The 72,089-nt window shown below is 44.0% G+C and overlaps 1 protein-coding gene across 2 annotated transcripts; it reads left to right on the plus strand.

Annotated features, from left to right (window-relative positions):
* Window positions 1-22,911: 22,911 nt before the first annotated feature.
* LOC136843782 (uncharacterized) lies at window positions 22,912-60,075 on the plus strand. 2 transcript variants are annotated; one of them, XM_067112504.1, is made up of 6 exons: window positions 22,912-23,187; window positions 24,241-24,437; window positions 24,966-25,382; window positions 25,619-25,949; window positions 30,781-30,915; window positions 38,214-39,285. In XM_067112504.1, exons 1-6 carry the CDS (start codon window positions 23,114-23,116, stop codon window positions 38,287-38,289), a joined length of 1,230 nt encoding a protein of 409 aa, XP_066968605.1. In that variant the 5' UTR covers window positions 22,912-23,113; the 3' UTR covers window positions 38,290-39,285. The 2 variants fall into 2 exon arrangements, with proteins under 2 accessions (XP_066968605.1, XP_066968606.1); XM_067112505.1 differs by lacking the exon at window positions 38,214-39,285 and adding an exon at window positions 59,922-60,075 and having other exon boundaries at window positions 22,926-23,187.
* The last annotated feature ends 12,014 nt before the right edge of the window (window positions 60,076-72,089 follow it).

A 72,089-nucleotide genomic window follows, 5' to 3' on the forward strand; every position in this document is an offset into this window, starting at 1 on the left:
CCCGCCTAGGAAACCAGCCTAGGAAACTTCCCGAAGCTCACCCACCTTTTATCTGCAGCTAAAGCCGAAAGAAAGAAAAACACCTAACCAGTTATCTTAACATTAGAACTTTCGACATATCTCACGAGAGCCTGGAAGGAATGTAATAAATCAAGGAATGTAATAAATCAAAGATCTTACTACTAGAAATTTTCGAAGATGGAAAATAAAAATTGGCGTTGTTGGTAGCCAGCAATAGCTGAAATGGAAGATTCGACTTCCAAAGCAATAAGAGAAAAACCAGCTATTTCGAGTTATGGCAGCCTAAGGATGGAAATGACCTTCCTTATGACACAGACTTCCCCCATGTCAAGCTGACCTAGAAGCTTTTACGGTTGACTTCGTTGAAAGAAACAGTCTAGACATAGCTTTAGTGTGTCTGGACTGTCTAGCTGTTCGCTCGGCAGTCGCCCGCAATTAGGTTCATCACGCAAGAGTTTGGATGATAATGAGGAGGAACATCGGAACTTCCATAAGGAGCATCAGGAATTCCGGAACCGAGGGCAAGGGTCCAGCAAGGCCAGGAGTCACAGACGCCTTGACACTCACCGCAATTCCTGATTACCTGATGAATGAGACCGAATATGGAAAGCATACACCCTAAGTTCTAATGATCTGCCCCCTGAGTTCTCAGGATATGACACGGCAGTTATGATGTCGCAGCAGACTCCACTACTGTGTTGCAGACTAGCATGCATCCTTGAGCACAGATGACACAGACAATCAGCGAGAATCGCCCAGACACCCTCTGTGTGTGTGTGTGTGTGTGTGTGTGTGTGTGTGTGTGTGTGTGTGTGTGTGTGTGTGTGTGTGTGTGTGTGTGTGTGTGTGTGTGTGTGTGTGTGTGTGTGTGTGTGTGTGTGTGTGTGTGTGTGTGTGTGTGTGTGTGTGTGTGTGTGTGTGTGTGTGTGTGTGTGTGTGTGAGAGAGAGAGAGAGAGAGAGAGAGAGAGAGAGAGAGAGAGAGAGAGAGAGAGAGAGAGAGAGAGAGAGAGAGAGAGAGAGAGAGAGAGAGAGAGGTCATTCGCCCTAAGAGGCTTCTTCAAGAGGGTGCCAGCTGTTCCCTGTTAGGCAGGAAACCTCTACTTCAACATCTTGTACCCTCAACGATGCATAATTGCCGACACTGGAGACATGAGTTAGAAGCAACAAGTTCGTTATACTGGCCACATCCCTTGAACCCAGAGCAGCCACACTAATCATACTGGCCAGACACTACTGCTGACGACGGGCTACACTAAATTGACCATGAAGGAGATATCCTCCCTAAAGGATCGTTGCAGAGCGCAAAAGGCTTCAGAACCCTCCCGGATGTAGTTTATAGTGAGGCAGAAGCTTTAAAAGAAGTCCCTCCTCTTCTGCCAAAGAACGTTGTACCGTCAGGCGACATGTTAACCTGGTATGCCAGCCCCATTGACACTGAAGGATGTAGCGTCAGCCAGTGTCGACTGGAGGGAGTATATCCATCTTGTTTGAGAAAACCCTATCAACCAGTACACATCCACATAGTGACAAGGCCTCCAAATGGCTGTGCGTAAAGGTAACCTCCAAGATACAAGCCTCCCTAGATGAAACTGAGACCAAACAATTGCAAAGGAACCATGAGAGAGAAGAGCCTCAACAGATACGTTGAGAGAAACTCCTACACCCGCAGAAGGGCTAACCGCTACCTTGTTAAAAACCCTCCTGGAATACGAAGCAAGGTTGAAACTGCTTAATTCGAATCCTATCAAAGCCACTAACCTATGTCTGCCTCCCCAATGCCTGCCCTGACATGGCCAAGCAGACCAGACTTTTGATGATTGAGCAACTACCAGTCTGTCGATATATCGACCAAACATCATTCGATTCAGTAGTGCAGGGCTCCTCCAGAACCTTGATCGAGAATAAGTGAGAATAGGTCTACCATCCGCTTATACCATTCCTCACTGGCTGAAGGAGAACTAATATCCAGTACTGGAACCTCTTCTTCAAATGAATAATCCTTGTCGGACTGGAACCGACCAAGTTTGGAGATTTGTCAGGATCATCCGACCGAGCCAGAACAGGAAAGAGTGGCTGATCGCAGAAAACGCCAACTCGGAACCCCGAACTTGCTACACCTGCGTCTTGAGACGACACCTGATGTATCAATCGCTAACATACTGAGGCACCAAAGTAAGTTACGCGAAACCCCGCACCACCCAACGTGGGATGACGCAACCCCTGGCCGGGTCACACTGCGGACCACGGCCACCCTGGAGAGCGGTAAGAGGGGCCGCAACACCCAGACCACTCAACCGGATGTATCAAACTGCATGAGAATGGGAATCCGAAACCGAAGACCCGGAATTAACTGAACCAACATGGATGCTCAGATGGAGGGACAGAGAAAACATGCTGGAAAGTTGAGAAAGAAGAAGCCGAAGGAGGGAAGAAGGAAGAAGCCACACTCGGAGTAACCACCAGAGCGCCCAACGCCGATGTTGGACTGATGGAGAAGGTCCCAACCGGACTGAACTCAAAGGAGTACCAAAGGGGAAGTTACGAGATACCAAACCGAAGGTAACAGAAGAAGGTAAATTACCAACTACCCTGGAGAATGGAAAGGCCGTGGAAACTATCGGTGCTGATACACCGAACGCTGGCGTCGGCGTAATCAGCTAATCAAGTCGTAGGCATCCAAGAATCACGGAGGATACATTACGGCTAGGAACCCATAAAGAATGAAATATGAGTTGCTGACGTCACAAACACCTGAGAAGCACCAGAGCAGATGCCTGAGAAACTACAGGATTCCAAAAAGGTGATAAAGACGACGGATCCTTATCCCCAGAGAGAGGGAGCCGCTGAAGCTCTAATATACAGGGATGAAGCAAGAAAGCCTTGCTCTGCAGAGTTAAGCCAAGAAAACAGGATGAGCAACAAAGACCCCAAAGAGCCCTCCGAAGAGCGGACTGAAAAGAAGATTGAGAAGGGCAATGGAAGAAGGCTTAGAAGACAATGGGGAAAAACGGGAAAATTCCGTAGCGGCCGAAGAGGCTGATAGGATTTCAAAAGAAACAGACTGGTTCTGTTCTCCTGCCTCATAATCTTGATAAACATTATCAAATCAGAAAATTTTTTAAGACATGATCATGAATATTGGAAAAATCTTGATCGCTATATTACCACCGCCGCAAGACACAGAAATTTTAAAACTCTAAAGGAAAAGGAACCTTCGAAGGAATATTCAAGGAAAAACAAAATTCAGAACCAGATACATCAGAAACCAAATCTGAACGACCCTCCACAGATCTAAACCTTACTGTATGAGCACGGTAAGGTGAAATAAAACCGACGATTGATCTAAATGACAGACTCCAACATTAGCGCACTAAACCAAATCCCTGAACCTAAAAAGCCCACGCTCAACTACTTTTCCTGAATACTTCCTAAATTCAGAACTCCTACCCTAAGATTCCTAATTTAAATCCACCTTAGAACTCCGCTTTAGGGAGGGAAGGGGGAAATTCCAGCCGTTAACACTGCCTGTTCTGCAGATCGGGGCCCGTAGATCCTACCTTCGAGGTTTGCGATTCTCCATGACCCCCAGCACCCATTAGGGCTGGTTCTGGAACAGGCAGGGGGCTGAAAAAGAACGATTAGTATCTACAACGCTATTACTACTATCCTTATCTCTAGTTTCCGTTAATTTAGTCATAAAGCCAGAAAATAGACTAGACATACTCAGCTGCAACTTGTCCTCTAACTTTTGAATAATTCTGCATCTCGATCTACCAATCGAATTCACTGCCTATCTGACTGATAATACACTGTATCTTCCTACATAAAATACAAACAGAATGTCGATCATGTTTGAGGGTACTCATCCTACACTTGCAGGACGTGTAGGACCGATGAGCGTCAGCATCTCCAGCAGAGGAAGGCTCTGTCGTCGAAGATGTAAACAAAGTGGAAGCATCGGTGCTAGCAGACGGCGATGTCTTCTTGTTTGACGTAACCAAACGAAGTCCATAGTACCGATCCCAAAGTCAAAATCGGAAGAGAAGTTCCAAATCCTATCAATAAAGTAGCTTATTCAGAGAAAATGCGTTGAAAACAGTCCAAATCGTGATCTGATGTTCAGATTCTTAAATGGGGGTCGGGCTAAATGACCAAAAGTTCGCCTGATGCGGGACACACCCACACAGCACGGCGAACAAAAAGCAATTGGGGATCTCGGCCTCACTCGGCTGGGACTTGCAGTGTTGCCACCGTACTTCAGGTAACTCATTTGACAAGATTTTCCGTAAGCTGCTATAACGCTGATTAGCTGTTAGTTACCCACTTAGTGGGTAAAAGCAATGGGGATGAAGTTCGCTGGTAGGTGACCAGGGCTAATTCAGGTGTTCAGGAGTGCATATAACATGATGTTTTAATTTTGTGATCACAGCATCAGACAGTTTCTGCAGATAATCAACTTCAAAGAACTGACTGTAGTATTCAACTGTGACTAGGTAGTTTCTTCAATAGTAAAATATATCAGATCCTACTTTGCCAAGGGCGAGAAGCAAAGATCGCGAGATGTAGTGGCTCTGGCTGTTTATAGGAGTAACAGGCACACACATCACACGATTCAACATACTGTCTAATTTCTGCAGAAATTCCTGACCAATATATTAGTTCTCGGGCTCGGCGTAGACAAGAGTTTATACCAGAATGACCAGCATGTGACCTCTGTTTCCATTTCATACCTCATAGATGCTTGGAATGACTACACGTTCACTAATGAAGAATTATTCCATCTTGTACTGACAGTTCATCTCTGTAATTGAAATAGTGTAAGGGACTGCTGTATCAAAGACTTATTTTGAGGCCAACCTTCTATGATAGCTCAACAGCCCTAAAGTATTATCAGATTGTGTTTTTGCCTAATTTCATCAAACAATAAGGCTTAAAATGACGAAAATGACATTGTTAACAGACACAACTTTCATACTTCAAACTAGATGTAGGGGCACAAGACAGTGCATCAGCAATTGGAATATCCTTTACAGATCTGTAGACTACTACAAAATTGTATTCTTGAACATGAAGAAGCATTGCTTGCAACTGTTTAGGTGCACATATAAGAGGTTTCTTAACAATAGATACTAATACAGGTCACTGATTACCGCTTACAAAACTGACCAAAAGTGAAATGATGAAATTTGTTCAAACCTATACAGAATTGCAAGCATCTCCTTTTCAATTTGAGCATAATTTCCTTCAGCATTTGTGAGAGCTCGGCTTGCAAAGGCAATAAGCTTTTCCTTCTTGCATCAGTGTTAAGCCTAAACCATACTCGGATGCATCATTTTCGAGCGTCAACTCTCTGTTAGGATCATAGTATGCAAGAACTGGACTATTCACAATCATTTCTTTAAGACGTATAAACGCTTCTGCTTGGCACTGTGACCAATTCCAAGGGACACTCTTTTTGAGCAAATTATGAAGTGGATGTTATACATCAGTTACATGAGGTAAAAACTTTGCCATATAGTTTACCATACCAAGGAGCCAACATAATTCTTTGAGAGTCTGAGGAGTAGGAAACTCGGATATGGCTCTCATTTTCTCAGGATCAGACCTAAGACCATCTTTGGTAATCATGACCCATAACGGAAACATTATCAGTTCAGAGCACCAATGTCTTCTTCTTTAGTTTTACATTTTGTCCACGATACCTTTTAAAAAAAGGTTCAAGATTACGGTCAAGTTCATCTACAGCTTTTCCATGCACAATGATATCATCAGCAATACAAACAACACTAGGTAAATCATTAAATGTATTAAGAATATGTTTCTGAAAAATTTCTGAAGAAACACTAAGACCAAAGGGGAGTCGTAGCCATCTAAATCTACCAAAACATGTTTGGAAAGTAGTCAATAGGCTTGACGCCTTATCAAGTTTCACTTGCCAATAGCCAGATGCTAAGTCAGCTTTAGAAAATACAGTAGACTTCCCTAACTCATGCAAAGTATCATCAAGAACTGGTAGAGTAAAATGTTCACACAATAAGACTTTGTTTAGCTCTTTTGGATGAAGGCAAACTCGTACGTCACAATTTCTTTTATGCGCTATAACTAATTGACTGACGCAGGGAGTAGGCTGCTCCACAGGCACAATTACACCAAGGTTAACTAGTCTATCTAGTTCCTCTTTCAACTTAGGACGAACAGAAATAGGTACCCGACGATCAGGCATAACTACAGGTCCAGAATCATCACATATTTAATTGGTGAACACAAGAAAAGGAGCCTAATTTACCATCAGTGACATCTTTGAAATCATCTACATTAACAGAATACTCTTTCAAAATTATTTTCACATACCTGAATTAAACTCATATGAACGCTTACCTTTTTACCCAACAGAGGTAAAAAATCATTTTCTACAATAATAAATTCTACAGAATACTTTCTTTGCATTTTAGGATTAACAATATTCCTTCTACATACACCTAATGGAATGTTTACTTTTATTCCAAGTGGACAACACTTTGCTAGTTTTCTCAACATATTGAGCATATTTTACAGGTAAAATGTTGACAGTGGAACCGGTATCAATTTGAAAATTTACCTGTTCACCATCTATTAGCATACAACATTTGATATCCTTCAGAGAATTACCTTCAACAGCTTCAGTATAATTCAGCCATTCAGCATCAGAAGTTTCAATATCATCAACTGATGTACATGTTTCATTTCTCGCTATAATGTGGTTCGGATTCCACAATAAGCTGTAGGTCCCATTGCTAAGTAACCAATTGGTTCTTAGCACGTAAAATAAGCCAATCCTTCAGGCCAGCCCTAGGAGGGCTGTTAATCAGCTCAGTGGTCTGGTAAAACTAAGGTATACTTAACTTATGTTTACCTTTTGTTTGGCACATTATTTTTATTTACAAAAAGTGGACATTTCAGAGCAAAATGATTTGATTGTAGACATCTACTACATTTCTTTCCATAAGCTGGACACATGTCCTTCTTTAAAACATGCTTTTGACCAAAGAACAGACATTCTTTATTAACAAAATTATTTACAGGAACATTTTTAGGATACATAGGCTTAAATGGCTTGGTACCATGCTTTTTGTGATAAACCACTTTATGCACTTCTGCACTTTCAGGACATAGCACCTTATTCTTAAGGGAAGCATTCTCAGCAGCTTTACATATTATGTCAATGCACTTTTCCAAAGTAAATTTTCTAACCTTTAGTAAGTCTTTTTGGACACTGGTGTTTTTTATTCCTAAGACAACGCAATCTCTTGTCATAGAGTCTAAACAGTGATCACAGTAGCCACAAGTTTTAATTAGCGACCTCAAATCGGAAAGAAACTTGTCAAATCCTTCACTTTCCTCTTGACAGCGACTCTTGAAAATGAAGCGTTCGTGAGTTTCGTTAACTTCACCAACAACAAATTCATCAAATTTACTTATGATTTCCTTAACAGTTCTGGCATCTCGAGGAGTATTAAACTGGAATCCATGGTAGACCTTCTGGGCGTCATCTGCTAGGGTGTGCAGAAAGAGGGCAACCTGCACTTTCCAAGGCTTTGTTTGCAGCTCAAAGAGGGTTTCAAAAGTGTCCCATCTGTTTAAATATCTTCCAGCTTTCAAGAACGTTAGAAGACAGACTAAATTGTTGAGGTGGCTTAATACCAAGTACAATTCTGTTGGCACTGTGGTTTTGAGTTTCATCATCAGACATTGTTAAAGTTAGGCTAGGCTTGGCAGTCAGATCAGATATAAAAACTTGAATCATGAAGATCAGAGATATGTAGTGGACCATCAGGCAGCAGAGTCAGCACACACAGGGTAGGCTAATAATTACTCGGGTAATTCTAAGCCGGCTGTCCGCGGTGAGCTAGAATATGGCAATTGATGTTTTCCAATGTTATTTTACTTGCTTTATAAGAATTTTAAGTAATATTTTGTCGGCCGGCTGTAACTAAACTCTAATTGACCTTTAAAGACTACAATACCGACAGGGTAGATCTAAGCCGGCATTCCGCGGAGAGCCCCCCACCCCCCTCCATAGCTAATATGGCAAAATGTAACCAGTAAACACCTCTAAAAATACCAACCTAACGTACCGTAGGGGTGTTTACTGGTTACAATTTTGCCATACTAGCTATGGAGGGGGGCGGTGGCCTCCCAGCAGAATGCCAGCTTAGACCTACCTCGCGTTAGGTAATTCAAGTCGTGTAGTCTTCAAAGGTCAATTACAGTTTAGTTACAGCCGGCCGACAAAATATTACTTTAAATTCTTGTAAAGCAAGTAAAATAACATAGGAAAACATCAAATGCCATTGTCTAGCTCACCGCGGACAGCCGGCTTAGAATTACCATTACTTGATTTAAGCCTTCAGAGATGTAATTCGGTAATTTTTCGTTAGACTCCAGCCACCTCCCGCTTTATAATTTATATTTTTCTTGGGTAAATCACATCAAAACAAAAAATTTCTTCTCAATACATAACCTTCGCAAATGCCTAATAGCAGAGAAAAATAAGGACTTGTAAGGTAAGAAAATACCAGCCACCGCCCCCCTCCATAACTAATAGGGCAAAATTGTAACCAGTAAACACCCCTAGTTTACATTAGGTTGGTATTTTTAGGTTCTTTTACTACCTTATCATTTCCTGGCCATTTTTGCATGAAAAATCCAAAATGGTTTTTCATGCAAAAATGGCTAGCTGGCACCTTTGGAAATGGCTGGCTGGAGTCTTCCGAAAAATTACCCGTAATTCCAACTCGAGTTCATAGGCTAGTATAGGCTAAGTGGTTAAGTTAGACCAACGTTGGGTACTTGCAGGCAGGCACATCACTAGGTAGGCTGGGTATATAAGTAGGTTAGGGAAAATTAGAATTTCTTCAGCAATCAAGACTTGGTAGCCTAAATTACCTCGATACCAAAGACTGGCGACATCAGGAACTAAGCTTTCCATCATAACATTGGACATAACCAGGTAGGCCTATCAACGAATGTTACCATCAGTTAGCTCCAGAGTTAGCATAGTTAGCCTGACTAGTTATAGGCTATACTAACAGTAGCAGCTGGAGAGAAAAGACATAACTTAGCCAAATTTAGAGTAACTTACAGTTCTTAGCCTTCAATCCCACGTAAGTGTCACCATGTTTGGTTCCAAGCCTGGTAATAATCATTTACGGCACTACATATAAAGAAACGTCACATTTTGACAAGAAGCTTTATTCTGTTAACTTGCGGGAGTGTAAACTAGTTCTAGAATAGACAGCATACTGTACAAATACTGCTTTCGTACAATGATTCATAGATATCATACTTACATGTCTCATAGATATCTTACCTTACAAGTTTCATCTATCAACTGAGTGTGAAAGCTTCAAGTTCACTTAGAAGGCTGCAATGGCCAGCTTCATTCTTTCAAAATCATTTAAGAGAGGTCTCAAGAACGTTAAATAAAGTTTATTTCCGTGATCAGAGAACACATGTGATGAAGAAGCAAGCAGGAAATGAGTTTTCAACGAATCCCATTGCTCAAGAATCCTTTTGACACAATTACTCCTGGCGACCCAACGTGTACCTGACAGCGGGAAAGACCTCTAAATATGATTCTCTTCTTAAAGCAGATCTATGACACTAGTTACGTGTTTCTGGTAACATATAATCTATATTTTAAGGTAATTTTTCAGATGCATGAGAGCACGCCAAGTGAAGAGAATGACAAGTACACTTAATTAGAAGCAGATTTGCTATGTTTTTTTTTTTCATTAACATGTACACTGATTGGTGACGGCAGCAAAGGTTTGATGCTCCATCGGTACCGAGTGCAGTACATTGACCCAAATCAACACCAATTTCCCGAAAATAATTCTTGATGTGCTGCCGTACTGGTAACTGAAATAAGTCCAACAAACTGAGAAATGATCTTCTTGTGTTTCTTACTATAGTATCGAACACATACACATAATTGCTTGGCACAAGCAATGTCTGTAGACTCATCTATTATCAATGAAAAGGACGAGTTTTTCAGGTCAGATACCAGGTCTTTCAATAGCTCAGGTGACAATACCTTCTTAATAAGGGTTGTGCATTTTGTTCTATGCAATTTCATTTTTCATGAACTTGAAGTGCATGGGATACCTTTTTTCAAAATACCACAGAAATTATCAATAACACTAATAGAAGAATGACAAAAACACGAACTGCGAGTTGAAGCTCTAGCACAGGAACTTTTTCTGCCTTCGAAAAAGCAGTTTTCGGGCTAGATTGCTTAGGTTATATTTTAGACATATTTTGGTTGTGTTTTTCTGCTTCACCATGTTTTTTCAGATCTGCTTTGTGAGCTCTGATTACAGTCTTGCAGACTTTATAGTAGGCATTTGTTTTGTCAGTCTTCGCTTCTTCGACCCATTTTTCAAATATTGGATCCTTTATCCAAGAAGCTTGAAAGGCCTTATCATATACACTGAGGAAGAACGAATTGCTGAGTACAGAACTTCAGATAGAATTCAAATTCACGGTAATGAATGAAACGGTTAGAGGCGCATTAATGGCGCACCGATCGAGAAAGAGACTGAGCAGCTGAGCTCTCAGAGTCACCGTCACAGATTTGAAATTGAATCAGTTAAATATTACCAATAGGTTTTATGTATACGCTGGCTTCAGTGACGACTGACGAGTGCCATTAATTGCTATGTAAAAGAATTAGAAGTTAAAAGTGAAAAATAATAAGTACTAAAAATAAAATAAATAAATTAGTTAAATATGATAAAAATGCATAATGGAAGAACATTTTTACATACTATACGAATGTAGCCCAATTTTATGAGTCTAATGATAAAAATTTCCAAAGTAACATAAAAGTAGCCCAAAATATAGCAAGTAGCGAACTGTACATTTTTGTAGAGGACAGCCTTGAAAAGTTGCCCAATCCGCTACTTGTAGCCCAATCTGGCAATTCTGCTTAGTCTCTACTCTAATAAGTTCAGCATATTATCGCGGCACATAAATGTGGTGGTAATTTAATTTTGATATCAGAATATCATCAATATTCCATATGCCACATGACATGAAGTAAGAACAATCTTGGTGGTTATTAAAAATGCTCAGCAGTACGTAGGCCTAGGATACTACCTATGCCATAATTTTTTTCCCAGTTTTAGACATTAAAGGCAGTATTAGAGTTGTATAGCAAAATGCATATCAACGAATTCTGAAACGTCACACTTAGGGAGAATGTTTCAGGACGAAGTAAACAAAACATAGAAAACAGTTCCTATTATTCGATTCTAAGTATAAATAGCTTTTTTTGTAGCAAATCCTTTCTGTGTTAATTGTCATACATTTCGCATATTATTGTGGTACATAAGTGGAATGGTGACTTCAGTTTTTAAATCGCAACATCATCCACTTATATATGCCACCACATCACATGAAGTAATAACGATCTTGTCCGTTATTGAAAAGCTTAGCAGTAAGTAGACGTGTAGGTTACTGGTTCATGTTACTGTGGAAGTATTTTTGGACAACAGAACCCAATCTAAGAAAAGAACTTCTATTCTTCTAATCGAAGTGAAAAATAACCGTATGTTTTATCTGTAACAATCCTCGGCTTAATGTATGTTTTCACTGAACCAAATGTCCCATAGATTGGTGATAGCAACAAAATGAAATTTGGTAGCCCATGCCCTCAAATTATTTATTTGGTAAGATGCTATATCATTTAAACCTTTCTCTAAGTACAAATTGTTTTTGAATATATAAAAATAATTTATGGTAAAAGTTATCGAATCATCACGGCAACAAAAAGTAGCCCTTAAGAATAGTAACAGCAAGGAAAAGAATCTTAAGCTTGCAAGTGCTAGGCCTGTGCCTACGGAGTCTGCATGTGGATTAATTATTCGAAATAAGCCAAAATTAATTTATGGCATTCCTTACTTAACTATTCTTTCTCAGTATCGTTCTAAAGCCAAAGCCTTACAATGGAAAGAAATGACTGCTATATAGTGTCGCGAATTTTTCCCCACGACTGGGAGGGTTCTAAGTCCTGGATGGTATGGGACTGGGATGATCTGGCCTGAAGGGCACTATCAGCAAAGGTCGAAGCGAAGGTCCATCAAGATGAGGCAGGGTTTTACAATGTTATTTAAAAACAGACTAATTAAATTTAACATACATTAACGCACAACGACCACGCGGTCGGTTACAAAACAACTCTGAAAAAGTTACAAAAAACTAAAAAAAAAAAAATATGGCTTCTGGAAGTTACAATTTTATACAAAACTTACTTTGAAATAATTGTAAAGTCCCCGCTCAACGCTTTCTCTGTAGAGAACATCCCATTTTCTGCGGTGCCTTCACATCGACCTAAGGTCGATCAGAATATATATTTATCACCATAATTGTAAATTGTATATGTGTTGTCTTTCTAAACAATCATGCTTTATGTACAAGTAACAAGTTATTTACGTTATGTGTCAGACATTATTGATCACTATGTTTTCTGTATGAACCTGTCCTGTTTTTGTAAGAAATTAGTTTGACCTCAGGTCACCTGTAAATCTTTGTACCAGTGGTCTCTGCGAAGTATGCAGATGTCCACATCCCGCTTTATAAGGAGCTCACTTCATCAGTAAACCAACAGTATTTGTCTTCCTGCTCATTATTTCGCACCTCTCTCACAGTGGTGACCCCCGGAGTGGTTCCTGGAAGCTATTAACGGACCCAAACGGCGACTAAGTCTTGGCCCAATGAACTTAATTCACACCCCTAACGGACTAACTACAGCGCTCTAACAAAGTGTTTGGGCGTTAACCAACCCTCGTCGGCAGGTCGCCAGCGTCATTAGTGGACCCACATGGCAAGCTCCCCCAGCATGTATTGGTGTGAGTATTCTCTCACACTTTAAATGAGAGCGCGAAATCAGCATGGATACAGACATTCCCAACCACCTACAAATTACAGCAAACCTCTCAGAGGCAGACACCTTCCTCGCGACCCCTTCCCTTGCTCACCTCCACACCAGTACCACCGCCCCACACAATGACCCCCCTGATGGACCAACCAAAGACGGCCCTTAACATAAGGCTGCCGCCATTCACCAGGGAGAACGCAGCATCTTGGTTCTACAGGGTTGAGGGGCAATTCAGGATAGCAGGCCTGACAGACAAGGTGTTGATGGCGGACATCGCCATTAACACCCTCCCGGAGGAGATTTACAAGAAGATCGCCCCTTGGTTGATGACGACGTCGGGCCCCGCCACCCTCCAAGAACTAAAATCCACTCTCATCGAGACCTGCTCCCTTCTGGTCTACAAGAGAGCTGCCCGCACCCTCGACCTCACCCTCAACCCCCTGGCAGGAGGGAAACCTCTTGGAAGTGTGGAACGCCCTCCAGGACCTCCTCCGTCATGAGACTGACAGCAGCAGCAGGCGCAAAGAAATCAACCTGTCGAGGGAGATCTTCCTGCAGCAGCTACTGCCAGAGGTCCGTGGGCAGATCACGGACACGTACACCCTGCCGGTTGCGGACCTAATCAGGTTTGTGCAGCAGCTGACGGATTCCACGAAGGCAGCCAAGCGGGTGACCACACCCACACACTCCGCCAACTGCCTCCTGCCGAAGAACCCGACCATGGAGCCCATCAACGCCATCGAGCAGAAAAGGCTGTCCCACCAGCAGAAGAGGGAGGGACCTGGGCTTTGCTACTTCCACCGGAGGTTCGGGAGAGCTGCCTGGAGGTGCGAAGTTCCCTGCCCTTTCTTCCCTTCAAAAAACGGGGGAGGCAGCAACCAACCCCACAGGCCGCCATGGCAGCAGCAGCAAAAACACCCAGGGGCCCCTTACCATTAGGGTTCTACGTCTGCGACACGATCTCCGGCAGGATGATGTTGGTCAACACTGGAGCCATGCATTCGGTGTTTCCACCTTCAGGAGAGGACTGCAGACGCCCGCCGGACCCGACTGCCTCCCTGACAGTGGCAAATGGGTCCCCCATCCTCTCCTATGGCACCAAGCTCCTGTTGATCTCCATCCTTGGCCGGAGGTACAGCTGGGAATTCATCATCGTGGACGTCAGGGCTCCACTCCTGGGGGCGGACTTCCTCGCCCACTTCAGTATAGCAGTCGACGTCAGCCGCAAATGCCTGCTGGACACCCAGTCCCTGCCAGTTCCTGCCCTTGTCGCCAGGCCCCAGGGAGCCCGCCATCTGTTCCATCGTGCCCCACCAATACGGTTCCCTCCTGAAGGAGTTCCCGGAGGTCTTCAAACACAAACCCGAGTTCCGCCAGATGCCCGGGACTCCAGCCAAGCACGGAATATACCACTATATCAAGACAAAGGGCCCTCTGATGCACGCAGAGTTCCACCAGCTTCCCTTGCAGCGCCTTCAGGAGGCCAAAAAAGCCTTCGCTGAGATGGAAAGAATGGGTATATGCAGAAAGGCTCCCAGCCCGTGGGCCTCCCCTCTTCACATACTGCGGAAAACAAATGGCACCTGGAGACCCTGCAGCGACTAAAGGTGGCTGAACCTTGCAATAGAGCCCGACCACTATCCCCTGCCGAACATGCAGGACTTGATGCCCTCTTTCCACGGGGCCAATATTCTCCAAAATGGACCTATTAAAGTCTTATTTTCAGGTCCCAGTAGCTCCAGAGGACATCCCCAAGACCGCCATCGTCATACCCTTCGTGTCCTACGTCTTCCCCTTCTCCACCTTCGGCCTGAGGCACACGGGCGCAACCTTTCAGAGGTTGATGGACAGCATCCTAGGGGACCTGGAATTCTACGTCTGCTACGTCGACGATATCCTAATCTTTTCCAGATCCCGGGAGGAACACCTGCGACACATCCGGATGGTCCTACAGCGCCTGCAGGAAAGTGGCCTCATTGTTAGGTTTGACAAATGCACCTTCGGCGTCAAGAAGGTGGAGTTCCTGGCCCACGAGATATCCCCAGATGGCGTCTGCCCGATGTTGTCAAAGGTCAAAGCTGTCAAGAAGTTCCCCACCCCTACCTCCATCAGGGATTGCTCACACCATGGCCCCACTGATGGAGGTCCTCAAGGGGCATCCAAAGACCTTAGTGTGGGGCCCCGACCAGCAGAAGGCTTTCTTCCTGATGAAGGCTGCCCTCACCAAAGCAACATCTTTGGCCCACCAGGACCCCAGCGCTCCCCTCCAGCTGATGACTGACGCCAGCAACGTCGCCTGCAGAGCTGTCCTGGAGCAGGTCATCAGAGGGACCCCTCAGCCCATTGCCTTCTTCAGTAGGAGGCTACACCTCGCCAAGTCCCACTACAGCACCTTCAACAGGGAACTCTTCGCAGCATACCAGGTGGTACGGCACTTCAAGTTCCTCCTGGAGGGGACACCCTTCACAATTTAGACCGGCCACCAGCCGCTGGTCCACGCCTTCATGAAGCTGGGGGACGCATGGTCCTCTAGGCAGCAGTGGCACCTCACAGCCATTGTGGAGTTCACCTGCACCATCAAATACCTCCCTGGCAGGAAGAACCCAGTAGCTGATGCCCTCTCGAGGATCAAGTTCGATTCAGTACAGCTCGCGATCGACTATGAGGACCTCGCCCGCGAACAAGCTGCTGACCCTGAGACCCCAGCCTACCGTACAGCCGTCACATTGCTGAAGTGGAAGGGCGTGCCCTTCGGCTCAGGAGGATCAACCATTACTGGGCGATTTCAGTACCGGACGCCCCCGGCCCCTGGTACCCGCCTCTAGACGTCGGCTGGTCTTCGACATCATCCATGGCCTATCCCACCCCTCCGGAAGGACAGCAGCCAGGCTGCTAATGGAGAAGTTCGTCTGGCACGGCAAACGGAAAGACACGATGGCCTGGGCAATACAGTGTATGCAGTGTCAGGCAAGCAAAGTGGTACGGCACACAGAATTGGGAGTGGGCGAATTCCCCCAGCCAAAGAGACGCTTTGGGCACATCCACGTCGACGTGGTGGGTCCTCTTCCCCAATCACGAGGGGCCAGATACCTTCTGACAGTTGTCGACCGCTCCACCAGGTGGCCCGAAGCTACGCCCATGGAAGAAGCCACCTCCATTGCGTGTGCGGAAGCCCTCCTCTCCAGCTGGATCAGCCAGTTTGGTGTCCCAGACGAAATAACAACAGACAGGGACCCGCCTTCCTGACCAAGCTGTGGACCGCCCTAGCATGCCTAATGGGGGCCACTCACCACAGCACCACAGCCTACAACCCTGGAGCCAACGGAATGGTGGAAAAGTTCCACAGGTCTCTGAAGGCGTACCTCATGTCTCGTTGCTCCTCCAAAAATTGGAAGTACCAGCTGCCCTGGGTCTTCCTCGGGCTGAGGACTGCCCCCAGAGCCAACGGCGACCCCTCCTCAGCGGAAAAAGTCTACGGGGAAACTTTGGTAGTCCCGGGGGAACTCGTTGCAGAGGACAGGGACGACATAGGGATGCAGAGGCTCCGTGACAGGGTTGGAAATTTCGCCCCCTGCCAAAGGACATGCACCAACGGGACGTTCCCCTTTATGCCCCCCGGGCTGTCCTCCGCCATCCATGTCTTCATCAGGGACGACACCATATGCCCACCCTTGACTAGACCCTACAGAGGACCTTTCCTTGTACTGGAATGGAACAAGAAGGCATTCTGTGTATCCATCCATGGGCGGAAAGACTGGGTATCATAGATCATCTCAAACCCGCATTCCTGGAGGAGGGCAACCGAGGCGGACCCCAAAACCTCCCGCAGGATGTGGCAGCCCCTCGGACAACCCCTGGCGCTGGAAGGAGACGTGGGCATCCCCCGGAAAACCCAGAAACCAGACAGAAAGGCACCCCAACAAACTGCTGCAGAGGACACTGGGGAAGGCGACCACCCTCTCCAATTGACATCGAGAAAGCGAGGCCCCTTTCTTCGCCCCAGCAGATACCTAGTTTGATCAGATGTTGCTCAATCTTGAGGGGGGAGTATTGTGAATCCCTGCTCAACGCCATCTCTGTAGAGAACATCACATTTTCTGCGGTACCTTCACATCGACCAAAGGTCGATCAGAATATATATTTATCACCATAATTGTAAAGTGTATATTTGTTGTCTTTCTAAACAATCATGCTTTATGTACAAGTAACGAGTTATTTACGTTATGTGTCAGACATTATTGCTCACTACGTTTTCTGTATGAACCTGTCCTGTTTTTGTAAGAAATTAGTTTGACCTCAGGTCACCCGTAAATCTTTGTACCAGCAGTCTCTGCGAAGTATGCAGATGTCCGCATCCCGCTTTATAAGCAGCTCGCTTCATCAATATACCAGCAATACTTGTCTTCTTGCTCATTATTTCTCACCTCTCTCACATAATCAGGCTATACTTTAACTGAATATTAACTACATCAAGCCTCGGATGGCAAAAATGTGAAGGGATTGATTTAGCATACTAAAGGAACCGGCTCTTGACTATAAAATGAACAATTTGGCTGGGGAAGTGACGATATGGAGTGATCAGCTTACTGTATAAGAGGTGCTAAAGAAACGAGCAGGTAAAAGTTACTGCTGATTTATTCAAGGTCCAGGCAGTTTATATAGCGGCCGACTGGCGTCGGGCCGCAGAAGACAATGGAAGCAAGGGTGACCTGAGGTCGATAACAATTAATAAATAAACACAGCGAACGAGTACAATATACAATGTAACAATAGACAGAATTAAAGTTTAGTATAATCTTGACGCCTGCGAGAGAAGAAATATACAGCATACAGTTGATGAACAGATAAATAATTGCATACTCAGTTTAAACAATTGAATTTTTAAGTGACCTGGCCCGATTGTGTGACGAATCGTAGGTACAAAGAAAATGGGCCGTCATCAAAGAAAACTTGCTTAGCGAGGACTTTACAAACAACATGATCAGCAGAGACTGAACAACATGGCTTTACAAATACTCCCCCCGCCCAAGACATAGGTAACATCTGATTAATCGGCGTATCTGCTGGGGCATTGAAGGGTGCCCCTGCTGCGCGAGGACAATGGAGGGACGTCCTGTGTGCGAGGGTGGCTGAATGTGGGTGTGGGCGGCCACGTTTCCGCTTCTTGCGAGGGCCCGGTTGCAGTGGTAACTGCGCCGGCGGAGGTTGCGGTGTGCTGATGGTTGAGTCCTCCTCCAGGAAGGCGGGCTTGACCCGGTCGATTGACACCCAGTCGTTCCTCCTGTGGAATGCGAGCAGGAATGCCTTGCTGTTCCGCTCCAGCATGCAGAAGGGCCCCTTGTAGGGCCTGGTCAGTGGCGGGCGGACAGCGTCTTCTCTGACGAAGACGTGGGTAGTGGAGGCCAGCACAGGTGGCGTGAAGGTGGCCGAGCTGTCGGTATATGTTCTCTTGTAGGGGGCGAACTTGCCGACGATTTCACAAAGCCTCTGGACCGATGGGTTGTGGCGATCCTCTGTCACTAGTTCACCTGGGACCACGAGGCCTCGCCATAGGTTTTCTCGGCTGTGGAAGGGCTGCCATCGACCCTGGGGGCGGTTCTCAACCCGAGGAGGACCCACAGCAGCTGGTACTTCCAGTCCTCGATGGTACAGCGGGCCATAAGGGACGCCTTCAGGGACGTGGAAACGCTCGACCAAGCCGTTGGCAGCTGGGTTGTAGGCCGTGGTGGTGTGATGAGCTGTCCCCAGCAGCTGGGCCAGGGCGGACCACAATTCGGACAGGAAGGTGGGGCCCCTGTCGGTCGAGATGTGGTCAGGGACGCCAAAGCAGCTGATCCAGCTGGAGAGTAGGGCCTCGGCGCAGGCACTGGCGGTGGCTTCTTGCATTGGTGTGGCTTCGGGCCACCTTGTTAAGCGGTCTAAGGGGCCCGACGATGTCGATGTGCACATGGACGAAAAGCCGCCCTGGCTGCAGGAACTCACCTACCCCGGATTCAGTGTGCCACCCCACCTTGCTGGTTTGGCAATGCAGGCACTGTCTCGCCCAGGTCCTCGTGTCCTTCTGCACTCTGTGCCAGACGAACTTCTCTGACAGCAGCTTGGCCGTTGTCCTGCCGGAGGGGTGTGACAGGCCGTGGATGATGTCGAATACCTGGCGGGGGCAGGAGGCTGGCACTAGGGGCCGGGGCTGACCGGTGCTGACGTCGCAGAGGAGATTTGGGCCCCCGGGGGCGTGGGGCACGCCAGCTGTTGGTGGTCCGTGTAGATTGTGAAAGGCGTGCCCTCCAGGAGGAACTTGAAGTGCTGGGCTGCGGTACACAGCGCAGAGTTCCCTGTCGAAGGTGCTGTAGCGGGCCTCTGCTGGGTTGAACTTCTTGCTGAAGAAGGCGATGGGCTGGGGGATGCCGTTGATGACCTGTTCCAGGACAGCGCCACAGGCGACGTTGCTGGCGTCCGTTGTCAGCTGGAGGGGGGCGCTGGGATCCTGGTGGGCCAAGGTGGTTGCCTCAGCGAGGGCGGCCTTCATCAGAGAGAAGGCCTGCTGCTGGCTGGATCCCTACAACAAGGATTTTGGTCGGCCTTTCAGGGTCTCCGTCAAAGGGGTCGTGGTGTGTGCGATCCCATGGGTGAACCTCCTGTAGTAGTTCACCATCCCGAGAAATTCTTGGACGGCCTTGACAGAGGTGGGGACAGGGAACCTGGTGACGGCTGCGACTTTGGATGTGAGTGGACGGATGCCATCTGGGGATACCTCGTGGCCCAGGAAGTCGGCCTTCTGTATGCCGAAGGTGCATTTATCAAAACGTACGACGAGGCCATTCTCCTGCAGGTGCTGCAGGAGTGCCTGGATGTGTTTCTGGTGCTCCTTGTGGGACCTGGAAAATATAAGGATATCATCTACGTAGCAGACACAGAACTTTAGGTCCCCCAGGATGCAGTCCATGAGCCGCTGGAAAGTCGCCCCAGCGTTCCTCAGGCCGAATGTAGAGAAGGCGAACACATAGGACCCGAAAGGTGTGATGATGGCAGTCTTTGGTATATCCTCTGGTGCGACCAGTACCTGAAAATAGGATTTTAAGAGATCCAACTTAGTAAATATTTTGGCCCCATGGAAGGAGGCCGTGAGGTCCTGTATGTTTGGCAGGGGATAATGGTCAGGTTCCGTTGCCAGGTTGAGTCGCCTGTAGTCGCCGCAGGGTCTCCAGGAACCGTCTGGTTTCTGCACCATGTGGAGAAGGGAGGCCCATAGGCTGGAGGCCTTCTTGCAGATTCCCATTCGTTCCATCTCGGCGAATGCGTCCTTGGCCCCCTGAAGGCGTCGAGGGGGAAGCCTCCGGAACTTCGCATGTGCTGGGGGCCCTTTGTTTTTATGTGGTGATATATGCCATGTTTGGCTGGGCCCTGGACTTTTGGCGGAGTTCGGGCCTGAACACATCAGGGAACTCTGTCAGCAACTGTGAGTATTGGTGGGGGGCGGCAGAGCAGATGGTGGGCGCCTTGGGTCCTGTTGCCAACGGGAGGGACTGGCAGGAGTCTGTGTCTAGGAGGCGTTTCCAACCGACGTCAACTGCCAGCCCAAAGTGCGCCAGAAAATCCGCACCCAGGAGCGAGGTCCTAACGTCCACAATGATGAAGTCCCAGGAGTACCTCCGGCCAAGGATGGAGATCGACAGGGGCCTGGTTCCGTAGGAGGGGATGGGGGACCCGTTGGCGGCCGTCAGGGAGGCAGCCGGGTCCGGTTCCCACTTGCAGTCCTCTCTAGATGCCGGGAAGATTGATCTAACGGCCCCTGTGTCGACCAGCATCATCCTGCCGGAGACAGTGTCGCGGACGTAGAAGCCTTTTGGTTCTGGGCCCCTGGGTTCTTCTGCTGCCATGGCGGCTTGTCCTGCTGGCTGCCGCCTCCCCCGTTTTTTGAACGGCCGAATGAACAGGGTGGCAGGCAGTTCCAGGCGTCTTTGCCGAACCGCCTATGGTAATGGCAAATACCCGGGGAATTCCACCTGTTGGGAGGCGCTGGGTGCCTCCTGGTGACGGCGTTGACCTCTTCCTCTGCGCCCTCCTCCTGCTGGATGGCGCTGACTGGGAGTGTGAGCGCTGGTACCCGCTTTGTTGCCTTTACAGAGTCTGTCAAGTGCTGTGCTGAGATGATCAGGTCTTCGAGGGGCATCGCGTAGGGCTCTGGGATTTGTGTGCGGACCTCCAGGAGGAGCTGACGGAGAAGGATCTCCCGCGACAGGCTTATCTCGTGCTTCTTTTTACTGCTGTCGGTGTCTGGGATGGTGAGGAGGTTTCGGATCATGCCCCATGACTCCATGACGCTCAGATCCTGCCGTGGGTTGATGGCGAGGTCGAGGACGCGGGCGGCCTGCTTGGCAACCGGCAGGGAGCATGTCTGGAGGAGGGTTTTCTTCAGGTAAGGGGGCATGCTTCAGACACCCACGGGACGAGCTTACTGTAGATCTCCTCCGGCAGGGCGTTGAGTACTATATCCTCCTGCATCACCTCGTCGTTTAGGTCCGCGATCCTGAACTTGCTCTCGACCCTGTAGAGCCATGACGACGGATTCCCCTGCGTAAAACGGCGGCAGTTTTATGGATAGGGCGGTCCTGGATTGGCCCGCTGGGCTGGGGAGAGTGTGGGGCGCGGGCAGGGGTGTGGAGGAGCTTGAGAGCCTCGGTGCGGGGACGGGCGCGGGTGATATGGGAGGGAGGTATACCTCCGAATCCGCGAGGTCAGCGGTTAATTGAATGAGGGAGGGGATGTCTGCGTCCATACTCGCTCTTTGCCCTCTCATATGGAGTAGGGTACTCGCATCAAAACGCACTTGGGAGCGTGCAGTGTGAGTCCGCTAATGACGCTGGTGATTTTGCCGACGAGAGTCAGCACGCCCAAATGCTGGTTCAGCGCCATGTTTAGTCCGCTAAGGGCGAGAGTAAGCCCCTGAAGCCAAGACTGAGTTGCCGTATGGGTCCGCTAATGGCTTCGGGAACCACTCCAGGGGTCACCACTATAAGAGGTGCTAAAGAAACGAGCAGGTAAAAGTTACTGCTGATTTATTCAAGGTGCAGGCAGTTTATATAGCGGCCGACTGGCGTCGGGCCGCAGAAGACAATGGAAGCAAGGGTGACCTGAGGTCGATAACAATTAATAAATAAATACAGCGAACGAGTACTATATACAATGTAACAATAGACAGAATTAAAGTTGAGTATAATCTTGGCGCCTGTGAAAGAAGAAATACATGGTGTACAGTTGATGAACAGATAAATAATTGCATACACAGTTTAAGCAATTGAATTTTTACGTGACCTGGCCCGATTGCGTGACGAATCGTAGGTACAAAGAAAATGGGCCGTCATCAAAGAAAATTTGCTTAGCAAGGACTTTACAAACAACATGATCAGCAGAGACTGTACAACATGGCTTTACAACTGCAACGATATGCTCTCGAGAAAGACGTATATCGACCCTCTGCATGTCTTGTCGTCACCTCGGTTCCCTTTCAAAATTTCTACATAGGTTATTTTACCAAAGAATGTACTTGAATTTTTTGAAAAGGAGCCTCTCCGATATTCCTGATACAAATAATACAGGCAATTGCCCGGACGCATATTCCCGATCTGCTGTATGACTCACGACCACAGAAATTATCAGCCCATCAGCATGCAGATAGCCCGCTAGTATGACGTCAGTACTCATGACGTCACCATTAGAAATGCCAACAAATGATGTACGATAAACATCCACAATTCGTCTGAAATCAACCGATATACTTATATTAAATTCCATTGATAAGCTATCACTTTGTATGTAAATTGTCACGATTTTGATTTATTTAAACACTTTTTCTTGTTTTATTGCAATAATTTGACATGGAGAATAAACTACAAAGGCAAAAGTTATTTATACGACACTTTTTGAAACGTTTCACGATAGTCGTTTTAAAGAGACTGAATCAAAACAAATCAGAGCGCGAATCTCAAAATCGTCGATGCGAGGCACAGAAATAGCGAAGATAAAATGTCTTCCGTGGATTTATTAAGTTTTGATGGATTTACGAGCATCATTTTAAAAGACGACAACTGCATTACTTAGGGGTAGTTTACAGAACGACGAACGCGCCTTTAACTCATTAACAACGACTCTAAATGAAAAATTGCATAGACTAAATGTTGCTCTGCATCGGCGATATATGTGCTTTCGGAGATAAGCGTCATATTGAAAAGAAGAAAACATTCACAGGGTAAATATGCAACATTAAGTGCTCTCAAATTAGTCTAGCTAGATTTTTAAGTAGCCTAGCTTTCCGTAGGTAGCCTAGTTTAACATTTACATCAGGCTATTAACCTTATCCATATTAGCTAGATTTTTAGCAAGTAGGTCAGAGTAGGCTAGGCCTATAAGTTAAAAAGTTAAGTAAGGTCTATAACAGGCTAGACTAGGCTACCTTCTCATGTTCTTAGGTGTCATGATCTCATCTCAGGTTGCTATGATTGGCCTAGGCCTATGCGAGTAGGTAGGCTAATTTAATGTTATCCTACAGATAGGCTAATGTAAGTTAGGCCAAAGCTTGGTCTGAGATAGCCATTGTCACTTATCATTTTTATAGCCAGGTAGTGGCTAGCCCACTTGGTTTCATATGCATAGGCCTAGACCAAGCCTAAGCTAGGCTGTGTTAGGTTGGAAAGGCCTAGCCTAGTCTACTGCCTACTAGTAGGTCATATGTTTAGGATATGTAATATAATAGCCCACTGCCAATGGTACTATTTTTGCCTCATTTGATGTAAATATGTCTGTGCATATTTTTGGCCTAGGAAATAACTTATTTATTTACAGGTTGTGAAGTTAGGTAGATGTTTTAGGTTAGGCTAGTGCTCCAATTTCATTGTTTTTCTACTTTTCACCCACTTTGTCTCCCCCACCCAAAACCCCTGGTTCTTGCCTGTGGTCCACTAAGATTGTTGGGTGGTTGTAAGGATTATTCTGTCCATTTTATTAGTATTGACATATTAAAACAGTTTTTAGAAAGATTTACTGTCAAAAACAAAGGAAATAAGGGATGGAGCTATTCTATACAATTACCCTAGCAAGTGTTAGTTTATGAATAACAGTTAATAGGAATGTATATTTTAGGTTATAAAACAGACCCACAACTTTTGATATTTTAGATGTTACAAGGGTTAAGTGTTCCCCAAATGCCAGTTTCTTGTCAAGAATGACTTGAAGGGATTTACCAGGAGAGAAGTGTGCTACAATTCTTATTTCTATGCTATGCCTAATTTTGTTTTATTTTCAGATGTCCATTTGCCATAAATATCAAGATAAAATTGATAACCAAAGCTACGTTTAAGATGGATAAAAAAGTACGAGATTTCTCATGCTACATAACTATCCAAGGGAGGCACAATCACAGTACTGAGTCTGCAGCAGCTTTAAAGCAATTGCGAGTGCTTCCAGACACCAAAGAAGAATTTATGCAGTATTTTGCATTAGGTTAATATTTTTATTGTCAGTTACTTTACATTAAGCTAAGAGAGTAAATTTGTTATTTCGTTTTTTTATTGTATTTATATTCTGATATAAAAGGTCTAGTAAGTATATGCATGAGTTTCCTGTGTGGTAGCTTATGCTTTGAAAATAAACCAATCCTTTATAAATGCCTTTAGTTTGCTACATATTTTCTTTGAAGTGGAATAATTTTTAAACTTTGTTGCCTTAATTTTTGTTGCTATATATATGTGTGTGTATATATATATATATATATATATATATATATATATATATATATATATATATATATATATATATATATATATATAGCGTATATATATATATATGGTATAATGGCCCCTTTCCTTAGGCTAGTTATTTTTATAAGAATTAAATCTCTGCATTATTTTGATTGTAAGACTTGTTTGTAGATGTGGACACTTCACTTCTTATTCTAAAGAAGGTATACATGAAGTTTGTGCATTATTTTTTGTTTTGAACCAGTTGTCACTATGAATCTGTCTTTCCTAGGTATGACCCCATGCCAAGCTGCTAGATTCCACGAGGAAAAATTTGGATTAGATTTATCTCTCATTGCAAATAGTGCAGCAATTAATCCATCCAAAAGGGCTGTGGCTTATATTCATGAATGCTGGCTTCAGGAGCATCACGGCAGTATTGTCGGAAATAGTATGTTTAATGCTATCAAGTCATACGCTGAGAAAAATAAAACGAGCACAATTAGAGTTGAAGGTGATGAAGATAGATTCACCATAGTTTTAGTCACTGAGTTTATGCTTAGGGTGCACAAAGAATTGAGAGAAGCAGGAGAACTTGTAGATCAACTCAACACCAGTGGCACAGTACTTTTATGTTCTGGACCTGCTGGTGCAGCTCCTCTTGGTGTTCTTTTCATGTCTTCCCAAATTGAAGAAGCTTATGAAGCAGGTGTGTACTGCTGTGCATTTAAATGTACATTTTTTATGTATTAGAAAAATTCCATATTTTCTGAAATTTAATAATCTTAGATTATGATTTAATGTAACTACTGGAGGGTGACCTTAACAAAAGAAACATATGTATATATATAATTTATTCTCTCTTAATTTTTATTATTGGAGTTAAACCAATAAGTGAAAAGGTTTACATTGTAATGATCATTATTTTTTATGTTTTTTGGACAGGTTTTGACATGCTGAAGAATGTACTGGGAGAACATGGATTTTTTGGCAAAGGCTTTCCTGACAGTTTTATCACAGACAACATTGACCCTGAGAGAAAAGCTTTGAGAAAAGTGTGGCCTAATGCACAGTTATTTTTGTGCATATTCCATATCCTCCAGCAGTTATGGCGGTGGGTTTGCAATACCAGCCATGGGATACAGAAAGACAATCGCCAATTGCTGATGCAAGTAGTACGAAAACTTGTTTATGCGGATCAAGTAGACAAGTTTGATGAAGTATGGGCCAGTTTTTTGCAGAGTCCAGAAGCACATAAGTATAACCAGTATAGAAGGTAAATATTCCATGACTTTGTAATACATTTCATGAAGAGATTTAATTTCAACATATTTTGCGTAATTCAAAGATAGAAAACATCATCAGTGAATTTTTATTATTTTTCATTGTGATGTATAATGCATTTGGATGAATGTGGTGGTTGTCATATTTATTTATTCTACCACAGTGTTTAAGCAACAACTCCTAGAAATAATTTCTCAGCATTGAAGGGAGCATTGTGTTTCATAAATCTTCATGAATAACTTTTTTTACTGCTTTGATGTTTTTGGGAACACTAAAATACTATTAAGATTCTTCTGTTGTATTCATGCAGCTTATTAAAAAGGGATAAATTAATCACAGTGTTTATGTCAATGAGCACTTCATTTCTGGAGCAGAACTCACAAAGCAGAAAATGTCATTTATGTACCGGGTAGCATTCATATGATGCACACTGAGAAATTATGAAATTCATTGAACCACTTACTGGCTATCTCTTTATTTTATAGCGTATTGCTCCTCGCAGTATACATTCAATGTTCATAATCGTTATTGGTGTACCTGTATTTGTGATAAACTATAGCCTCCTCGCACTAACCTGGTGGAGAAGCCCCGCCCACCACTGTAACTGCATGGATTGCAGGGTTCGTCAGTATTGTATCTATTTCGAATTTAATTGATAACAAGCATACAAAATGTAACATCTTTACAAAATCTTGATGTAATATATAAATTCCTACTCTTTCTGCATAGTTGCTGTCACTGAAAAACTTGTCATTGTATAAAAAAACGAAGAAAAAAAACGAGTGCAACTATATGCAAAGAAAGGGGAGGCGTGCTGGTTAATGGAACAGCTATTATTTTGGCGGGATATGGAATCTTACACGTGTCACCTCATCAGCTGATTTCATTGACGTCAACAAATTTCTGATATTTTTCATCTCATTTGAAGGTAAATATTTACATAGCTTCATATATTTACCTATTTAATTTCCTGCGTAATCTAGCACAAAGTAAATGTGTCTTTTTATATTTATATTCCTAATGAGCGATCGGAGGAGGAAGATCAGGTAAGCATTACCCATATATAAATCTATTAATAATTTTCCCCAGCTCGCCAGTTCCAATCAAGTTGTTAAAGGCCACACGTGTCCGTAGAGGGTTGGTTAGGAATGGAAGGTTTGATCCAGTTCAACAAAGTGGGGTAAACTTTCAGAAAAGTGTTAGATATCTCCTAACAAATAAGGTGAAAAAAAACTGGTCTAAAACGAGGCATTTTCTTCCATTCGTTTTGTTTTATTTATTTTTTGTATTTTGTTTTTATCTTATTTTTTTTTTTTTTATCCAATGGCAATATTGAGTACCAGTATAGGATTTTATCACAGAGCTGAACTATAGTTACGAGAGTGCTTATTCCATATGTAGTCAAACTCAGAAATCATTGCCAGAATTTAGAATACTTGGAGATAGTTGCGTTTCACAGATCGGTTAGGCTATTTACTAAAATTCCTTGGTTAAGTGGTTGAATCTGGTGGAGCAATTGGTAGCCTCATATGGGTCTAGCTCCAACAATTGTATCAACCATAAAATTATATCTCTTCTTTATTTACCCTTTGTTTTATGTGACTATACATTTTAAGCAATTATAGTATGAGGTTTGTTTATGAATATATGCAGTCGTATTGTAAATGAAGCCATAGGCTATAGGCCTATATGTGGTTAATTGCCTTCGTTTGTAAACATTCACTTTTAAATTATAACTTTAACGTTATGTCATTTTAATACATGTTTCTTGGCATATAGGAAAGATACATACATATGATTTTCTACATATATTTCCCGATTCAGTATTATTATTTTTCAATAAATACATTAAAAACTATATAGCTTTTATATTTCCCCTTCAATTAGCTCGAAAATAGCATAAAATTTACGTAGTCCTATAGCAAATTTTAGATCACCTTAAACCGAAGAGTATTGCTCTTACGATTAAACCCAAACATAAATTCAAATACAAATTAAAGATTAGTTAATCAGTAAAAATAATTATGTGTTGTCGCCAGAACAATGGCTGTTCCCTTTCTTTGCATACAGTTGCACTCGTTTTTTTTTTCTTCATTTGTTTTTATACAATGGCAAGTATTTCAGTGACAGCAACTATGCAGAAAGATTAGAAATTTATATATTACTGTTGTGGTGTAGAATAGATAGGGAAATTAGATAGAAAAGAGAGAGAGAGAGATAGAAAAGAGAAAAAGTTAGGAGAAGGAGAGAGAAATAAGAATAAAGAGAGAGGCAAAGAACACAGTGATAACGCCCAAAAGCTGTTGTTGTATCGTGATTAATACGCTGATCAAGGCAGGATGTTTACATGAACCATAAGCAGTATATCGTGTTGAAGCCATAAAAACAGTCATAAAAGTGAGAAATAATGGCCTCGCGATTAAGCTAACCAATTCATGAGTCAGCACAGCCTAAATGCTTACAGCAGCTGGTTCTATAGCCCCGCCTTCTCAGGGAGGTGTTTTCGTGGAAGTTCCAGGAATTTGGGGGTTGGCCCAAGTGATGTACTTCTTCGACCTCCAATCAATTATACTTGGGAGCGGTCTTTCACACACCCTCCTAAGATCACCTCCAATCAAGTCCTCTAAGGAGAGATTTGAATCACACCCACTACAGTCCTTCCAATCAGCTACTTGAAGGGGAGGCCTTGCTGATTAATCCTTCCAATAAGGCTAGAAGGAGGTAGAGTTTGCAGATGACAAGTTTTCTAGGGGTTCAACAAGCTAGAGAACTATGACTAGAGAAGAGTTCAGAACTGTGTCCTTCAAGGGAGAGTACATCTCCCCTCGCTTTAGTATTCCCCATAGAGACTGAGTCAAGAGTGATTCGTTTTCTATCATTGTAATTTGTTAATTTTGTACTGATCCTTATAATAATATATACTAATTAAAGTTAAGAAATTACCGATCTCGTCTCTGCACTCCTTTCTGAGAGATATCAATACTTAAAATAACTAAATAAAGAAGATAGCACATCATCTGTAAAGCGATCTGAAGGACACATCGAAAAGAAACCAAGGTAAGAAGAGAAAGACTAAAAATCATACAAAACAGAAAGAGGAGAAGAGATAATCCTTACATTACATCAAGATTTTTGTAATGATATGCTATGTTTTGTATGCTTGTTAATGATTAAATTCAAAATAGATACAATAGTGACGAATCCTGCAAGCTATGCAGTTACATGGTGGGAGGGGCTTCTCCGCCAGGTTAGTACGAGGAGACTATAGTATCATAAGCTGCATTTTTTTTAATATTTATATGTCTACAGGTATAGTACAATCTAAAAATAGTTTAGTCTAGGGGTTTTCCTTGTGAAATTATTGATAAAACTTTTGATATTTACTTTGTTACCATACGTCCACTAGTTAATGATATAAATTTATTGAAGAAAACCTCAACATTCTTGGAGCGTTGAATTGATGGAAGTCAAGGACTTTTGGCCTCAGTTTTTTTCTCTTCAAAAATTTTTCAATTTACAGTCAATCTGAACACTGAACAATAAGTACCTAGCCTTTAGTAATTGCAGTCACTTAAGTGTTATATTTTTGTCCGGATGTAATGTGCAAGATGAGAAGCATTCTGTACTATCTTCAAGCGTGCATCCTTATCGACTTCATTGTTGAGCTGCTTTTGTTACTTGAGGTATATCTTTGACGGGTACACTAATGTATCTACAGTTGGTGAAAGTTGGCCATTGTGTGTCCTTCGCATGGGATACTATTCTATCTCCCTTTTGCGAGCTGCTCATATTCTCCTGGTATTGGTGCCTTGATAGTCCTGTTGGCTTTGGTTTGGCATGTTGCCTATGTGGGTTTCCAGTTGGTTGAGGTTGGGTCGAGATGGAACTCTCTCTTTATATTTATATCTAGATTAGTACTAGTAGACGCTTTTATTTTCATGCTAGTAACATTATTTTCTTGACATTCATCTTCATTATTTTCATCATGCCATTTCCATAATTAGTGATTTCCACATAATAGTATCATCATATATTATTTATAGAATTGTGTAATATTTTTTTCCTTATATACTGGAATTGAGTAGTAGGAGAAGTTTGAAATTGTCAGTGCAAGCTGCATGAAGAAAATTTTGATAATCATGAACAAGCCATCTCTTTGTTTGGAACATGAGTTAATTCCATTGCCTTAAAGTCGAGTATTTATGGGCATGATATCGTTAAGCATAACATGTATGATTCCACTAAATCTTAGACTTAATGGAGCCCCTCATTGGGTGAACGGTTACTGTTCTCGAGTGTCACTCAGTTGACCCGAGTTCAATTCCCCCTCACCAATGAGGACTCAGAGAAATGTATTTCTGGTGATAGAAATTCACTTGATGTGTTTTGGATTCCATGTTATGCTGTAGGTCTGACTGCGAATAATCATTGGTTCCTTGCAGTGTAAAAAGATCATACAATACAGTAAACTAAAAGTAGATGGAGGAATTTATTAAAAACCTAGTGTTGAAATTCAAAGAATGATGTCTTTCATGGTTTAATTGCCATTAATATTAATATCTTGCATGAATGTACATGCATGGTAAAATAAATTTTATCCTGACATACAAAATTTTAGCTTTAAGACTGTAGCTTTATAATGCTATGAAATAAAATTGTCTATGATATTAAGTAGTGTTCAAGAGTATAAAGCATTTATATCATGGCTCTTGAGTTGAGATTGTTATCGCAAATAATCTTCCTGATGTTATGTTGGTGTGTGTTTTTTTATTACTTTAGAGTGCACAATAATACTGTAATTAAGTTGCTCAAATTTCCTACAGATATCTCTGGAGGTTGGTACAGAGGCGAGAAGAGTGGAGTTTATCATTTAGAGCAGGAAAATTATTTCATGGACATAACACAAACAATTACGCAGAAAGTACCATCTGCATAATCAAAGATGTCATTCATAACAGGTCAGTTTGAAGCCTTTCCTCCCAATAAATTTAGTATAGAGGCCAGTCCATTACCATATGTGTAGTAAAACTAAAATACTTTACCAGAATTCAGTTTGAATTCTGATATGTAAACTGATTTGCATCACTTTACAGGCAGGTTGGGAAAATTGCAGAATTCAAAAAGAAATTTAACAAATCATAATGTAATTTTACTAGGATTGAAAGTAATTTTTTTTTTTTAGTTTGGTGAGTACTTAAGGAATCAAAAATTGAAACTTATTGCTGACAATTTTCACTAAACTGTCAATAAGGCACTAGATGATTATCAATTTATTTTACTGCAAATGTTGTTTCCTCATTTTGCTTAACTTTATTGGAATTTTTCCTGTTGGTGTTCTCTGGTATAGAACTTCTTGCCTTTCACTAAGAGTTCCAGATGTCTTAGAATGTTGAAGGCTTAGACCTAAAGTGTAAAAAAACAAATACTTCTATTTGGAATGCTTACGAAGTTTAATGTTGCTTTTAATATGCAAGTTAATTTATCCATATCACAGTTGGCATGCTATCATGAAATAAATTATTTTAAGTCTGGCCACTTTTTCTTTTCCTATGCAAGGCCTATAATACAAGTCAGTTGATTGTATACATCAATGAACTATTTGTTTCATTATAATGTCTTACTAAAACACTGTAAAAGCTTTTATCTCTTAAAATTCGACACGTCCGAGATATAAATTTCCAAACTTTGTTTGGAACGTTGATATAATTGGCAGGAGACCCAACCCCACCGGATGTCGGTGGGGATGGAATGGAAGGAGACGTGCCCAGTAAACATCCCCAGTTTCAATCTGGGGTGTATTGTGAACGCATCTCGCGCGTCCGTTCGTCTCAAACTGTTTGGTTTACTTGATCTCGTTGCGCTTCTTTCTGGCATCTCTTTTTGGTGAAGTACTCAATATCTTGTTTGTTAATCTAGCTAGCGTAGCTCTGTGAATTTGGTAGCTATGTCGGATTCCAGTTTCTCTGGATCTAGAGTTTGTGCAGGGAATTTGTGCTCTTCCAAACTGGTTAAACTTAAGTACGACCACCATTCTTTGTGTACGGCATGTAGGGGTCAGGAGTGTTCCCAGGAGAACACATGCAGTGAGTGTATGGAATGGAGTCAGGAGTTTTGGCAAACGTACAGTTCCCATCAGGTAAAGCTGGTTAAGGAGAGGGATAGGAAAGCTTTTATGCATAAGGAAGCTAGGTTTAGTTCTTCGCGGGTGGCATCAGCATCATCTCCTTTACCGGCTGTTCCTTCCTCCTCTCCTACCCCCTCCTCTACCGCTGCTCTTTCCCCTCCTCATATTCCCCCCTCTTCTTCACCAGCTTCCCAGTATGTTTTCCCTAAAGCCAAGCCCAACCTCGAGGCTGATAAATCAGAATTTGTTCTTTTCAGAACTCAAATGGAAGCTCAAATGAACGGTTTCATGGAGTCTGTCTTAAGTTTAGTGCGTTCGCGCCATAGTCCGGGCGTTAGCGTTGGTGATGACGTCAGTGTTGGTGATAACAATGTGGTTGTTCGTGATCATGTTTCAGGCAAGTCTGCTTGTTTTTCTGACTTCTGAGCAAAGGCAGCTGTCCTGCTCGCCTTCTGAGGCTAGAAGACAGTCTGGCGCTGGTGAAAAGGTCAGAAATTCTTGCCCACGAGCAGGCTCGTCCTCTAAGGCACCGGAAAGCCTCAGTCCTGGTGGTGATAGTAGTAAGCTTGACTCGTTGGCGAAGCATCGAAAAGCTTCGAGGAGTCGCAAAAGTGAATCTCGCAAGGCCCCGGAGAGTCGTAGCCGCGCAAGTTCGTGTAGTGTTTCTTCATTGACGCGTAGCTCTTCTCGCCATCGCCGACATCGCAGGATCGTGTCCCCAGAATTTTCATCAAGACGGTCGTCGTCGAAACATCACTCCTTAAGGTTAAGTTCTTCAGATGAGAGTAGCAGCAGTTCATCTCCAGTCTCTTCATCTTCCAGCTCTTCAGATCCTCCCCCTCCTCGTCATCGCAAGTGGGATCATACCTCTCGACTCTTAAAGAGGCAATCTTCCGATAATTCCTGCCCTAGGGACCCTAAACTCATTAAGAAAAGGACAGCTAGCCCTACACCTGGTTACTCAGCGTGGGGTTCCGATCAAGAAAATACATTTCAGACGCTCCCTCCCAGGTCACCTAAGTCAGTCAAGGTGCCTAGCCCTCTCCAGAAAGCTCTGCCTCAAGTGCCCGTTCCTCTTCCTCCTCCTCCTACACAGGAAGTGTCTGCTCCTTTGGCTTCAACCTCACCTTCCCAGGAATCTAGTCTGCTGGAAGAGAAGCTAGAAAAGATAGTCCACAAAGTCCTTGGTATTCCTGGGGACCAAGAAGTTGTTCCTCCTCAACTCCTGGACGATCTTGGCATGGAACCGATTCTTTCTGGTGAAGAGGAAGGTCTCGTTGACTCAGTGCCTTCTTCTCATTACGCTTCTCTACTCAACTTTCTGCTACAGTCGTACCCTCAACATTTTCAGCCGACAGCCCCCTCTTCCCCGACTTCCACATTGCGTCTGGGAAAGCAATGTCCTGACACTTCCCTTCCCAAATACTCTCCACCGCCTCCAAGAAAGCCTTAAAGGAGGTAGAGGCTTGGTTGGAAGCTAAGAGATCCTCGGGTAAATCGTCGTTTGCGTACCCTCCTTCAAAGCTGTCGAAAAGGAGGCAAAATTATTACAGCACAGGAACTTCTCCTTCACTGGGCTCTGCAATCTCAGCACAAGGGGACTTTGGCTCCCTTGTGGACCCTTCAAGACGCATTTCCTCTGAAGCGGCCAAGACCTTCTTTTCTGCCCTGGATGTAGAACATTTTTCCAAGAACCTCTACAAGCTCCTAGAGATTGTCAGTTTTCTCGATTGGTCAATGGGAGCTATCTTTAAACAGGTTGAGCAGGCTAATGTCACAGAAGATGTCTTGGAGAGAATCACGGGATTCCTTTCCTACACCAACATTGCTATCCATGATACGGCAAGCGAACTTTCCTCCCTCTTCGCCATGGCCACTCTGAAGAAGAGGGAGACTTGGTGCTCTTTCTTATCTAAGGCTGTGACTTCTTCGCAGAAGACAGCTTTGATGTTCGCACCTTTTGACAAGGAAGGCCTTTTCCCAGAAGCGGTAGTCCAGGCCTGCTCCCGCTCCTCTGACCAAGATGGCATCTCCTCTTAACAGACATCCATTTCGTAACTCCAGACCCAAACCTTATTCAAGGCCCCGCTCCAACTCCAAGGGTCACAAGTTCTCCTCGAAGCCCCAAAGTCGTCCTGCCAGTAAGTAGGAACCCTGTCCTCCATGCGCCGGTGGGGGCCAGACTCAGTCTCTTTTGGAGGAATGGAGAGACAGAGGTGCAGATCAGTGGGTGGTGCAGGTGCTCCAGCTAGGCTACCGCCTTCCGTTCGTCCAACCTCCTCCTCTCTCCACTTCTCCCATTTCCTTGACAGCATACTCAGGAGGCTCAGTCAAGTTTTCGGCCCTAGAGACAGAAGTCCAGTCTCTCTTAGGGAAAACGGTCATCAAAGAAGTACAGGATGTGTCAACCCCAGGATTCTACAACCGCCTGTTTGTAGTCCCCAAGTCATCAGGGGGTTGGAGGCCAGTTCTCGACGTAAGCGCTCTCAATCTGTACTTAGTGAAAACCAAATTTTCCATGGAAACGAACCGCTCCGTTCTCCAGGCTCTAACTCGAGGGGATTGGATGGTGACCCTCGACATGGAAGATGCCTACTTCCACATTCCAGTACATCAAGACTCCAGGAGGTATCTTCGGTTCGTTTTCAAGGACAAAGTTTACCAATTCCGGGCCCTCTGCTTCGGCCTGTCGACAGCCCCACAGGTATTCACCAGGATTTTCGCCCCGATAAGTCATTGGCTCCACCTGGAGGGAGTTCGGATCTCCTTGTACCTCGACGACTGGCTACTCTGTTCATCATCAAGGTTAGCTCGAGACTTAGGGATTCTGATAAACACGGAAAAGTCAAGCTTAATTCCTTCGCAGAGGATTCTTTATTTGGGGATGACTCTGGACAGTCTAGCTTTTTGGGCTTTTCTGTCCCCCAAAAGGGTTTCCTCCTGCCTTCTGACAGTGGAGAAGTTTCTCCTCCTGGACAGTTGCTCCGCCCGTCAGTGGATGGCTCTCCTGGGAACTCTGTCGTCAGTGGAGCAATTCGTCAAGTTAGGTCGTCTACACATGAGACCCTTACAGTTTTTTCTGAAGAGTTCTTGGGACAGAAGAACTCAAATGGACTCCACGATCTTCAACATTCCCCCCGACGTCAAGAGGCATCTTCTTTGGTGGAAATCACCGGAAAGACTTTCGGAGGGTCTAGATCTCCTCCCAAGACAACCATCTCTGCAGATGTTCTCAGACTCATCCAATGTTGCATGGGGAGCACATCTAGGCAACTTCAGGATGTCAGGAGTTTGGTCGACCAAACAGAAGAAGCTCCACATCAACGCCAAGGAACTGTTGGTCATTCACCACACTCTCCAGGATTTTTCAACCCACTTCACACAGGCCAAGCAGTCGCTGTTCACGCCGACAACTCTACGGCTCTAGCTTACATTCGGAAACAGGGAGGTACCCATTCCTTCTCCCTGTTCAAAACTGCGAGGGACCTTCTTCTGTGGGTGGAGAACAACAGGTTGGCTCTGTTCCCTCGGTTTGTGCAGGGAAAGCTGAACGTTCTGGCGGACCAACTCAGCCGTTGGAACCAGACTCTCCCTACGGAGTGGACCCTGCACCCACAAGTGTGCCTAGTTCTGTGGAATTTGTGGGACACTCCCATGATAGACCTCTTCGCTACCTCCAAGAACCATCGTCTCCCAGTGTTCTGCTCGCCAGTTCCAGACCCCCTGACTCACTTGGTGGATGCCATGCTCCTAGACTGGACGAACCTGTTTGCCTATGCCTTTCCTCCTTTTGGGCTCATCAGGCAAGTGATAAACAAAATGAAATTCCATCAGAACGTCGAACTAATCCTTATTGCCCCGTTCTGGCCAAGGAAGGAGTGGTTCCCGGACCTGCTAGATCTCGTGATAGACTTCCCAAGACTTCTTCCTCAAAGGAAGTCTCTTCTCAGACAGCCCCACCTAATGAAGTTCCACCAGGGATTGTCCACTCTCGCTCTGACAGGCTTCAGACTGTCAGGAAGCTCATCAGAGCGCGAGGTTTTTCAAGCAAGGCTGCAGAGGCTATTGCGAGGTGCAGAAGGGACTCCTCTAGCAAATTATACCAATCCAAGTGGACAGTCTTCAGGAATTGGTGTAGAAAAAATAGCATCTCCTCTTCTTCGATGTCTATAACTCAACTCGCCGATTTTTTCATTTACTTAAGAGATTCAAGAAAGTTGATGCCATCAACCATCAAAGGTTACAGAGCCATGCTGTCCTCTGTCTTCTACCATAGGGGGTTAGACCTGTCGAATAACCGAGACTTGTCAGACCTCCTCAAGTCCTTAGACACAGCTAAGACCCCAAAACCTTCCCTTGCCTGGAATTTAGATGTAGTTTTGAGATGGTTAATGTCTCCAAGGTACGAACCTTTAGAAGCACTTTCTCTTAGAGACCTCACTAAGAAATCCCTTTTTCTGATTACCTTAGCGACGGCAAAGAGAGTTAGTGAAATACAGGCCATTGACAAGAAAGTGGGTTTTTCACAAGGTAATGCTGTTTGTTCTTTCACCTTGAATTTTTTAGCCAAGAACGAGTCTCCTTCCAATCCTTGGCCTCAGTCCTTTACCATTCAGAACCTCTCCGAAGTGGCTGGCCCCCAAAAATTAGAGGCTTCTTTGTGCCCTGTTAGAGCTATCAACGCTTACTTAGCCAGAACGGCCAACATCAGAGGAGGTTCCTCTAACCTTTGGTGTTCAGTGAAAGACCCAACCAGGCCTTTATCCAAAAATGCCCTTGCTTTCTTCGTCAAGGAACTCATTTTAGAGGCGCACAGACACATCAACAAAGAGGACGCACGCCTAGTCAAGTCTCACATTCATGAAGTGCGCTCAATGGCAACTTCAGTGGCTTTCCGTCATAATAAGTCACTTTCGCAGATCACACAGAGCACCTTCTGGAGATCGAAATCAGTGTTTGCGTCTCACTACCTTAGGGAGGTCGAAGTTGCATATCAGGACCTGTTTGCGTTAGGTCCCGTATCCGTAGCTGGCTTGGTCTTAGGGGGAACACACTAGGGGGATAGGTTCTTTATCTTACCTTCCCCTTGTGGTTTTATGGTTGCTGAGTTAAAGGGAAGCTGGGGGTGCTCAGTTCACCTGGAGTACCCTCCGTTCTAGTTTTAGCTGCTGAGGGTATAGAGAAGGGGGATGTATTTAATTAGTTTTAGGTTAGGCGGTGAGGCCCGTTTTCAGTCTGGTTGCTTTCCAATTGCTCAGGGCAGGAGCAAAGGAAAGTCACCCCTTGTCTTAGTCAGCAGTGTACTTCCCTGACTGCTTGGGGTGTTATGCAGCAGAGTAGCTAGCAGTGCGTACGCCCAATGCCTCTGCAGGTAGTGGAGCTTCAACCAGCAGCAGTACCACCCTGCAGAAGCCCAGCTACCAGGTAAGGAGACTCCTGCCTTTTTGTTGGTAGGGATTCATAGGGTGCCCATGTTTAGAGTTTGTTCCTTTTTTTTTTTTTTTTTTTATAATTTGTACCCTTTCGATAACTGATACCTCATCCCCTGCCCTTCCACCTTAAATGTGGAATCAGCTTTTACAGTGTTTTGGTAAGACATTATAATGAAAATGACATTTTTATGATAAAATGAAGTTTCATTATACTTATAAAAACACTGTAACTTAAAGGCCTCCTCCTCCCCGCAGGGGGAGACGTTATCTCAGGCTGTCACTAATTATGTATGCCGAGATTGAAACTGGGGATGTTTACTGGACACGTCTCCTTCCACTCCATCCCCACCGACACCGACATCCGGTGGGGTTGGGTCTCCCGCCATTTATATCAGCGTTCCAAACAAAGTTTGAAAATTTATATCTCGGACGTGTTGAATTTTAAGAGATAAAAGCTTTTAAAGTGTTTTGGTAAGTATAATGAAACTTCATTTTATTATAAAAATGTCATATTTGTACATGAAATGCTGTCTTCTGGATATTGCTGTAGGGAGGAAGAAACTGAAAACTCTGGTCAAGAATTCAGTGCCTCCAGAAAATGTAACACAAAAAGATCAAAATAACTTTACTGTGAAAAGTACAGATATGGATTTTAACTACAATGTAGACATTAAAAATGGCATTTGTGATTGCTTGGCAGGACAAACAGGGAGCATTTGCAAACACCAGGTTGCTTGTGCAAATGTCCACTTACAGCAGTTGCCCCAGTTATTTGAAAGCACTAAAGAAAATAGGAGATGGCTTGCTGGTGTAGCAATGGGAATAGATAAAGTCCCTGAACTCTCTCTTTCTTTGTGATCTCCAAGAATCACCTCCAGATGCACATGTACATAATAATGACAATACAGTTAATGTATCAGAAAATGCCTCAAGTATTGAAGTGGAAGCACAATCCTTACATAATGGACCAGAAGAAAGTGCTTCCAGTGATGGTAGTTCTGATTTTACTGATGAAGTGTCTACTACAAGGTCACCTTTGGATATTGCAAATGATATAAAAGATGTGATGCTTGAGATGTATAATAGATTTGGAGATGATAACACTCGAGTTGGAATGGAAGCCATGTTAAAAAAATTGAAAAGTGCAAAAACAGGGTGCCAGTACAATAGTTATTTATTCTCGTTGGGGTCTTCATTGAGTAGGATTCAAGGTGCTGGAAGAGGGAAGATCCCTGTCAACCTACTTCAATAAGTAGACGAGGACCAGGAATGCCAAGGGGAGCTGCACCATTAGGGAAAGGCCGAAAACGGAAAAACAGCCTTCTTGTTAAGGCTGCAAAGAGGCCCAGAAATTTAGCATTTAATATAGCGTCTAACCAGGCCAATGGGAAAAACCGTGGTTAATTTGTAAGCTTTTATATTGCGCAAATGTATCACTGTCTGCTTAATGAGAGCAGCCCTTTTTTTTTTTTTTTTTTTTTTTAACTTACATTTGTGCAATTATCATGGTGCAAATACTTTTGATGTGATAATTTAGTTTTACTCTTATAATAGTAACATTTAATTACATAAAATCGTTATGTTTATCTGCAATTTTCAAGGTGTAAATACTTCTGCTGTGATATTTTAGTTTTAATCATACTAAGCATGTATGTATAGAGTTCTAAATAGTTTTGATATATTTATTTAGTTTTGATATATTTATTTTGCACTATCATGATGTACTTACCAACTGTTCAATGAAGTCTTTAGAATAAACATTTGAGTCTCAATTACCAAAGATTTTTTTTTTCACCCTTTTGTACAGAAAAATCTAAAGCCCCAACAATATGAACTGAGCAAACAGTTTTGAGTAGGGCAAGAGCAAATTTGTCATGTTTTTCATACCAGCCGATACTGGCAAAATTTCAGAAAACCCATACCTACAAATATATATATATATATATATATATATATATATATATATATATATATATATATATATATATATATATATATATATATATATAAAGAAATGATGCTTTCTGTTTAATAAAAAAAATGTGCTGAATTCTAGCTTCAGATAAGAAATATAGCAGTTTTTGAAAATTATTCAATTTTTAGTCCTGAAACCATCTTACAATTCAAAGCTTTCATGGAATTGCTTAGGATAGTTTTTTTTCAGTTTTTGAAAATTATTAAATTTTTAGTCCTGAAACCATCTTACAATTCAAAGCTTTCATGGAATTGCTTAGGATAGTTTTTTTTTCTTTTTTTATTGATAGGTTACAAGGTTAGCTTTTGCTGGCAAAATAAAATCAGTCAATTATAGGAATGAAAGGTGGCTTTGTAAGATTTCAGTGACCCTTAGTAATGCAAATTTCAAGTTTTCAGAACCTGAATGGAATGGAGGAGAAAAGCAGCAGAATCGACTTGGGGTATTTTAAGGAAAATAATCAAGAAATGTGAGGAATATGCTTGAAAAATGTAGTTTATTTTTTTGGGGGGAGGGGGGGAGACAATTGTTCATTTAAAAAGTTCAATATTTTTATCTCCGAACACGAACACTTAGAATTGAAAATTATAGCAACATGAGCTACTATCCATTCATGCAACAGCCTTATGTATAACCTACAGCCAAGAAATCATTGCAAATGTATTACTTTCTTCTGGAAAATAATAAGGAAAAGATAAGAACAAAGGAAAGTTAACGGCACAAAGATCCTTACTTCTGTTTCGTTTTGATTCGATCTCGCTTTAAAACGACTATCGTGAAACGTTTCAAAAAGTGTCGTATAAATAACTGCCTTTGTAGTTTATTCTCCATGTCAAATTATTACAATCAAACAAGGAAAAGTGTGTAAATAAATCAAAATCATGACAATTTACAATAGCTGATCAAAAGAATTTAATATCAGTATATCGGTTGATTTCAGACGAATTGCAGATGTTTATCGTACATCATTTGTTGGCATGTCTATTGGTGACGTCATGAGTACTGACGTCATACTAGCGGGCTATCTGCATGCTGATTGGATGAGAATTTCTGTGGTCGCGAGTCATACAGCAGATCAGGAATATGCCTCCTGGACTGGTTATTGGTAGCAATGGGCATTACCCATCCGGTATTGCATTTGACAACCTAAGCACTGAGTATCCTTCTGGACCTATAATCTGGCTCTATGTTGGCAATGGGAAATATCGCGCTCAATCTCGCAGCAGTAGGTGCACTGGGGCCCTCTTTTAGTAATTCCACTCCCGTTTGGGGTGCCACTCTGGTATCACTCATGGAATTGAATTGAACTGTGCCTCGTGAGAGGCTAGTTTATTGGACACCCCCTCCCCCCATCCTGTGAGAGGCATAGCATCAGTAAAAGAGACATGTACAGGACGCCCAAAAGGGTTGAGTCGCATATTGGAACAACCTCTGTCATAGGTACTGGGCTCTTAACACTGAAGCAAGTACAGTCCGAACTCCGAAGTAAACCTATACGTATAAATTACATATATATATATATATATATATATATATATATATATATATATATATATATATATATATATATATATAAAGAAATAGACAAGAAAAGGAGTGATACACTCTCCTAAAGGTACATACGTCTGAGGTTGACTATAATAGTAATAACAATAAGATAATAACATATACATGGCAGCAGAAATAATAATAATGATAAGAACAGTGGTAAAAACACAAATACGTACCAGGCACTAATAATTACAAAGTTCATAGCCTAGGCTACATTAATTGTGACAGTGGAAATCTACACAAGATCACATATGCAAAAGAGATAGACAAGGATTGAAAAGAGATAGCAGTGTCACCAGTTTTAACTTAGATAAGCATTATCATAATTGCATTGATAATAATATTCCTAATTTGTCATTTTTCTGGGCCATATCAAAAATCTATTTGGACATTGCAAAATTTTTAAACCTTTTATGTGTCACTGTTGGACCCTCCCGCAAGTGGATGTATTACTTGGTCCTCCAAAGTTGTGAGATTGTCATCCATATACTCTTGTAATTTGGGGCATGTCATGACATAATGATGAAGTGTATGTCCATCAGTTTCACTGCATATTCTACAGTCACTTGTGCTGCCCTCATTGTTTCCCATTACCTGCCATGGGTAGCTGTATCCTAATCTTGATATAGCATTCACAGACTCTTTATGTCTACTAATCCCCTTTTTTCCATATGTATATGTAGTGTGTGCATTGCTACCTTGTTATAGAACTGAATTGATCTGCTTGACTCCCGCTCTGTCTGCTGCTGTGTGCTAGTTTCCGATATCTGAAGACTCCTGATCCTTGTTTTAATCTGCTTTATTGATGACCCAAGGTTGTAGTCAATGGGGTCCTTTAGAGCAGCCTCTTTAGCCTGCTCATCTGCCCTTTTATTACCAGGTATCCTAATATGAGTGGGAACCCACTTGAACTTGACTTTTATGTCCCTTACTGTCAGTTTCCTTATTTTCCTTTTAACTTCATTGACTACTTTTTTCATACTTTTTAAGGACTGTAAGGCAGACATACTGTTAGTGATTGATTTGTGTCAAGGCCAATAACAAGGCCATCAATTCAGCCTGTGTGGATGAAGCCCAGTCTTGTATCCTGACCTTTATGTCTACTTCTGAGTCAAAGTTACCACTATTCATTAGAGTTACTGCGGCACCATTATGTCCCGTGTCTGTACTCAGTGATCCATCACAGTACAGCTGGTCAACGAATCCTCCCCCTTCCATATTTTTTTCTATTTTAGACTCATTAATATTATATCCTTAATATTTTTTTTCGTCTCCTGTTTGATTTTGATAAAATTATTTCTGTTTGGTTCAATAAGTCGTTTGCAAATTCTAATAGCCTTGTGTCTGACACCTCATATGTTTTATACCAATGACAGCAGTCTTGTCATTAGGTAGATGGAGTCTTTTTCTACTTTTAAAGTATTGTCTTTTCTTAACATCAATCACAGCTTTTAGTGCAAAATGATCAGAAACCAAAGTATTCACCTTCTCCACAGAGCATCTCCTGTTTGTATTAAATAGGAGGGGAGGGGGCGGGGAGGTACGAAAGTATGTGCAACATATGAACTTGTTGGCAATGTTCAGCCATTTTGCAATTGGGAAATATGTTTGTTTAATAAGCACGATCTGGTGTATTCTCAGCACTTGTCAGACGATCACCTTTGATTTAGTGGGTTGTTGGTGACACATGTCCAAGGAAGGAAATGAATCTTTTGGTCTGGGGTGAGTTGGATTTTTTGGGTGCGTTAAACAGAATTGTGCGTCAGTGTACGTTACGAAAACACTAAGTGCAAAGGGCTCTAGTGGAAAATTATTCATTATTTGGTGAGAGTTCAGATTGAAGGAACACGTTGGGAATCGGAATTTCCTGTCACTGAAAGTGAGTATCAACTTAGGAAAATTACTAATCTTTATGACTTGTCATTACAGATCTGATTGATTTCCAGTGATTAATGGTTGCCTTTATTTGATATTTTTATTGTGTTGGTTATGTGTTATGAACTGTAGTCTAATAGGCATTGTTTTGTCCCTTGCAGAATGTTTCAAGTGAGGTAGAACCTTAATATGGGAAATAGCCCCTTGTGGGAATGAAACTGTGGGCTGAAGTGACTGTGCGTTTTTTTTAACAGATCACGGACAAACGTATATAGTGGATTTTGGGTTTGTTTTTTTGGGGGGGAAGCGGGAGGGGAGTTAGTTCCTACATATTATGATTTCTTGCAACAGTTTCATTTTGCTTTGGAATGTACCATAATTGGGATTAATTACTTAATATGCATGATTTTCCATTTAGCTGACCTTTGTTAGATTTGCATAATAAATATCTATTTTTTGTATTCTGGGGTTTGATTCACACACTAACCTAATAGCAGAAATGGTGGCAGTGTAAAATAGTAAGAAAACACGTTCACAGGGTTGAAAATTCACGCCTACGAGAGGGCATGAATGAGATAGACATTTTGAAGTTAGGTATATTGTACATTTCTGTATCATATTAGGGCGTTACCTGGAAGGGTTTATATTCGCGGTGGAGGGACATATTGTTGACTTTGCTTTTATTATCTCGGAAGGCAACCAGGGACACTTGAGTGATAGGAGACATCAGTCTTTCTCAGCTGGTGACATAATGCAGTGATTAACGAGTGTCGGGTGTTTTCTGTGTTCTTAAGCATAATTATATCTTGGTGTATTTCTAACTGAAGAACGGTTATTATTAATTACAGTCGGCGATTGTTGGGATTCGATGGAAGGGGAAAACGTAAGTTTTTTTATTCCCATTATAGTTTCTTTAAATTTTAATTACTTTTCTCTCTCTTCTCTCTTTCTGTAATTGTTGTATTCTTTCTTATTGAAATATTATAGGGTTGAAACATTTTTTCTTGTGTGGGACATGCGGCATGGTGTGTGCATTAATAGGCTACTCAATCGTGTGTGTGTGTGTGTGTGTGTGTGTGTGTGTTTTTTTTTTTTTTTTTTTTTTTTTTTTTTAGCGGGCAGCTTGAGTGTCGCTTCAGCTCAGGAGAGGGATGTGTTGTGGTGCTGGCAAATTTTTCCATTAGACAAGCAGTGGGGTGTTGGAGGGTGAGTTTTGCTTCTGAGATTCTTATTGTCCTTTCTTTTTTCTTTTCATGGGAGATGATCTGGGGAGTTAACCTTAGCATTTTATGTGATGTAGTGCTCAGATGGTTATGGGGGCAGGGTGCAAGTAGGGATTTGCTCCCATGGAATTTGTTAGTAACTGAGGTTAAGGGGATATTAATATTTTGATTTTTTTGTTTTTGTTTTTGGTTGTGGGTTAGAGCAGATTGTGCAAGGTTTTAATGTTGTGTGCGTTTAAGGTCAAAGTGTATTTTTACAGGGCTGTGGTTCAGGATTTTGTTGTTAAATGCATATGAGAGCAGCTAAAATTTTGCCAAAGGCTTTTAAGAGATCTGTTTTGCTAGCAAGGGACAAAACACAGCCACGAAAATGTCAAGTGAAGAGTCAGAAGATAAGAAGACTTTGGTTCATAAGGTAACCACTTTTGCCTCGCCAATTCAGCCTTTTGCAGGCTTGGTGCATGGCGTTTTGCGATTGCTGGTCGAGATTTTTATTGAGAGTGTTCAAAACCATCTGGATATGAAGAAAATCACAGATAAGACAGATGTCTTTAATGAAGCGAAAGGATTTCTTGCTCTAGACGTGGGAGATATTGGAAAATGATGTCGTGGCTTTGGATTTAAGAAACGCCGGACTTAGGATGACCTGAAGGTTATTCTAATAATCGCGCATGGGGCAGATGAATGCGGTGATTTGGTTCGGGATATGAGAGCATTCTATAAGATCAGGAAGGGACAAAGTTCCGTGGTGGATTATAGCTCCCGACTATTTGATGCTGCACTTTGATGCTGACTTTGTGGAGAACTTAAAAGGTTCGAGCTGGGTATATGGCAATTTTATATTGTTAGAAAACTTTCAGAAGTTGTTGCATTTTTCCTGGCTCTTGAATGAGGTGCCTGACGCATTAGTGAGTAGTTTTGATGACCCGGTAGAGCCTACGTCTGATGAATTATTTATTTTTGCCCAAGTTAGAAAGCACATGTCGAAATACCGAACGGTAGATAGCACATTTGTCAATGGGATGCCGAAAGTCACGATGGGTGCTCAAAAGAACCTTTCACAGGGAAATTCAAGCTTTGCTTCCAGTGGGGTTTTTTTGCTAAGGTGGAGAGTGATAGGAAATCTACGGATCAAACACCACAGTTTTTTTTTTTTTTTTTTTTTTAATTGCAATAAGCCGGGGCATACAAAAGTTTTGCCGAGTTAAATACTGTGGCGGATGTAAGAGTTCGGAGCATTCTTGGTGGTTTTGTCCATCACTCTAAAAGGGTAATGATAGGCTAGTAACTCAGAATTGTGGTAGTAGCTATAGGAAAGCTCCTCAGGAGGGATATCCAAGGAAGTCTAGAAATAGACAGAATTTTTGCAGGGCAGAACAGCCAAAGGGGAAAGGATAGGATGTTTTTATCATATAGGGCTTTTGGGAGATATAGGGGAACCGAAACCTGTGGTGAAGGGAGCCGTAACTGGGTCTAGCATTTTGATTTTTTTAGATCAGAGTGCATCAGTCAGTTTAGTGGACTATGATTTCTATCAATCTGTGTTTTCCCAGTATCGGTTTAGTCGTTCATAGGAGGAACTGTGCGATGGTCGGGCTCATAAACTGGACGTTGTAGGAGAGGCGGATATTTGTTTTCCTGGGGGAACCAGTTAATAAGGGAGCCAGTTTTGGTGGTTAGAGAAGTTAACTTGGCTAATAAGGTTTTACTGGGGTATCTAGCATGTAATAGGATCGGTATCACTCTATACCGTAGTAAAGGAGGTTTAACAGTTGGGGAAGCTGGAGGTTTTATCCCGTATGTGGGTGTTGAGGAAATGGAGGGGAATATATCTGTCTGTAAGTGAAAATAAAGAGGAAATTGTGGGAGATAATCAGTCACTGGGTGAAAGTGAGCCTAATGGTGAGAGGAAGAGAATATATAAGGGAGTTTAACAATGTACTATCTCCAAACCCCCTGGAATGAATTCTTTTGGCACCACGATCTGTGTCGTATCACCCTTATCCTCACTACTCCCCAACTTATATTTAATTCTCCTCACCAACAAATTACCCCCTAACCCCAGATCTGAATAAGGCAATCTATAACCTTTCTCACAAACCTCCCCTCTCAGAAACGCCTTTGCATCTGCTAAAACACCATCTTCATCTTGTTTCTTCTCTACCAAACTAATATCCCGGTCCACAAACTCACCAGTTACAGTACACACATGCTCACCCTCCATATCCACAAAATCCCTACTAAGAGCTTCTGCTACCACATTATGTTTACCCTCAATGTACCTAGGCTTAGCATCAAAATCCCTAATTATCAAAAACAACTTAGCCCTCTTAAGAGATAGATCAGGCTTATCAAAAAGATCCAACAACGGCTTATGATCTGTTAGAACTTCCACCTTATTCCCCATTAGTAACATCTTAAAATAGCCTACACCAAACTAGACACCACTGCAAAAGCTTCCTTATCCAGTCACCATTGATCATTCACTACTCCCTCATGTCTTGAACTTTCTGCTATAAAAAGCTATTGGATGCAATCTACCCCAAATTTCTGCATTAAACAAGTACCTACCCCCTCTGGACTGGCATCAGTCACTAATGTGAATGGCAAGGAAAAATCCGGGAACTTTAAAACTGGAGGACTCATTAAAGCCTCCTTGACTTTCAGAAACGCTACCTGTTGAGCCTCACCCCATGAAAACTGTACATCATCCCTCAATACATCCGTCAAAGGTGCTGACAACGTAGAAAAACCTCTCATTAACACACGTTTAGCTTGATGTACGGGATGACTGCAGAACAACGAGAAGATTAAGGATACTATTGCAATAATCACGGAAAATAGAAGAAAACTGAATATGCATAGTATTTTGAATAGAAATTTCCATTTATTAATTTTCCCAAAAAGTACTATCTCATTTGCCATACGCCAGTATCGAAATTTCAAGGCTTGTGTAAAATGTGAAGCGTATCATGTTTATCGATATTTCGGTTTTAGTGTCCCCTTGTATTGGTATTGTGTATAAGAAAATGTGAATTAAATCATTAATAGAAAACGGTGATATACTGCTGTCGTTGCCATGGGAACCAGCGCTTATTAGCCTTGTCTTGGCGTATAATGTTTACATTGATATTCACGGACTTGCATCCTCGTTGTAGAGATGGCAGATAAGGTAGGAAAAGTATCCTCTAGTCCGATGTGCAAGGAAGGTGTTAAAACTGGAAATGCGCAAAATGATCATCTCGACGTGGTTTGGAGAGAGAATAGAATTTCGGAATTTCAGCATTGCAAACTTGCCATTAACAAAAAGTTACAATACTTCGTTTTAAACACGCACCGTTTTTATCCTCTGTAGGGCAGAAAACCCATGGCTATAGTGTCTATTTAGAAATATCGGAAAATACGTTCGTTTTGTCAGAGTCAGTTTAAAAGAGACGATTCCAAGGAATTTTCATCTGTAAGAATATTTATTGTAAGGTCAGTGACATATATGCACTAAAAGAGAGAGAGAGAGAGATTTCTGGTTTAAGTAGGAATATCGCCAAGCTCTAATGTTCCTCAGCCAAAATTCGGAGGAGTTAATATACAAGGACAGGTATGCTTTAAGTTTATGTTTATATATATATATATATATATATATATATATATATATATATATATATATATATATATATATATATATACTGTATATAAACTTAAAGCATAGCTTACGTGTCCTTGTATATTAACTCCTCCGAATTTTGGCTGAGGAACATTAGAGCTTAGCGATATTCCTACTTAAACCGGAACTCTCTCTCTCTCTCTCTCTCTCTCTCTCTCTCTCTCTCTCTCTGTGTGTGTGTGTGTGTGTGTGTGTGTTTTAATGCATATATGTCATTAAAAAGAGAGAGAGAATCCTGGTTTAAGTAGGAATATCGCTAAGCTCTATTGTTCCTCGGCCAAAATTCGGAGGAGTTAATATACAAGGACAGGTATGCTTTAAGTTTATATATATATATATATATATATATATATATATATATATATATATATATATATATATATATATATATATATACATATATATATATATATATATGCATATATATATATATATATATATATATATATATATATATATATATATATATATATATATATATATAATTGTAATAACCACAATGTCCTCTTAACTTCTCGAATTACATAAATATCTGGTAAAAAGTAACCATTAGATTCTTTATACATTGTGTATTTCCGCCTAAAAAGCTATCAAAATGATTGCCCACTTGGCTACGATAGTGGGGATGGGTTTATACAAACTATAATAAATGTATCGGAATTCAACAGTTATACAGTATGTACGTTTGAGCGGCAATGGACTTCTATCTTTCTTGCTGTCAGATCGGCAACGTGACCTCTGATACTCTGGATGCGGGTTCGAATCCTGCTACGGACATCAGAAGTACTTCATATCCTTGCATTTGGATATCAGGCTTTGCAGTGACAAGCGTATCCAAAAACTGCAGAATTCGGATGATTGAGAGGACATTGTGCTTAGTACAACTATAGTATATACAAATATGGTTAAAAAGTGACTAGTATATCCTGTATATATATATATATATATATATATATATATATATATATATATATATATATATATATATATATATATATATATATATGGATACATATATATATATATATATATATATATATATATATATATATATATATATATATATATATATATATACGTAACAAGTTTTACTCCGACCTTGTTAGCGGAATTATTAATGAATGGTTCTGGAAGGGTGACTGTGAACTTGACTACGAACAGGATTTAATTTGTCCACCAGAAATGTTAATCTTATTTAATCTTATTTCCATTTCTGTTCCTATTGTTAGAAATGTACTGTAGAAAGCATTGCTGAATAGTCAGATAAACAGACTATCCACCATATGGATATCATTGCTGTGATTTATGGTCGAGTATACCAGTGGCAGCTGTTATAGGAATGAGGGTAACAGACGGCTTGAACAAGGCATCTGTTGTTCTTCTCTAAATTCTTGATAAGGGATAAGTTGCGAATAGGCTTAAAATCTTCGTTGTTATCCTTATCCTCATGAAACCCCTAGTACTGAATTCAGTATCTGAGTGCTGACCATACCTCTAAAAAATGTTTGTTTGGTAAAATACGTAGCATTGTATCTTACGTTCTGCTTTTGGTTCAAGAATCTTACCCCATGTCTCTTCTTGTTAACAGTTCTAATCACGTAATAAAGAGTTCGCCACTAAACTCTGATCGTAGCGGGGTGATCATAAATTTTTAGTTGTCTTCATAATTTAAGGGGAATTTAACATTTGTGCTTGTATGAGTGACGTTCCCATGCTAACAATGACTGCGTTATTTCATTGTGGAGCCCAGGGACCCTGGTTATCCAAGGGGACCTGCTCACATTCTTCCCGCAGATGCCTGGAAGAGACAGGGTCCCCCTTTCATAATGATATATTTGACTTTTATTTTTGTATGCATATTTTTTTTTTTACTTTCTTGCGTGTGTGTTAATTATTTTGAATGACATTATTGCAAAGCCGAAACTGGACCTTAGTTTCAAAAGTGACATATGCTGTAAGGGGGAAAATTGGACCTACTTCCAGAAATGTCAAAATTTTTCAAAAGAAGCCTAGGAGTCCATCGAGCCAAAAAATATACCAGTTTTAGTTTTGAGGGCAGCTGACCTTTCTTTTTCTAGGCAGTGACCCATTATCCCCCTCCCCCTCTCTCTCGCTCCTCTCCCCCTCCTTCCCTTTTTTTCATTGTCTGTCTGCTCGTCTGTTTGTGTGGCTTCAAGCCCTGAATTTAGTTGCCTTTTGCCCCCACCCCATCTCTCTCTCTCTCTGATTGAAATAGGAGGATGTTATTTTTCCTTTCAAAGGATTTTTATCTTTTTTAGGAGGTGTGCGGGATTCTCCCAGGAATCTTCGTGATATGTATATTGGAGGGGATATTGGTTCAGTGTTCTGTTGTAAGCCAATGGTCCCTGAGTGGTGAGAATCTAGTGGGGAAATTTCCTAATTTTGTTTAAATTCATAGATTCTTTTCGTCTAACGTCGTTTTGTTTCGAGTTAAAACTAGGGTCGCCTGAGTCTCAGTAATCAAAGTATTAAAGGTTAGTTTCGATTCTGCTGGACATATTCCTGTTGAATTCATGTCTTTGTACATAAAATCGAAATGGACCCATCACTAACATAATGCCTAGTAATAATAGCAGCAATGAAAGAATTTTGAAGTAATAAGATTATTCAAAATAATTTAAACATTTGCAAGAAAGTTATTAGAAAAGTTAGTACCTAATGACATGCATACTAAAACAGACGATTTTATCCTTCAGATACCTCATCTAAAATGGGCGGAAGGGACATGGGCCTAACAGGGGCACCCTGTCTCTTCCAGGTTTCTACAGGAATAATGTACACAGGTCTCCTTGGATAACCAGGGTCCCTGGGGTCCACAATTAAACCTGCAAAGGGGCTCACTGTAAATCAAGATCTTGGGCTTTTCTGAGAAGCACCAAAGGGACCTTGACAAAACCAGGCACCAAAGGATCCCTCCGGAATTCCCGTAGGATAGCCTCTATTAATCAAATTGATTTGATCTACTATGAGATTCACAGCCGGTGTCCCGGTGTTTTCCCGGAATAAAATTTTATCAACGTACCTGACAAAGATGACACTTTGACACAGGGTATCTTACATCCCTACCTAATTTTTTTACTATATACTGTATTACGAAAGTTGCATAATTCTGGTAATTATAAGAGTAACACCGACTTCTTGTAGACATCACCAGCAAACTCAGAGGAATGTCTTTCGAAGATACAGTGACGTAACTTATGACGTCAACCCCCGGCAGGAACAGAGCGTCATGGAGTCGTGGGGCATGATCCAGGACCTCCTCACCCTCCCCGGCACCGACAGCAGCGGCAGGCAGTCCGAGATCAGCCTGTCAAGGGAGCTCCTCCTCCGCCAGCTCCTCCCAGAGGTCCGGACTCAGGTCCTTGAGCCCTAGACCATGCCGCTCGAGGACTTGATTAGAACGGCGCAGCAGCTGACCGACTCTGCAAGGGCAGCGAAGCGGGCATCAGTGCCTGCACACCCCATCAGTTCCATTCAGCAGGAGGAGGGCGCAGAGGAGGAGATAGGCGTCGTCACCAAAAGGCGGCCACCGTATTATCACCAGAGGAACCCACCGGGCCCTTGCTACTGCCACCAGCGGTATGGCAAGGACGCCCGGAACTGCCAACCCCCGTGCTCATTCACCCATCCAAAAAACGGGGGAGGCGGCGGCCAACAGAACAGGCCGCCACGGCACCAGAGGAAACCAGGAGCCCAAAGCCACTAGGCTTCTACGTCCGCGGCACCATCTCCGACAGGATGATGTTGGTCGACACCGGGGCTTTTAGATCAATATTTCCGCCGTCCAGGGAGGACCGCAAGCGCCCACCGGATCCGGCTGCCTTCCTGACAGCTGCCAACGGGTCCCCCATCCTCTCCTACGGCACCAGGCTCCTGTCGATCTCCATCCTTGGCCGGAGGTATTCGTGGAACTTCGTCGTCGCGGACATGAGGACCCCGCTCCTGGGTGCGGATTTCCTTGCCCACTTCGGGCTGGCAGTCGACATCGGTCACAAGCATCTCCTCGACACCGACTCCTGCCAGTCCATCCTGTTGGCAACGGGACCCAGCGTGCCTACCATCTGCTCCATCGCCCCCCACCAATACGCCCAGCTGCTGAAGGAGTTCCCCGACATATTCAAGCCCGAGCTCCGTCAGGTACCCAGGGCCCCAGCAAAACATGGCATCTACCATCACATAAAGACGAAGGGCCCCCTGCACACGCAAAGTTCCAGAGGCTTCCTCCTCGGTGCCTTCAGGAGGCCAAGGACGCCTTCGCTGAGATGGAGTGGATGGGCATATGCAAGAAGGCCTCCAGCCCACGGGCCTCTCCCCTCCACATGGTGCACAAACCGGGTGGCTCCTGGAGACCCTGCGGCGACTACAGGGGGTTCAACCTCGCAACTGAACCTGAATTACCCCCTGCCGAACATGCAGGACCTCACGGCCTCCTTCCACGGGGCCAAAATATTTTCTAAGCTGGATCTTTTAAAATCTTACTTTCAGGTACCAATCGCTCCAGAGGATATCCTGAAAACTACCATCATCACACCCTTTGGGATCTACGTCTTTGCCTTCTCCACCTTCGGCCTGAGGAACGCAGGGGCGACCTTCCAGCAGCTGATGGACAGCATCCTGGTGGACCTGAAGTTCTGCGTCTGCTACATGTATGATATCCTTATATTTTCCAGGTCCCATAAAGAGCACCAGAGGCATATCCGGGCGGTCCTGCAGCGCCTGCAGGAGAACGGCCTCGTCGTCAGATTTGGCAAGTGCACCTTCAGCGTAGAGAAAGTCGACTTCCTGGGCCACGAGATATCCCCGGATGGCGTCCGCCCGCTCACATCAAAGGTTGCAGCCATCACCAGGTTCCCCGTCCCCACCTCCGTCAAGGCCGTCCAGGAGTTCCTCGGGTTGGTAAATTACTACAGGAGGTTCATCCCCGGGATCGCACACACCATGGCCCCCTTGACGGAGATCCTGAAGGGCCAACCAAAATCCTTAGTGTGGGGACCCAGCCAACAGCAGTCCTTCTCCCGGACGAAGGCCGCCCTCGCCAAGACAACCGCCTTGCCCCACCAGGACCCCAGCGCTCCCCTCCAACTGACGACGGACACCAGTAGCGTCGCCTGCGGAGCCATCCTGGAGCAGATCGTCGACGGCGCCCCCCAGCCCATCGCCTTCTTCAGCAAAAAGTTCAACACTGCGGAGGCCCTCTGTAGCACCTTCGACAGGGAACTCTGTGCAATGTACCGGGTGGTCCAGCACTTCAAGTTCCTCCAGGAGGGTACGCCCTTCACAGTCTACATGGACCACCAACCGCTGGTCCATGCCTTCACCAAGCAGGGGGACGCATGGTCTTCCAGGCAGCAGCGACACTTCACGGCCATCGCAGAGTTCACCTGCCCAATCAAATACCCCCCGCCAGGAAGAACCCTGTAGCAGACGCCCTCTCCAGAATCGAGCTCAACGCGGTGCAGCTCGGGATCAACTATGAGGACCTCGCCCAGGAACAGGCCACCGACCCGGAGACTCCAGCCTACCGCACCGCCATCACGTCCCTGAAGTGGAGGGACGTGGCCCTCGTCCCCAGGGGACCAAAACTCCTCTGCGACGTCAGCACCGGCCAGCCTCACCCCCTGGTGCCCACCACCCGCTGCCACCAGGTATTTGACATCATCCACGGGCTGTCCCACCCCTCCGGCAGGACGACGGCCAAGTTGCTGACAGAGAAGTTCGTCTGGCATGGAATGCGGAAGGACGTGAGGACTTGGGCGAGACAGTGTGTTCAGTGCCAAACCAGCAAGATAGGTCGTCACCGAGTCCGGGGTAGGCGAGTTTCCACAGCCGGGGTGGCATTTTGGCCACATACACATCGACGTCGTTGGTCCTCATCCCCCATCAGGCGGGTCCAGATATCTCCTGACAATGGCCAACCACTCAACCAGGTGGCCCAAAGCAACACCCATGCAGGAAGCCACTGCCAGTGCGTGTGCCGAGGCCCTCCTCTCCAGCTGGATCAGCCGGTTCGGCATCCCAAACCACATAACCACCGACAGGGGCCCTGCCTTCCTGTCCAAGTTGTGGTCCGCCCTGGCATGCCCGCTGGGAACATCTCACCACATAAGATTCATAGAATAATTTATAATATATTCCTAATTAACTTAATTAGTTCTTAGATTAACATGTCGCTAGGTTTGTAAGGTGTCAAAGAAACGAGCAGGTAAAAGTTACTGCTACTTTATTACAGATCCAGGCAGCTTATATTGCGGCCGACTGACGCCGGGCCGTGAGAGACAATGGAATTGACTGTGACCTGAGGTCGAAACAATAAACAATAATATGCAGTGAACGAGTACAAATTACAATACAAAACATACAGAGCTACAATATGGATACAGTCTTGATGCCTGTGAATGAAGAAACATGTGATACACAATGTGTGACATTCGTATAAATACCATAAAGTAAAAATGATTTCGTGACCTGGCACGTTTTAGGCGTGACTAATTGAGCTTGAAGAAAATGGGAAGTCACCAAAGAAAACAAGCTCAGCGGAGACTTAATTAATGGCGCCGCGAAACACTATCCTGGCGCCGATGTGGTGACTTTACAAATACTCCCCAAGACGAGGACGCGCGTCTGATTAATCCCTGTATCTGCTGGGACGCTGAAGGGTACCCGCGGCTCCTTGAAGATAACTGAGGGCCTCCCGCCTGTGAGGCTGCTGTTTGGGCGGTTCCTTCCTGGGCGGCGCCGCTGGGGGTGAGGGCGTGCTGGAGTGCGTTTGGGCGGAAGGGGTGCTGCGTCGCTGCCGGGACTCTCCGACAGGAAGGCGGGCTTTAGCCGGTCTATGGAAACCCAGTCGTTCTTGCCTGGGAGTGCCAGCTGGAACGCCTTGCTGTTCCGCTCCAGCACGCGGAAGGGTCCCCTGTAGGGCTTAGTTAGTGGTGGACGGACGGCGTCGACTCTGACAAAAGCGTGGGTGGCGGATGACAGCTGTGGCGGCATGAAGGTGGTTGCTTTGTCGATGTATGAGCGCCTGCAAGGCGAACTTGCCGGCCACGTCGCGGAGCCTCTGCAGTGATGGGGAGTGGCGTTCATCCGTCACGAGCTCTCCCGGCACCACGAGGGTTCCCCATAGGTTTGTTCAGCTGCGGATGGGGTGCCGTCGGCTCTGGGGCGGTCCTCAACCCGAGGAGGACCCACGGCAGCTGATGTTTCCAGTCCTCGGCGGTGCAGCGGGCCATGAGGATGACTTTGGGACCTGTGGAACCGTTCAACCAGGCCGTTGGCCGCTGGGTTGTACGCTGTGGTGGTGTGGTGCGTGGTTCCCAGCAGTTGAGCCAGGGCAGACCACAACTCGGAGAGGAAAGCGGGGCCCCTGTCGGTTGTGATGTGGTCCGGGGCGCCGGCGGCTAACCCAACTGGAGAGCAGGGCCTCAGCGCACGCGCTGGCGGTGGCTTCTTGCATGGGTGTGGCTTCGGGCCACCTCGTCGAACGGTCTACCACTGTCAGGAGGTATCTGGATCCGCCTGATGGGGGAAGGGGCCCGACGACGTCGATGTGGATGTGGCCGAAGCGGCGCCCTGGCTGTGGGAACTCGCCAACTCCTCCCGGAGGTACGCAACCAGATCGCTCACCCCTACACCATGCCTGTCGAGGACCTCATAGAGGCGGCACAACACGTTTTGGAGAAATCCTGGAGCCAAGACTGAGTCGCCGTGTGAGTCCGCTAATGGCTCCGGGATACTCCGGGGGTCACCACTGTAAGGTGTCAAAGAAACGAGCAGGTAAAAGTTACTGCTACTTTATTACAGATCCAGGCAGCTTATATTGCGGCCGACTGACGCCGGGCCGTGAGAGACAATGGAATTGACTGTGACCTGAGATCGAAACAATAAACAATAATATGCAGTGAACGAGTACAAATTACAATACAAAACATACAGAGCTACAATATGGATACAGTCTTGATGCCTGTGAATGAAGAAACATGTGATACACAATGTGTGACATTCGTATAAATACCATAAAGTAAAAATGATTAATGCGTGACCTGGCACGTTTTAGGCGTGACTAATTGAGCTTGAAGAAAATGGGAAGTCACCAAAGAAAACAAGCTCAGCGGAGACTTAATTAATGGCGCCGCCGAAACACTATCCTGGCGCCGATGTGGTGACTTTACAGGTTTAATTAAATTATTAGAGTTTAAATAGCTTTTCTAATCCTTCGGGCCAGCCCTAGGAGAGTTAATATTAACTCAGTGGTCTGGTTAAACTAACATTAAAAAAAAAAAAATCACCACCGCTTACAACCCTGCAGCCAACGGCTTGGTGGAGAGGTTCTACAGGTCCCTGAAAGCATCCCTCATGGCCCACTGCACCACTGAGGATTGGAAATACCAGCTGCCGTGGGTCCTCCTCGGGCTGAGAACCACCCCCAGGGCCAACAGCAACCCGTCCGCAGCGGAGAAAATCTACAGGGAGCCCCTCGTAGTCCCGGGCGAACTGGTAACAGAGGACCGCCACAACCCGTCAGTCCAGAGGCTTCATGACATAGTCGGCAAGTTTGCCCCTGTAAACGGACATACACAGACAGGTCAGTCGCCTTCACGCCTCCCGGCTTGTCCTCCACCACCCACATCTTCGTCAGGGATGACGCCGTCTGCCCACCATTGACCAGGCCCTACAGGCGGCCCTTCCTCGTGCTGAAGAGGAACAACAAGGCTTTCCATCTCACCCTTCACGGAAAAGACGACTGGGTTTCAATCGACCGCATCAAGCCCGCCCTCCTGGAGGAGGAAACAGGCATCACCGCACCGCACCCTCCGTCTGAGCAGTTGTCTCCGCAGCCGGGCCGCCGCAGGAGGTCACGGGGCCGCCCCCGGAAACATCCGCCCACACCCGCAGCCAGCTGCGCCCACGCACAGCAAAACCCCCCTCTCACTCCGCGTAGCCATGGCACTCTTCAACGCCCCAGCAGATACGTGGATTAATCAGACATTACCCACGTCTTGGGGAAGGGGAGTATTTGTAAAGTCGCCGCTAAGCAGGTCTTCTATGATAGAGACCCGTTTTCTATGCCGCTCCTAGGATAACGGGTCACGCAGGATCAGCCATACCCAATCATTTAAACTGATCTATGTAAATATTTACCTATTACTAGCTTGTATGGCATATGCTCCTTTTGTTCATGTATCAGAATGAAGTCTACTTCATTATTGTCCATTTTTGCAACTCAGAGTGTATTTATTCACCGTATTTATTGTCACATGTTATTGACCTCAGGTCACCCTGGTTCTCATGGTATTCCTCGGTGTGACGTCAGTTCGCCTCTGTATTAACTGCCTGTATCCTCAATAAATCAGCAGTAACTTTCTCCTGCTCGTTTCTTTATCACCTCTTAAAAGTTGATCGAATCCAAATTGCACAGTTCCGTTGTCAACCAGACACAATAAAAGTTGAATAATTCATTTTTCTTAAGAGCTATAATAAATACATAAAATTAATACGATGCTTTAACACTAATCAAAAACTATCGTGAAGTGAGATAAATAAAAAGCAGAAAATAAGATTCCACCTTTGCATTTGCATTAAATATATGCCAATAAAAAAAAAACAAGTATCACTATTTTTCACTTAATGATTTGTGCAATGAGATTTTCCATTAGCCACGTTGCAAGAAATGTTGTGAGCCAAATTACGGGGACGTTTGGGTTGTGATGACACAGCCAGCACCTGTTGGATGACGGCCTTTATAAACACAGTGGTGCAGCTCCTCTTGGCCTGCCAGCTGAGCATGTGATGAAGGCTGACTGACAAGGTATCTTACCTCGCCCAGCTCCACCATTCCTTATTGCAAACTGTTCAACTGGTTTGGAGTTTTTATTGAATTCAGATGCTTGAGGCACTTCTTTAGTGTCTGTATTGCTATTTCCATAGCCACATTGACTCTTACTAGGAGGGCGGAGTCTCCCGACGTCACTGCCCCTAATCATGCTCTGATTGGTTCTAATATACGAGATGTTTATTTTCTTCCAGATTTCAGGAATATGCATCTGGGTGTACTCCTTGCCCACAAATGGGCCCTATTATTCATTTACCTGCTCAAGCTTACGTAGGGTATGCCATGGGCCTCCTCACTTTTAAACAATTGTGCAAGTCGAATCACAAAAGCTGTCCTGCAACCACGGGGACAATGACTTATCATTGCCGCCATTCTTGAAGCCTTGACAAGGTAAGAATATTCATCCAAAATTTCAGAGACAGCTATTTGTCGTCATCACCTTGTGGGAGGAGTCGGGACGTCATATGTTTACGTCACGTATAACTTTGAACCCATACATTAGAGTGCTCCGCCACTGGCTTCGGCTGCTTTATTTTACTCTTATGAATATACTTTTTTCTAATATATAAGTAATAAAGAATGCTGCTGAAAATTAGGTAGGGATGTAAAGTATACTATGGCTACTTTACATCCCTACCTAATTTTCGGCTAAGTAATATCTTTGTCAAATGCACAGAAAAAAGTTATTCCGGAAAAACACCGGGACAAAGGCTCTGAATCTCATAGTAGTTTTGGAAAAAGACACAACACAGTTCCAGTTTTCCAATCCTCGTTAAAATACGGAATCCATCCTAGGCTCCAGAGACTTGTGGTGGCTACAGGATGGATTCCCTGTCTCCAAGGAGCTTTAGAGAGCAGGAACTGTGTTGGGTGTCTTTTTCCAAAACTAAATAAAATCAATTTGACAAATAGAGGCTATCCTCCGAGGATCCAGAGGGAATCCTAGGTTCTTGGTGTTGTCATGGTCCCAGTGGTGCTTCTCAAAGAAGCTTATTGGCCTTGTTTTATGGAATGGACCTCTTTGCGGGCTTAAGCTCATATTCCAATACTGAACCAGATTATGTGGTGAAAAGGAAAATTTGTCTGTTATGGGGTTCAAACGATTTGTTCTCTTTATGTGAATAACTGAGGTCAAGAGTATTTGAGTGTGAAGCTACTCTTTTCTTTACATATTTCTTCTGCAAGATTCCAAATATTCTAACAGGTGTAATTGAAATACAGAAAAAAAAATATTCAGGAGATAAGAAGTTTGAAGCAATTTTTTTAGACGAATAAAATTTTCATATATCTTGTTATGTAAGCAAAATTACTTGAAACTTAGTAGTTTTACAAAACTGTACTTATAGATTAGAAAGTTGATGGCGTGATGAAATTCAATTAGTTTTATAGACTTAAATATACTATTCAGTCCTGTGCCTATCAAAGATGTGTTAGAGTATCTGTGTCTAACACGTAACCTACGTTTATGCAAAAGATGATTGTTACACAAAATCTACCAAACGAGTTATTCTTCCGAGCATGCTTAGCCATAGTTCTTATCTTGGGAATAAGACTTTTATTAACAAACTTTTGGTAAATTTACAAGGTGACAATGTTTGAGTATAAGCAAAGGAGACCTGAAATCGTAAAGGGTGCTTAGATTTAATAAGAGAAAAAAATTAGAATACACCATACTCTATCCTTGTTCTCTTGGTTACTGAAGTTTATGTACCCATAATGCTATAGAACTCCAATAATGAGATTAGGTGTAACCTATATCATGAATTTTATTTTCAAAGTATTAGTTGTTTCTTAATTATATCCTTGGAGTTATAATAAATTTCAATAATCTATGAATGAAATAAATCCTTTATTGTCCTTCTAGTACCTTTGTAAACAATCCAGGACCCACTAAGTGGATCCTGAAACAATGAAACTATTCCATTTTGCTTAATGAAACGTGTTTACAATGTGAGCCATTCATCCATGTAGGTTATATGTACCAATTTTGCAAAAATATTGGGTAAATCCAGATATTAAAATTAGAATCTAAACCAAGGTCTGAAGAATATTCTTTAAACCTTGTTATAAACGTATCCTTGGAATCTTTCTCTGCTCAGTCGCCATGTGACATACAGTAGGTGTAGCTCCGCCCACTGTGCATGAACAGACCTCTTTCTTAGACCATGGTTTATTCTGAGTATTGGCGAGACATGTCTGTCGCTAGCTGTTATTTTCAGGTCTTCTTCGTAGACCTCTCTAGATAGTGTGTACACAATTTTTTTTTTCTTCAGATTTTGAGCTTTGGAGCAGTGTTGCTTGATGTGTCTGAGAGACAGAAAGAAAGGACTGAGGAGGACCACCGAGAAGTGAGAATTTTCTATCACCTGGAGGACGAAACGATAAGGGTCGTGGAGACTCCTACCCACAACGCCGGAGCCATTCAAGGCAAGTGGCAGTGAGTCTGGCTGTACCAGTCGTACAAGTCATTGCTTGTAATACTTGCGAGTTAAGTCCCTATTACAAGAAAATTATTGGACTGTATGGCAAAGAGTACTCTAATTAAAATAGTGAAAAAGAAATACGTAAAATGTAAAAGAGAAATGTCAGGATCACAGATCTTTATACGGTTGATTTTTAGGAAGGCGATCTATTGACTTACAATTAAAAACTGTTTGGTGAGTGTGTAAAGCCACCTACAGAGCCGTCAGCGGAGTCTCCATCGAACGTGTATTCGCTAAGTCTCCGCTGAGCAAGTTTTCTATGGTGGCGTCCCATTTTCTTCGCCTATACAATTAGAAATATTTCACAAAAGTAGTACGTCTGAATAAAACAGATACTGTGGATATTAGGTTTAACTGAAGGGCCATCTTTGGAGGACTTTAATATGTAATTAACCACAGAGTACACCAAAGTGAGGTTGGATTTTAGGAATGCCAATGAAGAGGATGACCTTGTGTTGACTGAACGGCAGTTTAAGGAATTATTACGGTACACCTCCAAGACAATAGAAAAAGCACCAGTTAATCATTTTCGTATCTTGATACTTTTTCTTTTGGAAACCCAAATGACCAGACATTCTTGCCATTCCAAACACACTAAGAACTTTGGGATTAAACTTAACTGATTTTGCACGAACAGTCATTAATTCTAAGCATACTTAGCTTTTGGTTTCATTTCTCTGCGCAAGCATATAATTAAATGGAATCCATTTTGAGGGTTCGTTATGATAAAAAATGAGGGAGTAAAACTTCACAGCGATGCCTAATTATGGTATAATGCTTATCTGTTGGGAAAATGTTCATTCAGATCATAATGGAAAAAAAGTAGAAGTTTCTTACTTGGAACCAATGGAGATGGGGCCAATAGTCCTGAATATCAGAGTACTACTATATATTGCAAAAACTCCTAAACTCTTTAGGACCCTAAGGAAAAAGTCCCAATTACCATTCACACTTGATAACCTTAGAAACAAGACACTGATTGGTCAATGCAGTTTTATTTTAGATACCAATATTTTGTTGATGTTAATATCTGTAATTTACTTTGTTAGCACTGATGAAGATGCAATGCTTTGAAACGTTGGCATAGAATAAAAGAATTGTAAAGTCACCAATTCGGCGCCAGGATAGTGTTTCGGCGGCGCCATTAATTAAGTCTCCGCTGAGCTTGTTTTCTTTGGTGACTTCCCGTTTTCTTCAAGCTCAATTAGTCACGCCTAAAACGTGCCAGGTCACGCATTTTAATCATTTTTACTTTATGGTATTTATACAGAATGTCACATTGTGTATCACATGTTTCTTCATTCACAGGCATCAAGACTGTATCTATATTGTAGCTCTGTATGTTTTGTATTGTAATTTGTACTCGTTCACTGCATATTATTGTTTATTGTTTCGACCTCAGGTCACAGTCAATTCCATTGTCTCTCACGGCCCGGCGTCAGTCGGCCGCAATATAAGCTGCCTGGATCTGTAATAAAGTAGCAGTAACCTTTACCTGCTCGTTTCTTTGACACCTTACAGTGGTGACCCCCGGAGTATCCCGGAGCCATTAGCGGACTCACGGCGACTCAGTCTTGGCTCCAGGATTTCTCCAAAACGCTCTTAGCAGCCTAAACACGGCGCTGTAACCAGCGTTTGAGCGTGCTGACTCGTCGGCGTACCCCACCAGCGTCACTAGCGGAACCACACGGCGCACGAAAAGTGTGTACTGGCGCAGTACCCCCACTCCAGTAAGGGGTCAAAGGAGCGAGCATGGACGCGGATATCCCCTCCTTCATGCAGTTAAACGCGGACCCCGCGGACTCCGAGGTTTACCTACCTCCCATCACAGCAGCGCCCGCCCCCCGCATCGAGGCCCTCCCCAACTCCACACCAGCGCCCGAACACACGACGGCCGGGCAACACAATCGCGGGCCGCCCTCACCGTAAAGCTGCCGCCATTTACGCAGGGGAACCCATCGATGTGGCTGCGCGGGGTGGAGAGCCACTTCAGAATCGCGGACCTCACGGACGAAATCCTACAGGCCGACACAGTGCTCAACGCCCTTCCGGACGTGTACAACAAACTCATCTCGCGAGTACCGAAACACACACCCTCACATACAGCACCACAAAAAAGTTCCTCCTCGAAGCTTGCTCCCTGCCCATCGCCGGCGGGCCGCCCGTGCTATCGACCTTGCCAATAATCCACGCCACGACCTCAATCCAAGAGGCGCTTGGGGCATGGTCGTAGATCTCCTGTCAATACCAGTCTTGGGTGGCACAAACAAGCGGCAGGAGATAAGCTTCATACGGGAAATCTTCCTTCGCCAACTCCTCCCGGAAGTCGCAACCAGATCGCTCACCCCTACACCATGCCTGTCGAGGACCTCATAGAGGCGGCACAACACCTCACAGACTCCGTCAAGGCTTCACAGCGGCTAAAACCGGCCACACAGCCGGTCAGCTCCGTCCAGCCTGAAGAGGACGTAGAGCAGCCCGTCAACGCCATCGCCAACAGGCGTCCACCGAACCACAGCAGACGGAGGTCCCGGGCTTCTGTCGCTACCACAAGTGGTTCGGAAAGGACGCCCGAAACTGCCTGCCGCCCTGCTCGTTCAACCGTTCAAAAAAGCGGGGTGGCGGCGGCCAGCAGGACAGGCTGCCGCCATGGCAGCCGAAGAACCCAGGGCCTCAAAAACAGTAGGTTTTTACGTCCGCGACACCGTCTCCGGCAGGATGATGCTGGTCGACACAGGAGCCTTTAAGTCGGTCTTCCCAGCATCCAGAGAGGACCGCAACCAGACACCAGACCCGGCCGCCTTCCTGACGGCCGCCAACGGAACCCCCATCCTCTCCTACGGCACCAGGCTCCTGTCGATCTCCATCCTTGGCCAGAGTTACTCCTGGGACTTCATCGTCGCGGACGTAGGAACCCCACTCCTGGGGCGATTTTCTGGCGCACGCCGGCCTGCTAGTCGGCGTGGGGCGCAAGCGCCTCCTCGATACCGACTCCTGCGGTCTCTCCCGTTAACGGCGGGACCCAGACCCACCATCAGCGCCGTCGCCCCCACCAGTATGCACACCTTCTGTCGGAGTTCCCTGAGGTGTTTAAGCCCGAGCCGCCAAGTCCCGGGGCCCCAGCCAAGCACGGCATATACCACCATATAGTGACTAAAGGGCCCCCGACACATGCGAAGTTCCGCAGGCTTCCCCCTCAGCGCCTTCAGGAGGCGAAAAAAGCATTCGCGGAGATGGAACAGATGGGCATCTGCAGGAAAGCCTCCAGTCCATGGGCCTCCCCCCTCCACATGGTGCAGAAACCGGACGGCTCCTGGAGACCCTGCGGCGACTACAGGCGGCTCAACATTGCAACGGAGCCCGACCACTACCCTCTGCCCAATATGCAAGACCTCACGGCCTCCTTTCACGGGGCCAAAATATTCACTAAATTGGACCTTCTTAAATCTTATTTCCAGGTACCTGTTGCGCCAGAGGACATACCAAAGACAGCCATCATCACGCCCTTCGGGTCCTATGTGTTCGCCTTCTCCACCTTCGGGCTGAGGAACGCCGGGGCCACCTTCCAGCGGCTCATGGACAGCATCCTGGGGACCTAAAATTCTGCGTCTGCTACGTCGGCGACATTCTCATATTTTCCAGGTCTCAGCGAACACCAGAGGCACATCAAAGCAGTCCTCCAGCGCCTCCAGAAAGCGGCCTCGTCGTCCGTTTTGACAAGTGTACCTTCGGCGTCCAGAAAGCAGAATTCCTGGGTCACGAGGTGTCTCCGACAGGCGTCCGCCCTCTTACATCGAAAGTGGCAGCCGTAGCCAAGTTCCCGACACCCACCTCCATCAAGGCCGTCCAGGAGTTCCTTGGGATGGTAAACTTCTACAGGCGGTTCATCCCGGGATCGCGCACACCACGGCCCCCCTGGACGGAAGTCCTAAAGGTCAACCGAAGTCCCTGTCTTGGGGACCCAGCCAGCAGCAGGCCTTTTCCCTGACGAAGGCCGCCCTCACCAAGGCAACCGCCTTGGCACACCAAGATCCCAAGGCTCCCCTCCAGCTGACGACAGACGCCAGTAACGTTGCCTGCGGTGCTGTTCTGGAGCAAATCATCAACGGCGCCCCCAGCCCATCGCCTTCTTCAGCAAGAAGTTCAGTCCCGCAGAGTCCCGCTACAGCACCTTCGACAGGGAACTCTGCGCGATGTACCAGCGCAGTTCGGCACTTCAAGTTCCTCCTGGAGGACGCCCTTCACAATCTTCACAGACCACCAGCCACTGGTTCACGCCTTCACGAAGCAGGGGGACGCATGGTCTTCAGACAACAGCGCCACCTCTCAGCCATAGCCGAATTTACCTGTTCCGTCAGGTACCTCCCCGGCAAGAAAAATCCCGTAGCAGACGCCCTCTCCAGAGTCGAGTTGAACGCAGTGCAGCTTGGTGTAGATTACCAGGACCTTGCCAGAGAACAGGCCGCTGACCCAGAAACCCCAGCATACCGCACCGCCATCACATCCCTCAAGTGGCGGGACGTGACCCTCGCCCCCGGAGGCCCCAGCCTGCTCTGTGACATCAGCACAGGCCAGCCCCGCCCTTTGGTTCCAGCCTCACGCCGCCGCCAGGTATTCGACATCATTCACGGCCTCTCACACCCCTCCGGCAGGACCACGGCCAAACTGCTTTCAAAAAAGTTCGTCTGGCACGGGGTGCAAAAGGACGCCACAGCCTGGGCAAAACAGTGCCTGCAGTGCCAGACCAGTAAAGTGGGTCGTCACACGCAGTCGGGGGTAGGCGAGTTCCCACAGCCAGGCGCGCGCTTGGCCACATCCACATCGACGTCGTCGGGCCCCTTCCCCATCAGGCGGATCAGATACCTCCTCACGGTGGTAGACCGTTCGACGGTGGCGAAGCCACGCCCATGCAAGAAGCCACCGCCAGCGGCGTGCGCTGAGGCCCTGCTCTCCAGTTGGGTTAGCCGCCGGCGTCCCGGACCACATCACAACCGACAGGGCCCCGCTTTCCTCTCCGAGTTGTGGTCTGCCCTGGCTCAACTGCTGGGAACCACGCACCACACCACCACAGCGTACAACCCAGCGGCCAACGGCCTGGTTGAACGGTTCCACAGGTCCTTAAAGTCATCCCTCATGGCCGCTGCACCGCCGAGGACTGGAAACATCAGCTGCCGTGGGTCCTCCTCGGGTTGAGGACCGCCCCAGAGCCGGCGGCACCCCATCCGCAGCTGAACAAACCTATGGGAACCCCTCGTGGTGCGGGAGAGCTCGTGACGGATGATCGCCACTCCCCATCTCTGCAGAGGCTCCGCGACGTGGCCGGCAAGTTCGCCCCTTGCAGGCGCTCATACATCGACAAAGCAACCACCTTCATGCCGCCACAGCTGTCATCCGCCACCCACGTCTTCGTCAGAGTCGACGCCGTCCGTCCACCACTAACTAAGCCCTACAGGGGACCCTTCCGCGTGCTGGAGCGGAACAGCAAGGCGTTCCGGCTGGCACTCCCAGGCAAGAACGACTGGGTTTCCATAGACCGGCTAAAGCCCGCCTTCCTGTCGGAGAGTCCCGGCAGCGACGCAGCACCCCTTCCGCCCAAACGCACTCCAGCACGCCCTCACCCCCGCAGGCGCAGCCGCCCCAGGAAGGGACCGCCCAAACAGCAGCCTCACAGGCGGGAGGCCCCTCAGTTATCTTCAAGGAGCCGCGGCACCCTTCAGCGTCCCACCAGGTACAGGGATTAATCAGACGCGTCCCTCGTCTTGGGAGTATTTGTAAAGTCACCAATTCGGCGCCAGGATAGTGTTTCGGTGGCGCCATTAATTAAGTCTCCGCTGAGCTTGTTTTCTTTGGTGACTTCCGTTTTCTTCAAGCTCAATTAGTCACGCCTAAAACGTGCCAGGTCACACATTTTAATCATTTTTACTTTATGGTATTTATACGAATGTCACACATTGTGTATCACATGTTTCTTCATTCACAGGCATCAAGACTGTATCTATATTGTAGCTCTGTATGTTTTGTATTGTAATTTGTACTCGTTCTGCATATTATTGTTTATTGTTTCGACCTCAGGTCACAGTCAATTCCATTGTCTCTCACGGCCCGGCGTCAGTCGGCCGCAATATAAGCTGCCTGGATCTGTAATAAAGTAGCAGTAACCTTTACCTGCTCGTTTCTTTGACACCTTACAGAATCACCATCTAAATCATCATCTTATCTTATATATATATATATATATATATATATATATATATATATATATATATATATATATATATATATATACATACATATATATACATATATATAATATATATATATATATATATATATATATATATATATATATATATATATATATATATACATATATATATATATATATATATATATATATATATATATATATATATACACACATATATATATACATATACATATATATATATATATATATATATATATATATATATATATATACATATATATATATATATATATATATATATATATATATATATATATATATATATATGTACACACATATATATATACACTATACATATATATATATATATATATATATATATATATATATATATATATACATATATATACATATATATATATATATATATATATATATATATATATATATATATATATATATATATATATATATATATATATATATATATATATATATATATATATATATATATATATATGTATATATATATATATATATATATATATATATATATATATATATATATATATATATATATATATTATTATTATGATTAGCAAGAACTCGCTAGCAAGTTGCCTCCCCCTTTTCTTTTTTGTTGTATGTTTTGTTGTCTTCATTTACTGCAAGCCGCTCGATCGATAGACCATCTGTCTATCGACTTCCCACGGTCAGAATACAAGGGTTTAAAAGATTAAGGCCACTCCCTTTAAGCAGATCTTTCTTCGAGGCAAAAGTGATCTCTGTCTGGCCGTTTCCTTACAGGCAAAAGTCCCCTGCGGGCATCAGCTGAAGATGATTCAACACCCCTATATGTTGGAAGTGCCCCCCTGCCCCATAGGAGGAGATAAAAGCAGAAAACACGAGGCCTCTTTCTCACACACGTGCGCTGGACTGGCGGGAGTAAGGACCAAGCCACCTGCCCTGGCAGCGCCCTTAGCTAACCACGTGGCCCTTTTTCAAAGTATACTTTCTCCTCGTGCCCTTCAACCGCAAGCCACGTGCTCGCTCCACCGTTGACCTGCCGGATGCCCCACATGCCATTGCCCGGCCCTTCGTGAAATTCCCACGTGTTGCCCTTTTTCGAGAAGTCCCCATCGCCTTGCCCTTGCATCCTAACATGTGGAAGAACTCGCCCTCGGAAATCGCAAGTCATCCACGGACCCCTCTCTGCGCTGCGCTGGAAACAAAGTTACGGTAAAGTCCTCTGGAAAACCTCCATTCAGTCACGCCTTTTCTTCGTAACATTTATTTGAATTGAGCGCCATTAATCAACGAATCCCTTGCCTAATGTCCATGTGCCTCTAGCATCGGCAGTATTAAGTCCTTATTAATTCATCGAAGCCCTTTGACACCCTCAGTGCAGCTTCGAATTCATTATTCTTGTGTCTATTTTCATTACTGGCGTATAATGTGCATATCTCTCATTTCAGAGGGACCCTATTTCGTGGAAGCTTCTTGGACTGTGTCTGGAATCCCCCAGTTTCATTCATCCCGTAGGAATCCCCTTCAGGATCAATCATCTACTTGCGTTCCTCTTTCCCGTACTAAAGTCATTTATGTAAATACACTCCTTTAAATTTGCCCACGTGTTTTACGTAATATTTCCCTCAGTAACAAGAGCCCTACGCTCATATGAAATTCCCCTTTGTTTTCCTCTTTTTACATTTTCCTGGACCCACGAAGTCAGAATCACAAGGCTAAATTACCTTAAATTGTTGCTACCTGTCTCACAGAGAATATTTCAAACTAAATCGCCAGGAAAAACATAAAAATATATATATATGTATACGCCACTGGACCGCTGACGTATAAGACTCTTGGGGGGAAAATACCAGACAGTAGGGGCGTAGGTAGATCCACAAGTATTGGAGTGTGAGGAGAGTTTTAGGAATTATCCAACACAACCCTCTTCAAGGGTTGGGCTTTATGTATCCCCAAGGAGCACACCCGCGGTAGGTAGTTGCTCCCTCTGTCTAAATCTCCAAATTTAATTAAGCTCACTCTGAGTTTTCCTCACTTTACGGGCCGTAGACCTTTCCCATAATCCCCAGGTATGTGCTGACGATGCTACCTGAAGCAATGTCCCAAGTTACATACAAGGTTTTACAAGGCGACAGTGGCCTCCATCATGAGTTCAGTCTATTCTCAAACGCAGGGAAACTCCACCTGATTGAGTATCGTGTTGTTGGCTGGTAGAACTCACTTTTTCACAATGGATTGATCGACCCCATGCTGGACACTACCCAGTAGAACTTGGACCACATAGGTGGAGCACTGTGTGTACAAGAAGTACCAGGAAGCAAATATGGAGAGTTATCAGTGCAAGTTACCTATATAGCCATTCCTCTGTGTTCCTGATTGCCTGAGGAACCCACCCATATCAAGGCAGATAGAAATTCATTGCTGATTGGCTTACGGACCACTTGTAAGTGGCCAGTAGCTGTACATTAGCTGTGTAATTCATTCACTCAATAATTGCTGTTGTGTCCCTTTTTCATTTGTTATTTTAATGAGATTGTCTAACTTTTCCACTGTGTGTAAATAATAAATTGGTTTTAAGAAACATTTCCATGCTTGGCTTTCCAGCTATTAATTATTCTTTCCATTATTCTGTTTGTGGGATTATGAGGGATTTTTTGTAGGCTACGATTAATGAGGTAAAGTAGGAAACGCAGTCGAGCCCTCGTAATCCATAACATTGGTGACATTGCCAGGATGTTGCTAGTTTAACGGGAATTAGATTTATCGTAAAAAGTCAAGTAAAATCAACCCCCATTTATTTTAGCAATTGATGCAAACCTGTACATAAATCGTCTAAGGCAATCTGAAACCAGGAAAACGCAAGGTAGCCTACTTACTAGGGTAAATTTTATTTCAAACTCATGACATAGGAAAGTGTAAATCAGTGAATAATGCATGTTACACTTGAAACTAGTGATTAGGAACTCATAAATTTCATTCAGAAATAATTCTAACATGAATGTCAATCAGAGTAAAAATAATTCACTCACGGCCTAAGTTAGTGACCGCATAATTTACTCCCTGCATACATTTTTCAGGTGTAGGCAACTATGTCGCTTTCCATCCATTGGTAGAGGGTTACGAGTTAGTGAGTTATAGAGTTAGAGTTTTCTTGCCATTTGCATGTTGGCACACCTTTGCATGAAATTAGCTAGCTGTGATAGGTAATAGTGAACCATTAGTTAGGTGGGCTCAGTGCATGCGTATCGAGAGGAAGTATTCAATTTCTCTTCGATTAGGGATGTGAAATTTCGTAACCATGAAGTTAGGACAAGAATTGCTGCATTGGCAACCACTTACCAACCTACCCAGACACAGCAGTCAGAGTTAACTCCCATTCTTAGCTTAGCTCCACCCCACCGACGTACATAGTTGACCGCCACCTCAGCTTTGTTTAAAAATTCCTAATCTCTTAGAGTAATCATTTGTGTTTTCAAGTTTTAATTAACTTCTACGTACATTCATGCATCATTCCATCAGAAAAGATTAATTTATTTCCTTCTGTATCCTTGTAAATAAAGAGAGAACTGCATGTGTTTCTTACCTGTAGTGGCTGCCTACTCTCTCAGTGAACCAGCTATTTATAAACAATTGCACTGTGACCTTGAAAGTCAGTTGACAGATTCCCATTGTTTGCAGCTGTCAAATTGACGCAGATTTATACTTCTTTCCATCTGATTGTTGTTCATTTTTACGTACCCCGTCTTTTAAAAAGTATTTGATCACAGTCGTTTCTTAACTGTAACGCAAGAGGAGTTTTAGCACCTTACATTAACTTCGCTGTTATGTTTTATTTACAAAAGTAGCAACCCTTCCTGCGAAGAAAGCCGACTTTATTAATTAAATTATACGCTATGAGGTTATTCATTCTGTCGAGAGAGATTTCTTAAGTACTCCTCACTACCCACCATTGTTGGAAGCATGTATCATTAAGTTGACTATATGGTCGATTCAAATACAACCATTGCCTTTCAAGTAACTGCATGCTTCGAGTCAGCAAGCCCAAAAAATTTACGTGTCAGATATTAATCTCTGGAATCATGTCTTATATAAAGCCACTGTCCCGCAAGTGTTGATTTTCCGCTACACCTTGGATAAGTGAATATATGCTTCGAGTAAACGAATGGAATGTAGAGTTTAGGCCAAAGGCCAAGCACTGGGACCTATGAGGTCATTCAGTGCTGGAAAGGAAATCGAGAGTAAGAGGTTTGAGAGGTGTAACAGGAGGAAAACCTTGCAGTTGCACTTTGAAATAATTGTTAGGAGAGGGTGGAAAGCAGGATGGAGGAAAGATAATATGAATGGAGGTACAGTAAAAGGAACGAAAGGGGTTGCAACTAGGGGCCAAAGGGTCGCTGCAAAGAACCTTTAGTAATGCCTACAGTGCACCCTGTAAGGAGCATTGACAGCACTACCTCCCTACAGGGGCTTCGAGTAAAGCAAACCCATTTAATGTACTAAGCAGCATTTTACTGGGGTGTTCCAGTCTCATATATATATCCCAATTGGGAAATTCACAGACTCATTCGTAGCCTGTATTAATTACCATTGCGCTCATTGTGCTAATTTTATTTTCTTTTTTTGTGTGTGTGTTGCCCACACTGCTTATTCTCACGCTAGTGTTGCACTGAATGTTATTTGATTAATTTCAGTCTTCTAACTAAACAGCACCTCAGCTCCGTGTTACCACTGTGTCTGTGGGCAAGTTAAGCATTTCCTGTGTTTTATACACAAACCTACGTATGTGCCATCGTTCACTATGCACCGTTTAATTAATTGCTTTAAGCAATCAGCGTATGCATGATTAGCTAGACTATTGTTCTCCATGTGTAAGCTTAACCTAACCATTCTGCATGAATAAATCTTACTGTTCTTCGTAACAGTCCACCAACCCTCGTGCCTTACAAACCTATTAATTCCACTTATGTACCTTTGAATCATTCAGTTCTTTGGAACTTAATCACATCTGCGTGTAAATCTCGTAGTGTGTTATATCTCTGTTCTTCAGAACCACTTTGCACATTCAGTGCCGTGTCATCCTTATTACAAGTGGGCACTACCATTCCAGCCACAAGTGTCACCATTCCTAAGGGACACTTCCATTCCAGTTGAGCTTTCTAAAGCCCACTTCCTTATTTTGAATACGCTCTGCCAGTTTAGAGTGCCATATCCACTCCACACAATTGTTTGTGTGGGAATTTCTGGGAATCAGACCCCACTCCAAGCATTAGCAAACATGTCTGCTGAGGAGTACAAAACCTTTATGGAGGTAGGGAAAAATATGACATTAAAGGGGGAATGGCTGATCCAATGGGTTCAGGATAGAGTAGCTGCTGCTAAAAAAGCCAGAGAAGAAGAAAGAGAATATGAATTGCAGCTGGAATGGCTATGACAAGAGGAGAAGGAGAAGCATGCGGAAAAGGAGTGCCAAATGCGAGCAAAACACCAACAGCATGAACTAGTCTTGGCACAAGAGAAAGAGAAGCATATGGAGAAGGAGTGACAAGAAAGGGAGACGGAACAACAGTACCAACTAGCCCTGAAGGAAAAGGAAGCCGTAATAGAACGAGCCAAACAGGACAGTGCCACGGCACCGGCCCTACACCGAGCTGAAAACCCCACCCCGGTCTCCGCTTCTTCCAAATATCAGCCACCTCATGCTGAAATGGAACGAAGCAGAGCCA

The sequence above is a fragment of the Macrobrachium rosenbergii genome, chromosome 12, assembly GCF_040412425.1.
Source record: "Macrobrachium rosenbergii isolate ZJJX-2024 chromosome 12, ASM4041242v1, whole genome shotgun sequence".
NCBI lineage: Eukaryota > Metazoa > Arthropoda > Malacostraca > Decapoda > Palaemonidae > Macrobrachium > Macrobrachium rosenbergii.

Excerpts from the sequence above, each read along its gene's own strand:
- LOC136843782 (XM_067112504.1), top strand. The coding sequence starts at position 23,114 with ATGTTGCTCTGCATCGGCGATATATGTGCTTTCGGAGATAAGCGTCAT. Across the intron at positions 25,383-25,618 it reads TGAAGAAGCTTATGAAGCAG|GTTTTGACATGCTGAAGAAT; the intron begins GTGTGTACTGCT and ends TTTTTTGGACAG. Across the intron at positions 25,950-30,780 it reads AAGTATAACCAGTATAGAAG|ATATCTCTGGAGGTTGGTAC; the intron begins GTAAATATTCCA and ends AATTTCCTACAG.